The sequence below is a fragment of the Ahaetulla prasina genome, chromosome 3 (assembly GCF_028640845.1).
Source record: "Ahaetulla prasina isolate Xishuangbanna chromosome 3, ASM2864084v1, whole genome shotgun sequence".
Taxonomy (NCBI): Eukaryota; Metazoa; Chordata; class Lepidosauria; order Squamata; family Colubridae; genus Ahaetulla; species Ahaetulla prasina.
Genome location: NC_080541.1, coordinates 53,243,139 through 53,315,227, shown reverse-complemented (window position 1 = coordinate 53,315,227; position 72,089 = coordinate 53,243,139). Strand labels below are relative to the sequence as shown.

General features: G+C 38.7%; 1 protein-coding gene and 1 long non-coding RNA gene across 2 annotated transcripts; both read right to left on the bottom strand.

Moving 5' to 3' along the window:
• Positions 1-1,516: 1,516 nt before the first annotated feature.
• Positions 1,517-16,091, bottom strand: LOC131194958 (desmocollin-1-like). The gene is made up of 17 exons (XM_058176586.1): positions 16,047-16,091; positions 15,830-15,914; positions 14,680-14,882; positions 12,502-12,627; positions 11,556-11,711; positions 9,822-9,966; positions 8,929-9,092; positions 8,061-8,195; positions 7,056-7,241; positions 6,510-6,766; positions 6,244-6,383; positions 4,767-4,976; positions 4,398-4,670; positions 3,577-3,839; positions 2,475-2,720; positions 1,601-1,786; positions 1,517-1,561 (listed from the first exon to the last, which is right to left on the bottom strand). Exons 1-17 carry the CDS (start codon positions 16,089-16,091, stop codon positions 1,517-1,519), a joined length of 2,865 nt encoding a protein of 954 aa, XP_058032569.1.
• A 27,751-nt stretch (positions 16,092-43,842) lies between these two features.
• Positions 43,843-46,538, bottom strand: LOC131195529 (uncharacterized). Its single transcript, XR_009154474.1, has 3 exons — positions 46,342-46,538; positions 45,630-45,699; positions 43,843-44,491 (listed from the first exon to the last, which is right to left on the bottom strand). It is a non-coding gene; the product is annotated as an uncharacterized LOC131195529 (long non-coding RNA).
• Between the last annotated feature and the right edge of the window lie 25,551 nt (positions 46,539-72,089).

Sequence of the window (72,089 nt, the reverse complement as noted above, 5' to 3'; positions counted from 1 at the left end):
CATCTAATAATAGTTTGTTTGTGTCCTTGATCATTTTTATTTCATTGCAGGAAAATCTATAAAAACTGGATGGAAATGCATATATTTATGCAAACACTTTATAAAAGCAGAACATCCCCCCAAAATCTATGAAGAGACAGGTTAAGCAATATGTTATACTATATTAACTAAATTTGAATTTCTACAGAATTTATTAAATGGGCCAAGTACAAAAATCTATAGAATTTATTAAATGGTTCAAATATGAAATCCTTTTCACCATAAAGGTACTGGACAAAGATGCTCAGTTTCTCCTTTGATTAAATGTACTTTTATAGCCAGTGTTTGCTATCAGACAAAATAATAAAGCACATGGTTTATCTCACAATTCATTAAAAATGTAAGTTATTATACAGGTAATTCTCAACTTATGACCACAGTTGGGACCATCTTAAAATGAGGACCCACGTAACTAGTCCTGAATTTGTGACATTTTTTGTGGCAGTTATGTAGTGAATCACTACAGTTGTTAAGCAAATCAACAACTTCTGAATTGGCTTTTTTTGCTGAAAACCAACTAAAAATGCCAGGAAAAATATTGTAAATCACAGTGTCCCCTCTGTCTGTGGGAGTCTCCTAAAAGCAAGCCAGTCCATTGTAATTTCAAATGGTTATTAAGCAACTGGTCATGAGTCAAGGACTACTTGTATGTTGATGACATTGCGTTGCTTAATTTCAAATAAATAATATCAGACTTCAGTTTTGGCCTTGATGTATTTCAGATAGATGAGATGCTGAATTTTATGATAACTGGTTTACATCAAAACTGAGGCCAATAGCCAAAAATTTATTTTTCAATATAATAAAAAATATACATTTTCTATATGTATTGAATATAGTATTCTTATACCATTGTGATATTTCTCAAAGCACATTAAATATATCTTAAAGAGGTTTCTCAAAATAATGGAATATATTATATTTAGCATGGAATTAATACAGAGAGGGAGAGAGAATGAGAATAGAATACATGCATATTTTTGAAAACTCAGTACGTTGATCCATAAATTTCTATGGCATTCTCCAATTCTGAAGGCATCTATGAAAATGCTGAAAGTATGACTTAAATATCAGGATTTGAATTTTATAAACCTTATAAATTTATAAATTTTATAAATACATTCTTTTTCTACACTTCGTGTACCACTGTTTACCTCAAAAGGGAATAGTGGATTGGGGTATAGAAATACTTGTATTTTAAATTATAATGCACATTGTCAACAAAATAGTTATTTAAGGATGTAAAAATAAGTATCTAAATTTGTAATTTTATTATTCACATAAATCAATTTCTGTCAGAGATTTCAAATCCTTAATAATTTAAATCATTTTTCCACTGTACTCTTTAAAATAATTCTTTAAAAAATTCCAAAGTATCCCATAAAGAATGAATAAAAAATAAAGAAAGCAACAACTGTGGAGAAGAAATTCTTTTCAATTTCATTACAGTTAACGAGAGCTTCTCAAGACCATTCATTCATTTCAATGGAATCTGCACAGGGGAACTGCCTAATGAAGAAAGCTGATTTTCAGGAATAATTTAAATGCAATCCTTCTGTACAAAAACTTCAACTAATGTCCGGAATGGAGGCTCTGGCTGGTTTAAAAAACTCAGTTCTTCTTCTTCTGACTCCCCTGTACATGAACTTAGAGTACCAGTTGGTGAGTCTTCACCTTCGTAATTATATGCATGTAAATACTCTTTAGGCAGATTATGTTCTTCATCTTCTCCACAAAGAAATACCATCTGGACAAGGAACAATAAAAGTATAATAACCATTTTTTAAAATATGTGTATGATACAAAAGTAAGTTGTCTTCTAATTGTTTGTTACTTCTTTGTCATCGATATCATACATACTAAATTTCACGTACATAATAAAATGGATTTTTTTTTAAAAAAAAATCTTTTTTAGAAGAATGTATTGTTTTATTTGAGAGAATACAACTATTATTGTAATTCTCTCCTAAAGTGCTTGTCTTAAATTTCAGCATTAAGTTTTTCAAGTCAAATATTGGAAGCATATTAACAAATGTTTTCCCCCATATGGTATATTTTAGATGCATTATCTTCAGGTCTCAGTTTCCCTATAGCTGTGTGAATCGATGTAGATATTTGTGTGTGTTACCAGAATGGGAAAATATGAATTAAGATTGCTGCAAAACCTGGGAAATTGTGCTGATTTTCGTCATGCTTCCTTTCTCTTGCTTGATTAGCTGCCCACTTTTTAGATAATTGATATACTGTTTTTATATCAATGGGATAATAATGTTTTTTGTAAAATACATGGCCAGCCACTTTGGATTATTTTTAAGAACCGATACCTTAGTCGTACCTTAAAATTAATGGCATAAGACCAACATGTTCTTTCCAACTCTGTAATACTCAAAGCTAGAAAATTATATGCTGTAAGAAATCTGTGTTAGAACACTTACTTCAGATAAGCGAGGGTTAGTGAACTTTTGCCATTCTAAACAGAAATCTCTGAATGAATTCCTTAAAGAAGGCGCACAGTTTTGTAAAGATAGTGCCACATGATTCACTTTTCCTCCCTTGATTAATTCTGATGTTGAATGCCATCCTCTTTTTCCTGCTTCCAAATCTTTCCTTTCAGTTTTTACTATATCTGTATTCATATTTATGAATTCATTCATTGTTGACACAGGAAATATATTTAAATTCTGGAATGTGAAGAATAACAATAGAATTTTTCGGAAAAAACATTTTAGAAAAAAAATACAGTCTGTACCCCGATCTAATTGTATATTCCAGTGTGCTTACTGGCTAAATAATAATCCACTTGTCCCCTAAACAGTCACCCATTTCTTAACAATGTTTATCCATTGCCTACATTCAGGATTCATATAACTTTATAGCCCAGTACATCCCAGCCAGTGGGGTCAACCATATAATGTTCTAGTTAAGTTATTACTCTGATCATATGAAGCTTCAAGATGGTTTTGGTGCTCTCTGAGCTTGGTCAGAGAGCACCCAGGTCAGAGAGCACCAAAAACCCTATATCTTGAAATTTCGTATGATCAGAGTAATAAGTTAACTGTAACAGTATATGGTTGAACCCACCAGCTAAGATGTTCTGGCTATAAATTTACAAACTAGATAACATCATCACTGTATTGATGTGTTATCTAGTTTGATAATGACATTTCTGCAAGAAATCACCAAGTTCAGAGAGCACCAAAAACCTCACAGTTCATCCCTGACTCATAAATATTCTCTTTTGTCAGAATATTCAGAATATCTACCTTTCCTGAATTCAGCCAGAGCATTTTTTTAATGGAAGATTTACACTTCTAAACATTTAAATAGAAAATAACGATGGTAGATAATACATTCCCATGTACAAAAAGTAGTATTTAGCTTTAAGCATATGAACACATCACAAACCCCTAACATACTGATACAAATGCAATGTATTTTGCTTTCTAAAACAATGAAACAGTTTCTTTTGCTCTTTCACATAATTTATCTGAATAAATCTGTTACATTTGCTACTATACAAGGCAAAGTGTCACTTACTGTATTTCCTGATGCCTCAGTGTTTGGCCTTGTATTTCCTCCACCTGGTGCATCAGTGTTTGGCCTTGTGTTTCCTCCACCTGGTGCCTCAGTGTTTGGCCTTGTGTTTCCTCCACCTGGTGCCTCAGTGTTTGGCCTTGTGTTTCCTTCACCTGGTGCCTCAGTGTTTGATCTTGTTAAATTCTCAAAAGTTAAATCAGATCCTTCCTGAGATGCGCGACGTTTTCTGTGGAGCCAAAGACCATAAGGTGCACCAAAGCCTACTGCATGAAAAAAATACAGAAAACAAGACAGCTTATTTATGCATTTTAAATGAATACATGAATTACAATTTATTAAATAATGAAATTAAGTTGGGGTTTAATTTTATAAAAGCAGAGGAAGCATGGATAAGACAAAAAAAGCTTTAAAGAAAGAATTTTGCTTAGATGCAATGGCTATATAGGTAGCCTACATTAGGACCTAGGATTTCCTTTTTAGCTACATTTTTATATCCACTCCTCATTTAGCAATTGAATTCTGTTCCAACAATCAAGTTGTTAGCTAAATGGTTGATCAGTGAACATGTGACTGAAAGCAACATAGCAAAGACCATCACTTGCTACCATCTCATTTAAATAAAGTCCGCATACAGCTTACATGTCGTTCTCTCTCTGGCTTGCATTATTAAGCATTCAAAATTTGGTCAGAAATATGTGCATTAATTGGAAAACGATTTTTTTTATAACCTAAAGATAGTTGAGGTATTTGTTAAGCAAGGACTGAATGTAGTTTGACCCTTCACAGTTCATGTTGCTTCTTTAAGACATACACATACTTACATAGCATAGCTAATGAACCCATGACCATTGCAGGAATGCTCCAAGCTCCTAAAATAGGTGCTGCAGCTGGAGTGCGCTCTACTTGAATGTCTGAAGGAGAATAACCCAGTGACCTGTTTGCGGTGGATTCGGAGCAGCTACTTGGAATTGTGCAGTCACAATAATGAACTGTTATTTCACTTTTTCTGATGGTTTCCCCATTACATATTCGGAGAAGAATAGAATAGTAGCCATAGTCTATATCTTCAACTAGAGAAAGCAATGCTGATGCATCTATGAAAGAAATAATTCAAATCCACAAATTACACTTCATATGATACTTACGTTACTCACAATGTATTTTGTAGATATTAAAAACCAAAAACATACCATCATTTGGAGTTAACTTCCATTTTAAGTCCATTGGCTTCTCTATTTCAAAATGAAAAGGTATAATGGACATTGGCAAATCAATGTCAGTGGCGTTTATACAGATTGGTTTTTTATCTTTACACATGACATAGTGTTTACTGGTATTCAGTGGGTAATTGTTCTCAATCATAAGTGCTATCACAATTGTTCCATTTCCTGTTTTACCACCTAGGTAAATTAGAATGCTTAGTTTTAATACAGTAATGAAAGCAACTTGATCCAATCATATAGCATTACAAAAGTATTGTTTTTCTATGAAAGCTAAATAAAACATCTTATTGGTTTCACAAACTCTGCTAATCTATAATCCAAGGAAGAAAGCCATTGTAACAGAATAACAACAGAGTGGATGCGGACCCTGGATTTCTTCTGATCCAACCCTCTACTCAGGCAAGAAACCCCATTGCATTCTAGAAAAATGGCTGTCCAATCTCTTCCTCAAAATTTTCAGTGATGGAGCATCCATAACTTCTGGAGGCAAGCCATCCCACTAATTAATTGTTCTTGCTGTCCTTAGTTCTAGGTTGGATCTCTTTGATACATTTCCATTACTTCTTATCTTGCCCTCGGGTGCTTTGGAGAAGATGTTGTTCCCTTCTTCTTTGTGACAGCCCCTGAAATATTGGAAGACTGCTAACATTGTAATCCCTAGTCCTTCTCTTTGTTAGAGTAGGCATATCCAGTTCCTGTGTCCTAAATTATCCTTGTTACTCTTCTCTGCACTAGAGTCTCAACTTCTATTCTGTATCACAGTGACCAAAACTGGATGCAGTATTCCAAGTGTGGTCTTACCAAACCAGTAAATAGCAGTAGTAATACTTCATGTGAACTTGATACTATTCCTCTGTTGATTCAGTTTAGGGCTGCATTGGCATTTTTGGCAGCTGCAGAACACATCCACAGAGTTGTAATGTAGTTTGTTAAACTGCAGAATTGCATTGCTAACAGAATGAATTACTGCCAAGGATATTTGTTGCCCAAATTCTCAGAAGAAAAGTAATAAATGCAAAGGTAAATTAAATAACAATCAGCTCATGGTTTTTTACTTGGTTAGACGAGATCCTGCAGAGACTACAGGGTAGAGTGGACAAGGATCAGTTCTGCTGATTCTATTCCACTATAGACAATATAATTCAGGCTCTACACCTAAAAAAGATGGATTTTGAAGAAAAATATCAAATAATCACCCCAAGTAACTATTGTGAAACAATCCATTGATCTAAAAAGAGGTGTACAATTAATGGATTTCAAATATTAGACCTGTCTACTTAGGGCTACAGATCAGGGTTGCAAAAATTTAAGCGATCATTAGATTACAATAAAAGAAAATATTTTAATAGAGCCATCAGTATCTGATCATATTTTTGTAGGCCACATCATGTAGCTTTATGCATGTAGCAAAAAAAACCAACATTTCACAATATTTGATACTCACTTTGATCAATTGCAGATACTGTTACATTGCATTGACTATATTCTATGTTTTTTGAATCTCTTTCTAAAATGTCAGTTGTTCTGAGGTTTCCTATTTCATCAATGGTGATCCAACTACATGAGTCCTTTATTATTCTGTAACTGTTAAGAATAAATATTTTAACAAGGTTGTGTACTTCAAATTTATTATAACAATGTAAGTTAATTATAATTGCTTTATGTTACACACAATCTATAAACAAACCAAACAATATAATAATTTTGTACCTCAAATGTTTGTTTCCAGTTTCTGGATCCATTGCTTGGTAATTACCAACCACTGTGCCAACCAACAAGCGTTCATTTATGTATAGAATATATTCATAAGGTTCAAATACAGGTCCTTCATCCTGATCCTTAATTTGGACCACAATGCTTGCCATGCTTGTTTGAAGAGCTCTTGAATTTGGAGGTGGAAAATAAGGTGCTTCATTATTTATGACAATTTCTAATCTTCTCTCATGGCTTTTCTCATAATCCAGTTCCTGGAGAAAGTAAATGCTATTCAAATAAATATACTTCTACTAAGACTACTATGATTTAAGGTTATTGATAAAAATACAGTGTCTATTACTATTTTAAAATTTCATTTGACTTTTCTCTCCTTCCTTTACCCCAACGTATTTTAATGGGAAATAGTATTACATTTTAAAAATGTAAAATACATCTTTAGAAAGTGGTTAAAAATATATTCCAACAAGTAATTTACACCTTAAAATTAAGTAACATTCAATTTATATTATTGCAGTAACACTTTTTACTCTCCATAGTTACCTTTAAAATGCTTAAACACCCAACATTCTGCTGTTGATCAACTCTAATAGCAAAACTATTATCTTCATTTCCTTTAGTAATAGCAAATATACTCATCCATGATGATGTTCTGGGTTCATCTTTATCTTCAACAGGAATACATAATATTTCTGCATGTTCTATGTTTTCATATACCTCTACTATATACTGAAAAAAAGAATTTTGAAATATTAGTTTATGGATAGTTCTAATGCCAGATAAGATTCATCTAATAATCATGTGATCCTGCCCAGTTTTATCTGGCTTGTTAGCCATTTGCTCAAATCCTTTGCCACTTTTTTCTAAAAAAGCAAAGACAGCATTTGCTCTTCAGTCATTTGGCAGTTTATTCATCTTTAAGTATTAATACAGATAATATAGCTAATTGTTAGGCATCAACAAGTTCCTTCAGTAATATAAGACAGGATTCATCCTCACCCTGAAAATTCTTTCCAAGATAATAAATATTTTCTGACTATCTCAAACTCAAATCCTTCTACTTTAATCCCCTCCCTTTTCACCCATTACCTTCTTATTAGAGAAGACTGTGCCAAAATACAATTATTATATTTCTTTGTCACCTTCTAGGGTGTTGTCATGTTACTGAGCAGCTTTTTACAATGTTGGTGTTTTTTTTTAACATCTAGTTGTTAAGCATACTTGATGCTTTTTTGTTCCCCAGCTGCTGCTCATTCTGACTTTTAACCTTCTTGATACTATATTATTCTGTGAATGGATTCTGGTCCAATAGTAAGATAAATTTTAACCCTTCCAATCCCATGCCATCCCCAAAATTTGCTTTAGAAGGGTGGAACAAATTTGGGACATGCATGAGGAAATAAGCAGAAGCAGTGTAACAGAAACTCCAGAGTGTAAGTGGAATTGCCCAATTTTTAAAAAATTTAACATTCACTGTAACTGGATTAACACCCTAAAAATATCATAAAGAAGTAACATCCTCAATAGCTTTTACTATGATAGACTTACCATATTTTGTGCTATTTGAGGGAGATTATCATTTACATCTTCAATCCTAATACGTACTGCTGCTGTAGTGTACAAACCAAACTCCACACCTCCCATGTCTCTTGCTTCTATTTGTAGTGTGTATGCTGACATAGTCTGACGAACATTAGAGAAAAATATAGGCATAATTTTCCTGGGCTGATTAAAAATACTGTATTTTTAAACAACAAAAGCAAAGGCTGTGGGATAATTCACTTAGTTAAGAATTTATTCAATATTGCCATTTCATCCAAAGGTTACTCTGCAAAAATATAACTTGGCACTGTTTAATGCTCAGCTACTCGTGATATATTTGCTTCTTTCCCTTCACTATCCCACATCATATCTTCATATTTTATGAAATAGGCCAGACAGACTGAGACATTGTTCCAAAGTTACCCACTAAATTATCTGAACCTGGCTTCACCATATCTATATAATTCCTAACTACCAAAAGGACTTTTGACTTCAGCTTTTTGTTTGTAAAGTTTTTTTATTTTTTTACACACAAGCAACAACATACAATGCATCTTTTCTGAACAGAATATCGGTCAGGTACATGTTCATACCAAATTTAGTTCTTTTCCAACACATCTTACATGCTTTCATCGATATATTTTTTCTCATTTTTATTTTCCTTCTTACATTTCTCTTTATAAATCTAATCTTACCCTTCACCCCCAATTTTAATCTTTTATCAAATTTTCCTTCTTCTCCCCCCGCTTTTTCTACTCCCATTTTCTACTCCCAGCTACTCTATCTAAAATCAATCTATTTTATACTTCATTAGTTTTAGGTTATTTTATTTATGATTTCACAGTTTTTGGTATAGCACTAAACTGAAAATTACCTCTCTGTCCAGATGTAACGCTACCGTAATACAGCCTGAATCTGGATCTATAACAAATTCCTGAAGTTTCTGATGACTCTGGGATATAATTCTATATTTCACTTTGCTATGGAGTGTATTGGGCTCATCTTTGTCTGTTGCAGTCACTTGTCCAACTAATGTTCCTGTATACAGAAGGCATCAGTTTTAGGTTTTCATAATACTCAAGTCTTCCTTCTTTAGAAGAAAAGCTTTGCCCACATTATTCAAATATCAAAGTGAATTACATCAATTTCCCCATCTAATATCACTGTAGCCAGTCCGGCGGTTAAGGCAGTAGGCTAGAAGCCAGGAGACACAGTGTTTTAGTCCCATTTTAGGCATAAAATGCTGGTGGGCCAGTCATACACTCTCGGCCCTAGGAAGCAGGCAAGGCACTTCCATACAATTCAATTTCAAATCTTTATTGTCAGTGCACAACATATGTACAATGAGATTGGTTAAAATGATTTGACGCATTATTAAACATACCCTTCTACTGTTACCATTATATTTTATTATTAATAAATTTTGCATTCCTCAATAACGAAGTCTATATTTGCATTTAAATAACTGATGTGATAATTTCACACAAAACATATCAAAACAGATACAGGTAGTCCTCATTTACTGATGGCCTTGTGCAGTGACTTTATGATGGTGAAAATAAATAAATTAGCAACTGATCCTCCCATTTGCAACCTGTGTAGGTCTCTAAAACAAATGAAAGCTGAAGAAAAATCAAAAGCATAGTCACAATTTCACTTAGTGACTGTTTTGTTTAATAACCAATGCTGGCCTCAATTGTAGTTGCTAAATGAAGACTACCTGTATTCCAAATCTGTCATCTGAGATTTATTTAAATGTTCAATTACCAATTATACTGTTTTCAGGTACATGAAAAGTATAAATATTATACTCAAATTGTGGAGTATTATCATTATCATCCTCTATTTTGATGATATGAATAAGTGGGATTTCTGGGGTATATCCATCCGGTGTCATCGCATAGCAAATGAGCTGCAGAAAGTGCAATAAAAGAAACACTTATTCCTCTGTAGCAAATGAAAAATTTCTGATAAATCAGGACACAATTATTTAATCCATGTGCTGTACAGAATTTACTTTGATGAATAGCTATTAACCATATTTGTATGTGCACAAGGTGAATGCTCCTGCATTAGTAAATTCCTTTTTTATAGCAAAGTATAGTGCTAAATTCTAGAGATGTTCAAAAAAATATGTAAAGAGCATACAAGTATCAGACATAAAGATGAGCTACAGATTAAATAAATGAAGGGCATAAGCAAAGCAAGCTATTTTAACCTAAAATGACATAAGAAGCCAAAGACAGAAAAAGATTTTTAAGAACGTTGGTAGAAGAAAGTATCAACAGAAAATATTAGTTATTTTCCCTAGAGTGAAGAGGCAAGGAAAGTTCCGTGTCCAGTCCCTAATGAGATATATCTGGCAGAAACCAGAAGAAGGGCCTTCTCCATTGTGGCTCTCTCCCTGGAACATCATCCCTCCAGAAATTAGACTGATCTCCCTCTCTGACACTCTTTCGGAGGGCCCTGAAGACATGGTTCTGTCAGCAGGCCTGGGGATGGGATAGAGCCCATTAAATGGTTGGTATGAGTGTGTGTTGTAACTGGGATGGGGAGTGGGGGTTATTTTTACTATTTTTATTATTTATTATTTTTATTTTATATTGTGTTTTAATTTCCCGTAAGCCACCTTGAGTCACCTGTGAGCAAGTAGGTGGCAATATAAATTTTCAAAATAAATAAATAAATGTTCCCTGACTTGAATTAACCAAACATAAAAAAGATATTAGAAGAAGAAGAATAGAAAGAAGAACCTATTAAATAACCAAGGAAAGGAGAAAGATGCACAGGTCATAGAAAGTTTGTATAAGCACAGAGACTTGATGGAAGAATACTGATAAGACACTGGCTAAATCAATATAAACCCAGGGAAAATGATAAAGGGTGAGATAAGAAAAATGAAAGTTCAAGTGGGAAGTGAGAAAGAACTATAAGGTTTGCATTCTTCTACAACCCATTATTATATCCATAAGATTATTGGTGGACCTGACAGCCTCTCATGGACATGTTCTTTATTTCTAGGTATTTGTAAACTATTTTCTCCGGCAGGATTGGATTATAGGGAAAAAGTTGGGAGCTTTTTTGAAGGAACCTGGGAAGAAGGTTGTGTGCTCAGGAAACTTTGTGACTGATTAACAAGTTAATGCTGTTTATCCCATACCTCAGATGCAAAAAATTCCTACAATCAAATCATTCTCATTGTATAAGTACGCTTTTTAAGTATAACCACAAGAATCTTCCAAAAATTGCCCCAAGTAATAATTTTTAATGTGACAGGATGTAAATATTATTAAATAAATTGGGAGTAATTATATTAACACAATTTGATTGATTTCACAATAGCTGTCTATTATGGATCTGATTCTTAAATATAAATTCAAAGAATATTGACAGATCAAAGTCATAGGTCTGTCCTTCTGAAATCTATGCAGTGCATACAGAGTCATATCATTATTTGTGTAGTGTGTATATATGTCTATCTCTATGTAAAGAATCACATACCTGAAATTCTGGGTATTCTTCTCTATCTATTGGGCAAGTAACAAAGAGATTTCCAGTTTCTTGCTCAACGTAAAAGTAATTCACTGGTGGTTTGTCAACACCAGGACCAGTGATAAAATATCTAATATTGTACTTGAGTGCCATATCAGAAGACAGCTGAAAATAAAGACATGAAATTAAATCGACAAATATAATTCTTTACTTCTTGTCTACATAATTAACTTCAATTGAACTGAATTCATTGAAAATTCATTAAGAATATTTTGTGCACTGGAATAGCCAAGAATTATAGCTAACGTCTTCATTATAGATCATTAAGATCACATACACTTCAGTGCACAATAGGCACCATATAAGGTGTGTAATGGTTGTAACCTGATAACCAAATGGGTTAGCATATGGCATAGCATATTAATTGTTTTAGATCGAACTCATATTTCATGAAAGGTCTATCATGCAAATAGGCTATCTCAACTAAACTGTCTCAGAATGCATCTAAGACTATCTTAATTTCAAAAAAAATCCAGCAGGTTCTGATAGGTTCTGGAGAACCAGTAGTGGAAATTTTGAGCAGTTCGGAGAACCGGTAGCAGAAATTTTCAGTAGTTCGGAGAACCAGCAAATACCACCTCTGGCTGGCCCCAGAGTGGGGTGGGAATGAGAATTTTGCAGTATCCTTCCCCTGCCACACCCACCAAGCCACACCATGCCCACCAAGCCACGCCCACAGAACCAGTAGTAAAAAAAATTGGATTTCACCACTGCTCCCGGTGCTTTAGAAAACTATTTAAAGGTTGGTAACAAGCTACTATGAGAAAATTTGGAGGAGAAAATATTACATTCTGAGAAGAAATCTACTTCTATGACTATATTTCATATATTGGCAGGTGTAATTTAGATGCGGAGATCATTGAAATATCAAGTGAAGACTACATTAAAAACATGCCTGTTGAATTTGCATAGGAAAAGGCCCTAGTGAATTTTCCATTATAATAGTTGGAACTGGAGCCCATCTTCGTTTTGTTCGACCCACAACAGTTGCTCGGACATGCCTTCTCTTAGTTTTTGAGTCCTAGAAAAGAAAAAAGAAAGAAACCTAAACACATATCTATCACAATCATGCTTTTGTTTTGAGTTATATCTTTTAGTCTCTGTTACATTGTAACAGGTAATATTAATTCCTAACATAATTGTAGCGTGGGAAAAATATAATTCTTTTGTTTTTTAAAATAATTTTAATATTTTACATTTTGGATTATGCAATTAAATTGTTTTTCCATTTCACTATTACATCAATTATTAAAACACTAATGCCGCTGATCAAGTTTATTTGATAATCCATTTTTTATTTCACAGGACTGTTTATCCATAAATTAAGAAAAATGCTAACAGTTTTTCACATTCTGAATTTATACCAACGTCATATAAACAATATATAATAAAATAGTAATGCTAAAAGATACAATGCAAACATGAAAATAAAACATATACATATTCCTAATATTCTTAAGGAGTCAGCAACATTACGGAAAACACAGAAAATAAGTAAGAAACAGTAAGCAATCAAAAATAAGATAAAAAAGGAAAGGAAAGATCAAATTTAATTTACTTAATAGCTTAATTACCGGTATGTACCTAATACTCCTTCCCCCTCCTATTTGCCCCACAACAATCCTGTGTGATGAGTTGAGCTGAAAGACTGTGACTGGCCCAAAGTCACTCTGCTGACTTCCATGCCTAAAACAGGACTGGATGTGCCTTCAGCATAATATTGTCCCTTGTATAGAAGGCCATTTATACTGGCATGGCTAAATTACCTTGTTTTAATGGTATTAATGTGAAATTAAATAATAATATATGGATAAATATTTAAACTGAATCATTTGCTCATATATCTTGGAGATCAGAGCTAATCTCCCCATTAACCATAAACTATTTGAACTGTTCCCATCATGCTTCTGTGCATTTCTTACTGTATATTTTGAATTTTCTAGAAAAGATAAAATTTTGGCCTGCAGCAGTTATTTCTAAATGTCATTGAATCTGCATGGCATGGGTTCAAATTACTTGAGGAACTGCCTCACCACATCTGGACTGGGCGGCCCCACCCCTGCTGGCAGAGGAGGCTTACTATGGGCCCATCAATCAAGGAATTCTGACTGGCAGGGTCCAGGGAAGGTCCTTCTCTGCCATGGCTCCTGTCCTTTGGAACATCTTGCCCCCTGAGGTGAGATTAGCTCCCACCCTTCCAACCTTCTACAAGAGCCTGAAGACCTGGCTGTGCCAGATGGCTTGAGGGCCCCCAACAGGGGAGCATAACACTGGAGGTGATTGATGAATTAAGAGGCAATCCCATGATCTGCCCCACATACATCCTGTTTCCTTCCTCCCCATCATTTAACTATAATTTTCTTTTGATTTGGACTTCTATTTTTATTATTTTAGAATTATTTATCTGTTAGGATTTTAGTGTTTTAAAACTAAATGACCCAAAGTCATTTTGGAATGAGATGGATGGCAAATAAATTTAATAAATAAATAAAAATAAAAGTAATCCAGTTATGATTACTTTCTGTTATGTAAAAGGGACTTATATTGGATGCTTTGTTTTTTATTTGTTTTGATCTATGGCTTTCTCTCATAATTTAATAATTTAGTTTATACCAACACTTCTTTATCCTTGCGAATCATCTCGGTTTCCTTATGATAATAAACTGTTTCCTACATTGCCTTTTGTGCTTTAAACTTCTCACCTTTCCATTTTTGAGAATGTCATTAACTCCACCCAACCACATCTTTTGCCTTCAACCCATTCACTTTCCCTGTTATGTTTGTTATGCAATTCAGTCCTCATTCATTCTCTCTACCTCACTAAGCCTACTGGACATACTTTTTTCTTCCTGAGCATCCATGGGTATTCAACACCTATTCCTTCTTGAGCACATGTCTTGTTCTTTTATCAACATATTTAAATGTCCCATTTTCACTTTATTAAACTTACTGTTATATTACTCTCAAATAAAGTAAAATGAATGCAGGGAGGATGATAACATGTGTGTGACAGTGAGTGATAGACTCAAGAATGAAAGGAATTGTATGTATATAATATAATAATTATATATACCTTTTTGGGGTACGTTAGCAAACTAACATATATCCGCTTTTGCTCATGTGTATAAATATTTTTTAAAAATACAGTAACGATATTTTCATGTGTAGTCAAAGAAATAGCATTTTTGGTATACAGTGAACCATCTTCCAGAATTATAAAATTGGGATTGTTTATGCCAATAATTCCAGTATCATTAAGACAATGTTCCATTTTTACTGTAAGAAAAAAAAAGAAGAAATTCAAAAACCAGTTGAAAAGAGAAAGGGCATAGAGAATAATCCAACGTCACCCAATATTTGGGGAGAACTTAAACTCTGATCCTCCTATTCTAACCACTACATTGCTTGACCCAACTGTAGAATTCATTTGGGGGGGGGTGTAACTCTTAAGGCCTAAATAATTTAAAATAAATGCGGCTCCCATGTAACATCACTGCTGCGTAGTCTGCACTGGCTTCCTGTGGTCTTTCGGGTGCGCTTCAAGATTCTGGTTACCACCTTTAAAGCGCTCCATGGCTTAGGACCCGGGTACTTACAAGACCGCCTGCTGTTACCCTATGCCTCCCACCGACCCGTACGCTCTCACAGAGAAGGTCTCCTCAGGGTGCCATCCGCCAAACAGTGTCGGCTAGCGGCCCCCAGGAGTAGGGCCTTCTCTGTTGGAGCATCAACGCTCTGGAATGAACTTCCCCCTGGCCTACGTCAAGTGCCTGATCTTCGGACCTTCCGTCGTGAGCTAAAAACATATTTATTTATTCAAGCAGGACTGGCATAATTGGTTTTAATAGTTTTAATTTTAAACTGGGGTTTTTATTTGGGTTTTTTAAAATCTTTTATAATTTTAAATTTAAACTTTTAATTGTCAGCCTTTTGTAATTTGCTAGGTTTTAATTGTTGGTTTTAATTGTATATGTATTGTGTTTTATCTATGGCTGTATACCACCCTGAGTCCTTCGGGAGAAGGGCGGTATAAAAATTTAATATATAATAAATAATAATAATGCTTATATTAAATCATAGGGGTCAGAACTTTTCTAGCTACCACTTACAGTGATGACATTGTTAGCCTCTAGCAAATTGCTGTTGCTGTAAAAGTCTTTTACAAAACCCAGATTTAAATTCCAGTGTCTACAAACAAAGCATGGGAGGGAGGTTGATCTCACCTCTGCCAATAAACGTTCCCATCTTCATTTTACGAGGTACATTAAAAGACACTTCATTGCAAGCTTCACAAAATAAGTCCAAAGCCTAAAGGAGAAAAGGAAAATACATAAAGCATTGCATTAAAACAGCTTTTCTAACACAAAAATTTTATTCGTTGACTAACAATATATTTGAAAAGACAATAGCTTTCTCCAAATAATTTGGTTTAAAACTCACCTTACATTCACTGAGAACGTGGCAACACACATTTTTCTGTTTCATATTCCATTTCAAGAAGGTGATGTTATGTTGAGCATTGCCCTCCTTTCAAATCATCTAATTTAAACATATTTCATGTGCAAAATTTTTTACAAAAGTTATAGAAATCTGGGTCTCAGTCCTGTAATCTTTTTTTACCAAATGTGTTTGTTCATCCAAATTAGAAAGATTTGCCAATGGGCAGGATGCAAAAGCAGAATATTTATCTGTTGATTTTGTTATTTCTCAGACATTTTCAAAAGACACCGTTTCTTTTTCTTCCCTCTTAATAGAAGAATTAGCAATAGCAATAGCAGTTAGACTTTTATTTATTTATTTATTTATTTATTTTGTCAAATACAACAATATATATAAGTATAAGCATGAAATAACCACACAAATTGAATACAACCAAAGGGAATATTAGGACAGGAACGGTAGGCACACTGATGCTCTTATGCACGCTTCTTACAGACCTCTTAGGAATGGGGTGAGGTCAACAGTAGACAGTCTTTGGTTAAAGTTTTGGGGATTTTGGGATGAGACCATGGAGCCAAGTAGTGCATTCCAGGCATTAACAACTCTGTTACTGAAGTCATATTTTCTACAATCAAGATTGGAGCGGTTCACTTTAAATTTAAATCTATTGTGTGCTCGTGTATTGTTGTGGTTGAAGCTGAAGTAGTCTTTGACAGGAAGGACATTGTAGCAGATGATTTTATGAATTATGCTCAGGTCATGCCGAAGGCGACATAGTTCTAAATTTTCTAAATCCAGAATTTCAAATCTGGTGGCATAAGGTATTTTGTTGTGATCAGAGGAATGGAGGACTCTTCTTGTAAAATATTTCTGGAAACACTCAATTGTATTAATGTCCGATATGAAATGTGTGTTCCAGACAGATGAGCTGTAATCGAGAATTGGTCTAGCAAATGTTTTGTATGCTCTGGTTAGTAGTGTAATCTTTCCGGAGAAGAAGCTACACAAAATTAGGTTTACAACCCTTAATGCCTTTTTGGCGATGTAGTTGCAGTGGGCTTTGGCACTTAAATCATTTGATATGAGAACTCCAAGTCTTTGACGGAGTGAGGGTCATCTACAAGGTCATGTCCATCAAGCTTGAATTTAGTATTCTGATTCTTTTTTCCAATGTGTAAAACCAAAGCATTTGTTGGTTGAGATTTGGAGTTGCCAAATTTTTGACCATTCTGACACAAAGTCAAGGTCTTTTTGAATGGTAGCAGCATTGTTGGTAGTGTTAAATAGTTTAACATCATTGACGAAGAAGAGAACACTATTACTTATAATATGGTCACAGAGGTCATTAATGTATAATATGAAGAGTGTTGGACCTAGAACGCTGCCTTGGGGGACACCACTATTAACAAGAGCAGGATTTGATAGAACACTGCCTATTTTGACCACTTGTTGCCTGTTTGACAGAAACACAGTTATCCAATTATGTAGGGGTCGGGAGATGCCGTAGGATTTTAGTTTTAGAAGAAGTTTGTCAAAGGCTTTACAGAAGTCTATGTAAATTGCATCTATTGCTTTGCCCTGATCAAGATTTGTAGTCTTGATCAGGGCCTCTGGTGGCTCAACAGACTAAGCAGTCTGTTATTAACACAGCTGCTTGCAATTACTGCAAGTTCAAGTCCCACCAGGCCCAAGGTTGACTCAGCCTTCCATCCTTTATAAGGTAGGTAAAATGAGGACCCAGATTGTTGGGGGCAATAAAAGCTGACTTTGTATATAATATACAAATGGATGAAGACTATTGCTTAACACAATGTAAACCACCCTGAGTCTTCGGGGAAGGGCAGGATATAAATTCAAATTTAAAAAAATATATGTTTACAGTGAAGGAGTTGTAGATTACAGGATAATTTTTTTCTGAAACCAAATTGTTTATTAGAGAGTAAGTTGTTTGTTTCTAGGCGGAGGTTGATGGATTAGTTGATGATTGATTCCATTACTTTGCATGTGATGCAGCATAAAGAAATTGATCTGTAATTTTCAACTAGGCTGGGGTCTTCTTTTTTGAAGACAGGGATGACCATGGCTAGTGACCATAGATTGGGAAGGGAGCTGGTCCTGAAGGATTTTTCAAAGATTATGCTTAGGGGTTCTGCTACAACAGTGGAAAGCTTTTTTAAGAAATATGCATATAGACCGTCAGGTCCAATAGATAGAGATGGTTTCAGTCTGCATAGCACCTTTTCAGCATTATGTTCTGTGAAATCTATTTGTGTTAGGTCGTTATACTTATTGTTGGTACGACTGGGGAATGTTGGATATAAGCCATTACTGTTAACAAAGACTGAGCCAAAGAATGTGTTAAAGAAGTTTGCTTTAATTGTTTCATCATTGCATTCTTTACCGTTAGATCCTTTTAGGGATGGGATGGATATATATATGGATATATGTACCGCTTCACAGTGCTTTACAGCCCTCTCTACATGGTTTACAAAGTCAGCATATTGCCCCCAACAATCTGGGTTCTCATTTTACCCACCTCGGAATGATTGAAGGCTGAATCAACCTTGATCCTGGTGAGATTCGATCTGCCAACCTGCTGGCAGCTGGTGATCAGCAGAACTAGCCTGCAGTACTGCACTCTAACCACTGCGCCACCTCGGCTCATATTCAATTAATTAAAATGTATGTGTAATACATTCATGTAAAATACTAAAAATGTGTCTGTGCCTATGTATGTGGAATAGGTGTATATGTGTGGGTATGTGTTGTATGTCTTTAGTCTATTCAGTCTATGCTTGAATACTAGGCTTAAAATGTTTGCTATTCAGTGTATTTTTTTTATTTCTATACTGGTGTTGTGACCCAGACTCGAGCAGGTAGCAACAAACGCAGTCCTTAATGAAAATAAACTTTATTCAAGCAGCTGGGAACTGAGCCATTCTCAGCGTCGTGAAACTCAAAAGAAAGCAAAGGCTTCTCACACAAAACAGTCTGTCATTATTTCCAACCTGGTCCAAATTTAGATAATTGCCAAAGTCCTTTGCAGATAAGTGTTTCGAGCAGAGAATGGAGAGCTGCCAAGGTCTTCTCAGAGAAATATCCAGAGCAGAGAATGGGATGAGCGCAGCTCCAATGTTGTTTTCCGGCAAACTGAGACACCAATGCTGGTCTCCTTTTAAACCTTATGGGAGGGGCCAATTATCTTTTGGCCCTACCCCTGAGGTGACCTCTCTGCTTGAGCTGCTCATGCCTCTTGGCAGCTCTTCTCATTTGGGCATTAGGGACAGGCTCTCCCAGTTCCTCCTCCTCTTCGCTACTCTCGGCCTCTGGAGGCTCTGGAGTCCGCACCTCACTCTCACTACCCTCAGGCCCTGGAGGCTCTGGAGTCCACACCCCATTTCTCAATGACCCTGGCCTCGCCTCCACCTCATCACTGTCCGATTCCGCCACCAGCACTGTAGGCTGCTGACGGACCACAACAACTGGTGCTTCACATACAGCAATTAAAAAAAATGAGTGCCAGATTTTGCTGCATTCTACAGGACTTGGTACAGTTTCTAAATAGTATTCAAAGGCATGCACACACCATTTTAATTTAAAATTTGGGAATTCCAGTCTAATCAGATCCATGTACCACCTTCTAGGTTTTCAATTTCTCTGGTGCACCTGTCCATCTTGCACCTTCCTTAAGATGCTGCTATAGGCATCTGCACAAAATGAATTGTGCAAAATTATTACTTGTATTACCTAGTGACATCATGATGTAAATTCCATCCTTAATTTGCATCCTTAATGGTTGATGTAAATATTTAAGTCACTGTTTTTTTATCAGGACATGCCTTCATTATTTGCTGCCCATAAATGCCTCTGGCTACTGCTCTACCAATGAGGCTAGTAAAGGAGATTCTTCTAAAGCTATAGAAAGGCTTTAAGTTGGAAAAAGAGGGCAGAGAGATAATTTTCTCTTCTTTGTCATACCATCACCTGGACCTCAAGGAAATAAGTAATATGTTGGAGAGAAAGGAAGGAAAGCTATAAAGCCTTCTTTAATTTTGGTTTTAATTGTGCTTGCTGTGTACACTTGTGTATGTGTGTCTCATCTTTGAAACAAGAACATACAGATTTGTTTTCTAAGCCAAGGAATAAGAAATTCAGTGAGTTCACCACTGAAGTAGTGATTGTGAAACTAGTAGTCTACAGAGGTTTCTCTCAGTGCCTCAAAACTCCACCTTTCTATTTTCACAGCTAGTCAGCTGGCCAGACCAACCACTCATCAACTCAATCCTTGCATCAATGCCAAACAGCAGCTCAGAGCCCACTTCCAGCTAAATTTTTGCCTTGCCATGTTGACTTCCAAATCTTCTTGTTACTAATTCATTGTGGAAGTGGTTCAGTGATTCATTAAAGCACAAAAGTTTTAATCCAGTATGACTTTTACAAAATCAGAGAGTTGATAACAATAGCATTTACATTTATATACTGCTCCGTAGTGCTTTACAACACTCTTTGATACATAATTTTGCCTCCAAAAATCTACATGGTCATTTTACCAACCTCAGAAGGATGGAAGCCTGAATCAACCTTGAGCTCCATCAGGATTGAACTTCTGGCTGTGGGCAGAGTTTGCCTAAAATACTGTACTTTAAGGACTGTGCCATCAGAGTTCTTTTAAAATAATAGTGAATTGGTCTCAACAGTAATTACTCATTTTGAAGCAATGTTCTGTGAGAAGTTAACTTGTGTTCTTGCCTAAGGAACCCCAAAAGAACAGAAACAGAAACAGGACATTGGGTTTCACTGGATTGGAAACTGACTTGCCCCTAGTTCTTTTGTACTCAGAATTTTCTATTGAAGAACTTTTTTCAACAGCTTAATGCTAAGAGCTTCTGTTATATAGTATTAGGTACATAATTCAAATGGTTAATTTTAGATGAATTTTTTTATTATTATTTTCATTCTCAAACAAACAAAGTAAATGAGTTCACATGTACTAAATACAAAAAAGAAGATGGAAGTGTCTGTTTAATTGAGTAGGTTCCACATTTCATCACTGCAGAAAGTGGTGTATCACTAGCAACTTTGAGAGACATTGCACTAAGGAAACAAATTTAGGATTTTATTAATTGTAATAAAAAGAGGAAACAAAAGCTTCTATAATGAAGAGTAAGGTGTTGCACAAACATGAGCTGCAATTCCACTCAACAATCAAGCAAGGAATGTGAACCAACTACTCTTTCTCAGTCTACCTTCTTGCAAGTACAAAATAGGATTAGACACCACACATACCTAAAAATAGTAATATACTACTTTCGTAAAGTCTAGGAGAAGAACAGATTACCAATGTTTCTCAGAGGCAGAAACTTTCTCACAGGAAAGAGGAATGATAGTCTGCCCCCCCCAAAAAAAAATGGAGGTGCTTGCTAGACTTGAGGAAAGGGAAGAAGAGATGATAGCTGATCCTAGAGGATGAAGTACTCCAGAGAAAAAGAGAGGCATGTCTTTTTGGCACAGATATCTCAATAGCATAGAATAGAATTTTTTATTGGCCAAGTGTGATTGGACACACAGAAATTTGTCTTGATGCATATGCTCTCAGTGTATATAAAAGAAAATATATGTTCATCAAGAATCATAAGGTACAATATTTATTGATAGTCATAGGGTACAAATAAGCAATTAGTAAACAATCAATATCAATATAAATCATAAGGATACAAGCAACAAAGTTATAGTCATACAGTCATAAGTGGAAGGAGATGGGTGATGGGAACGATGAGAAGATTAATAGTAATGCAGATTTAGTAAATAATCAGTGTTGGGGGAATTATTTGTTTAGCAGAGTGATGGAGTTTGGGGAAAACTGTTCTTGTGTCTAGTTGTTCTGGTGTGCAGTGCTCTATAGTGTCGTTTTGAGGGTAGGAGTTGAAACAGTTTGTGTCCAGGATGTGAGGGGTCTGTAAATATTTTTTTTTAATTTTGTCACAACAGTATATACAATCATCAACATAAACAATAATTCATCATGAGAGAAAAAGTATATATAAGTAAAAGTATAAGTAAAAGTATGCATATAATACTATAATGAAGAGAACAATAGGACAGGAACGGTAGGCACTTTTGTGCTCTTATGCACACCCCTTATAGTCCTCTTAGGAATGGGGTGAGGTCAATAGTAGACAGTTTTTGGTTGAAGATTTTGGGGTTTTGAGTAGAGACTATAGAGTCAGGTAGTGAGTTCCAAGCGTAAACAACTCTGTTACAAAAGTCATATTTTCTGCAAGTTTGAAGCGGTTGACATTAAGTTTAAATCTATTGCTTGCTCTTGTATTGTTGCGATTGAAGCTAAAGTAGTCTTTTACAGGAAGGATATTACAATAGATGATTCTGTGTGTTAAACACAGATCATGTCGGAGTCAGCGGAGTTCTAAGTTTTCTAAACCCAGGATTTCAAGCCTGGTGGTATAAGGTATTTTGTTGTTTTCAGAGGAGTGAAGAACTCTTCTAGTAAAATATTTCTGGACGTGTTCGATAGAATTAATGTCAGAGATGTGGTATGGGTTCCAGACGGATGAGCTGTATTCAAAAATAGGTCTGGCAAATGTTTTGTATGCTTTGGTTAGTAGTGTAGAGTTTTTGGAAAAGAAGCTACGTAAAATTAAGTTTATTTATTTATTTATTTAATCGCATTTTTATACCGCCCTATCTCCTGGGGGACTTACAGCTTAATAAAAACATACATATAAATACAAAATAAAACACCAATTAAAAAACTTATTAAATAAGGCCGAATATTAAAAAATTGGGATAAAATAATAAAACCCCATTAAAACCAAATTTAAAATTTAAAATTCTAGTCCAGTCCTGCGCAAATAAATAGATGTGTCTTAAGCTCGCGGCGAAAGGTTCGAAGGTCAGGAAGTTGGCGAAGTCCTGGGGGAAGTTCGTTCCAGAGGGTGGGAGCCCCCACAGAAAAGGTCCTTCCCCTGGGTGTCGCCAGTCGGCACTGCCTGGCTGACGGCATCCTGAGGAGTCCCTCTCTGTGAGAGCGCACGGGTCGGTGGGAGGCAGTCGGTGGCAGCAGACGGTCCCATAGGTAACCCGGCCCTATGCCATGGAGCGCTTTAAAGATAGTAACCAAAACCTTGAAGCGCACCCGAAAGGCCACAGGTAGCCAGTGCAGTCTGCGCAGGAGAGGTGTCACATGGGAGCCACGAGGGGCTCCCTCTATCACCCGCGCAGCCACATTCTGGACCAACTGGAGCCTCCGGGTGCTCTTCAAGGGGAGCCCCATGTAGAGAGCATTGCAATAATCCAGACGAGATGTCACGAGAGCATGAGTGACCGTGCATAGGGCATCCTGGTCTAGAAAGGGGAGCAACTGGCGAACCAGGCGAACCTGGTAAAAAGCTCTCCTGGAGACGGCCGTCAAATGGTCTTCAAAAGACAGCCGTCCATCCAGGAGAACGCCCAAGTTGCGCATCCTCTTCATTGGGGCCAATGACTCGCCCCCAACAGTCAGCCACGGCTGCAGCTGACTGTACCGGGGTGCCGGCATCCACAGCCACTCTGTCTTGGAGGGATTGAGCTTGAGCCTGTTTCTCCCCATCCAGACCCGTACGGCCTCCAGACACCGGGACAGCACTTCGATAGCTTCGTTGGGGTGGCCCGGTGTGGAAAAGTACAGCTGAGTATCATCAGCGTACAGTTGGTACCTCACACCGAAACCACTGATGATCTCACCCAGCGGCTTCATATAGATGTTGAACAGGAGGGGCGAGAGAATCGACCCCTGCGGTACCCCACAAGTGAGGCGCCTCGGGGTCAACCTCTGCCCTCCCGTCAACACCGTCTGTGACCGATCAGAGAGATAGGAGGAGAACCACCGATAAACGGTGCCTCCCACTCCCAATCCCTCTAACTGGTGCATCAAGATACCATGGTCGATGGTATCAAAAGCCACTGAGAGGTCTAATAGGACCAAGGCAGAGGAATAACCCCTATCTCTGGCCCTCCAGAGATCATCAACCAACGCGACCAAAGCCGTCTCAGTGCTGTATCCGGGCCGGAAGCCGGACTGGAACGGGTCTAGATAGACAGTTTCATCCGGGTACCGGGGTAATTGACATGCCACCACACTCTCTACAACCTTCACCACAAAGCGATGATAATTACCTAATACAGCTGGGTCCAGGGAAGGCTTCTTGAGGAGAGGTCTCACCACCGCCTCTTTCAAGGCGGCCGGAAAGATCCCCTCCAACAAAGAAGCATTCGTAATCCCCTGGTTTACAACTCTTAGAGCTTTTTTTGCTACTTCTTTTTGATTCGTGCAGTATACAGGTCCTGAATGGAAGGCAGGTTGGTAGCAATTGTTTTTTCTGCAGTTCTAATTATCCTCTGAAGTCTCTTTCTGTCTTGTTGGGTTGCAGAACCAAACTAGACAGTTATAGAGGTGCAAATGACAGACTCAGTAATTCCTCTGTAGAACGCCTCAAGGAAGGCTTAATAAAAAAGACCATATTTTTTAGCTCAAGAAAGAATATCAGCACCATAATTAATATCTTTGCTCATAATAATAGTAATAATAATATTTTAATTTATAGACCGCCCTTCTTCCGAAGGACTCAGGGTGGTGAACAGCCAGTTAAAATACAGGAAAACAGACAATATTAAAAACAACCCTTAAAAAACTCATTCAATTGGCCAAAACTAAAATTGGCCAAAACTAAAACACAGTTACACCCTATAAATTACTAAAAATTTAAAACCCCAATTAATCAAATTAAAATTTTAAAAAATCAAGCCATCATCTCTAAGTAGAAACAGGATTGCAGGTAAAGCTATAAATAAATACAAGCTTAGGATAACTATATTACCAATAGTTAACATAGAGTCTCAGCAGAACAAGCATTTTGCAGGAGAGAAAAAGTAAGTAAAGAAAATTGGTTAACTAAAGAATTGTTAGAGCAAGAACATGGAGAATGTAAGATGAAATCAGAACAATTGACTGCAGATAGATTTCGTTTTCAATGGTTTTAATTTTGAGTAGACAGTTGAGGGAAGATCTGAGTAGATAATAGGACATTTGAAATTCAGTAGTAGAAGACAGAATTTGAAGTCAAATTATATACAAGTGCTAAACATATAACTGCTAAAATGTTTACATTTATACTGAAATTTGAAATGGAAGAAGTAGTGAAAGAATAAATGATAAAATGGGCTAAAAACTTACATAATATACAAATAGAAACAGTGGAAAAATATGTGGTTAAAAGGTTCGAAATATATATTATATCATAAAAGAGAATTTTTATAAAATGACATATGATTCCAAAAAAAAATGTCTAGAATATATAGGGTACTTCAAATTTATGTTGGAAATGTGGATGACATGAAGGATCATTTTATCATGCTTGGTGGACTTATTAAAAAAACCACAAATTTCTGGGTTCAAATACATATAATGATAAAAAAAATTTGAAGATCAGTATTCAGCTGAAACCAGAACTTTTCTTGCTGGTGTTAATGAACAATCAATTAGAAAATAATCAAGAATCAAGGATGTGGAAGAAAACTAACTATGCTTATCCGGCTTTACAATATACTGCATAAATTGCTTTAATGCCTCTAACTAAGAAACTGGTTTGTTTCTGTTAATAAACAAAGGAAGAAAAGGTGTTTGTGTGCTTTGTTTTGGATCATTTCCTACAGAACCAAGGCCCTAACAAGATGAACAATATTTTGTCTTCTTAGGCTTGCTATCAGCCTGCAGCTTCACTTACTAAATTTGGTATAGCATACTAAATTTTGTCCTTCTATTTTGGCCAAGAACCATTAGAACTTGGTCTATAAAAATGGATTCTCTGCTCTGCTGTTCCTAAAGTCAATATAGATTATTTTGAATGTTATTGACCATGTCATCAAGTTTTAAGAAATATTGATAGCTCAGTAAGATGGTTTGTAATGCATACTATTTAAAAAAAATTACTGTGAAAATAGTATTCAAATATACTTATATTTGAACAATAAGACAAAAATTCTGTTTTACTTTTACTCTAAGTTCATATTAGAAACACTAATTAGCCATATTTGATGACAGAAACCATATTAATCTTGAATTAAAGTGTAAAGTAAACCTCAAACAATTGATAATATTTTATTGTTAAAGCACATAAGAAGGTCACAATTGTTTTTGCTTTTAGCTTAACTGAGGTACAAGTATTTGCCTACCTTGAAGGCTTCAGCTGAAACTACAAATCTGCTCTTTTAACTGACCTAATTAACTGGAAAGTTTTCCTGAAAATATGAAGTATAATGAATTCATCATATGACTTTTTACAATATTTTATTGTTACTGAGTTGTAATTTTATCATATGACATCTTAAAGTATTTTTCAGTAGTGAGTTTGAGGGAAAGAAGTTGTTATTCCAAAATCCAGCCAGACTTTTTTCCCTTCGTGACTTATTTACAATCTAATTTTTTCCTAATTGTCAAAGGATTAAATGTCACTTCCATTCATCATACTTCTTGTTTCTCTAGCATTTTTCATCTTGCATAAATACTGACAGCTATTTCAATACCGTAAAAGAATCCTAAAATCAACATGCTATAAAACTACAAAAGAAAAGTCTCTATGGTACTAACAAACTGTTTTTATTTAATACCCACTCTCCCAAAAAGCAGATATTAGTTAAATTTGCTTAATTTTATGCTATTATGTTTCACTGATTCACTTGTACTGTTACATGGAATAGAAAAAAAATACACAATATTCACAGTGAAGTTCAAAAATAGATAGAATAACTTTTCCCAAAGTTTGTTGAATTGTTTAAAATTAGGGATTTTTTAAAAAATGTGATACCTGGTTCTATAAAACCATGCCTTTGCTAGAACTGACCCAAAGAGTTAGGACTATATACTGTTTTAAAAAAAGTGATCTACATAATCATTATCCGAAGGCAGGAATATGCAAATTCTGTTTCTCAAGAATAACATAAACTTTGTATAGTAGATCAGGGCTACACTACTGAACTCCAGGATCAGGCACGTCTGAGGAAATTGTTTTAAGCAATGAACTGAGAGAGATGTAAGCATCCTCAAGGCTTAAGGCTCTTGTTTTGTCCTTGAAAATCTTCCAAGTTTCCGTAAACACAAAATATTCCAATATTCTGGCCCCACAAACACTGCAGACTTTGGATGTCACAAAATGATTATGGGAGGCTCCATGTAGCATTGAACCCCACAATTTACATCTTTGTCTTAATATAACAAATGAAGCATTATTTATTTATTTACAGTATTTATTTATCTAGCTATAACACACCACACACACACACACACACACACACACACACACACACAGAGAGAGAGAGAGAGAGAGAGTCACTTCTGATACAAAGACTATGTCGTCTCTTTCTCTCTCAATCTATTTATATAAACTTCATTCTCCATGGAATACAAAAGTTAATATTCATTTTAGTATATCCTATTTCAGTTGCATTAAAACTGGAGAGTAATTAGTAATACTATTGTTACTTCATCTGTTCCAAATTCTTTTCTACTCACCAATAGGTTTAAAAAAAGTTGCAGCCAGATACGTCTATGAAAGATGTTGCCTTTATCCATCACTTCAGCTGGAAGTACCATTTTCAGCACTCAGCAATGTAGCTTTCAAGTCTATTGAACTAGAGATCTGTCAAGCCCAGTGATGTTTCACTGGGAAGTGAGAGTGAAATGAAAAAGTAAACCAGCAGGAAGCATCAGGTTTATTACGCAGAAAGTGAATGGGGCTGCTTTTTTTCCTAATTCAAGCTTTGAGCATCTAAGGTAAAGTACTTGTCATTAGCTCAGTTCTCCTGCTAAATTTGAAGAGGGCTTGTACTAAAAGAAACTTGTGGAACGTGCTCAGTTTCATTTCAGAGTTCTCATCCTGTTCTAAAATCCTGGAGGGTGGAAAAAGTAGGGTGAGTTGGGACCAGAATTTGCCCTTCCCTCCTCAGCTGCTAGAAGGAAATTGTTCTTCATTTCATAGAATTCCATCAATCTAGTTATGAAAAAGAGTACTGGAATGACCCTCCAGCTGAAACAGTTTTGCTTACCAATGAAGTCCTCAGTCCCCTCCATGAATTAATGCCATTTGCTTCTTCTCTACTTATTAGTTGAATAGAACATAACTCTACCCTGTAGAATAGTTTCAACATTCTCTCCGTTTTGCCTAAGGTTTTTGAGTGTTCCTTATCAAATACCTGTCAGTTATTTTAAACATCTGCCTTATAATATTTCTTTGTAAGCATAAACATAAAAATCTTGTTTCAGATTTTTTTCCAGAATTCTCCTATGGAGAATTTCCTATTTCAGTTATCTAGGATGCTGCAAACAATATGAGGACAGATTAAGGGAGGAGCGCTTTGTGTTCTAATGCAGATTTCTTAACTGAGTATTCTCAATTTGTACTTGACTTCTATAGCCAGTCCATTTTAGTCTGCAGCTAATCAATCATTCAATCAAATTTCCAAAACTTTATATATATTGCTCCTGTTCCCATTACTTTTTCACTTGCTCTTCATTGTGTTCCTTTGTTTAAGTAAGGAAATATCTCTGAAACAATGATCCAATGGAACATGGGATGACTAATTAATTATTATTGCCATCATTTACCTTCATCTCATTCTCAGCTTTTACCTAACAACTAACTCTGCAGTTTCAAGATATCTAAATCTCTGTGATGTGGCCATCTTTCCATTTTTTATATATGCCCTGTTGTTTTTTCCCCTTTGACCCAAATGCTTTCACAGCATTGTTAAGTTTATGTATATTACCATCAATATGTAAAATTAGGCATTTTATAGAATGCCAAGTAAATCTGTAGAATGTCAAAAATGGGACATCAAAGTATGAAACACTTAATATTTCAGGCATTTTCTATGCATTCTATACAATGCCAAAAGGCGAACCAGTGAAGTTTAAAACATTATTTCTAAAATGCCATTGTAGCTTTCCCTGTTGCAACAAGTAGGTCGATACAATCCTTTTTGGTCTTGTTTTTTTTTTTCCAGTAAGAAAGTCCTGTACTTTATTTTGCATTTCTTTTTTCATTTTCATATATGTCTTTTCAGTAAAGGGTTAGAATTAACCCAAACCCTTTTCATGACTCTATTTTCATACTTTGTATCAACTCTGATGGGAACCTGGTTGAAGTCATCTTGCCTCATAGTTGCTATGAGCTCTGCCATGAGCTCTGTTTTGACATAGTCAAAACAAAAAGTTTTCTTGTGGAAACCAAGATTATCTCAACAGGTGGCAGTTGAGGGAGAAGAGGAGTCTCCTGCTGCTACTACCATTGGACAATGTGACCGGTGACATCTGGGGAGGGAAATATTTTCTCTTTTAACTAGGGAAAAAACACAGGAACTTTTAGAGTTGGCTTTCATCAACTGTGCCAATATGATGTATCCAATAAACATGTTCTTTGAGGAATCTACCTGCCTCAGAGTTCTGCTTTTAATGGATATGTTACTCAGAACACTAACACTGTTCCAATATCTCAGGGGTTGCTACAAAGAAGAGGGAGTCGGGCTGTTCTCCAAAGCACCTGAGGGTAGAACAAGAAGCAATGGGTGGAAACTGATCAAGGAAAGAAGCAACTTAGAACTAAGGAGAAATTTCCTGACAGTTAGAACAATTAATAAGTGGAACGACTTGCCTGCAGAAGTTGTGAATGCTCCAACACTGGAAATTTTTAAGAAAATGTTGGATAACCATCTGACTGAGATGGTGTAGGGTTTCCTGCCTGGGCAGGGGGTTGGACTAGAAGGCCTCCAAGGTCCCTTCCAACTCTGTTGTTATATTATTATTATTATTATTATTATTATTATTATTATTATTATTATTATTATTATTATTATTATTATTATTATTTTGCCTAAATAGTTCTTGTGATTCTGCTTAATGTCTAGGTATTATGTAAAATGCCTAGGGAATGTATATATTATATTAAAATAACAGACATTTCATATTTTGCATACAAATATTTCACATTCTGTAGATTTCCTAGGCATTCTATACTATGCCAGCTTTTCATACACTGCTGTAACATAACAAATGTATGCCTTTCAAAGCAGGAATCAATGTTTTTATTGCTGCTCTCTTTCCATTGCTTCTGTTTCTTTTGAATGAATTCAAAACAATCTTCCATTTGTTCTATTTCAGTCAGATCTGTACAAGAGCTCAAAGGCTATGAACTTTATGAGTCAGTGTTTCTTCTGATTTTTCTTGGAATGGTTTAAGAAAACTTGTTTCAGAAACATCGCTGCTTTCTGCAATATCCCTGCTTTTATCTATGTTCCTTGCTTCTGGGGTTTTATCAGATGTTTTTTGTGAAGTCCTTGTGAAATTCACACAATCCCTAATGCAGAGGACATAGATGATGGTCTAAGAAGTCCAAATTGTCCTGCCAATATCATTTGTGTAGACATTGATTCTATATATTAAAGGAGAGAGACCCCTTCCCATAGTGGTGAAATCTGAACTGGTTTACTACTGGTTTGCTGGATGCGCATGTGTGTGCTGCGCGCACATGTACAGTGCACACCACGCACCAAATGCAAGGTGCGCGTGCAGTGCACACCAAAAGGAGGCATCCAGCTGAAGAGGTTGTAAAACAATGCTTTTAAAAGTTTAAAAAAGGGCTCTGACGATTGCATGGCTCAGTTGGGCATGGGGGTGGGTGGGCAGGGATTTTTGCTACCAGTTCTCCAAACCACCTGCCGCCATCGCTACCGGATCGGCCAATCCGGTCCGAACTGGGAGCATTTCACCCCTGCCTTCCCATGGCTCTTCCGTGAGCTGGAAAGACACTGAAACAGTAAAAGATATTATCTGAAGAGAAATCAACATTGCACAACTCAGGTGCCTGGGTACACCACATCCAAGCCTTTTACTGTGATGTAATCTTACTCTATTTAGACGATGCAGTTCTTCTCTTCTTGTCTTCTTTAGGCATGAAGCAGGCACTGAGAAACCTAGCATTCTATTGAAATGAGAAACAATTAATAATCTATTATGATGAACCTAAAGTTGTAGTTTTTTCTAACAGAACACAAAAGCACAAGTGGATGATTGATTCCAATGAACTGGAAAAGATTTTTTTTTAAATGGTCATAGTATTTCAGGTCTTCAGGAAATTAACAGTCCAGATAAATTATGCCACTTCTACGGCCCAAAAGAGCACATAAGCAATAATTAAATTTCATAGGCAACAGGGGGCAAATTACAGCAGCAGTTAAATCGTTAATGACTAAAACAATTGCCCAATTATTATATGGGATACAAGTTGGGCCATACACATCAATTTCTCATACAACTTTGGTAACCCAAATTGCACCTCCAATGTATCTTGAAATTTGAAGCTACTGTGCTGAGTATAAGAGCTCAGGCCTGGATTAGGATTCTAATTTGAGGATTTAGAACCATGTTTGACCCTGAAGGCCTGACGCCTTTGCTACTGTCAAACAATTATCAGTCTCATTAACACTGCATCTGTACAGCAGAAATTGCAGTCTTGGCCTCTCTCCTGAATAATTAGGTCAATTAACCCTAAAGAAGGCAAAATTAACCTTGGAGAAGGTAAAAGAGAGAATCAGGGAAATTGATTGCCAAGATGATATCTCCAGTGCCCCTGAATTCTACTGCCAAATGCTAGAAAGTTGCAAGCCCTCTATTGTGGGGTATCTATACAATGTGACCCTAAACAAATATAAGTGGGCCTCTTACAGAGCCCACTTTGATGTGCTTCCATCAGCTCTGCTGGCAGGAAGATATAATGGGATTCTTTATTGACAAAGATTTTGCCCTTGTCGGTTATCCTCTCATATGCTACTCTTTCTATGATGTCCCCAAACACACTAGCAAACCTTAGCATTCTGAAAGGCTCAGAACACTGGCATTTGCTAACACTGGCATTTGCTTAGCATTAAAGAATGCTAATGTTTCTACCCTTCTGGAGGAGAAGAAACTAGCAAACACTAGCATTCTGAAACTTCCAGTGTGATAGCATTTACTTACTTTGTACCAAATTTGAGATCCATTCCTCCAATGCTCCAAGGGATTTCCCAGAAATTGAAAGAATAACTTCACTTTTTGCAAAAATGCTAGAAAATGCCATCATTCTCACCATCATTCTCCCCAGTAGAGCAGAGAGAAACCACAGGCCTTCCTCTATACTTGGGAGACCCAGGCCCTTTTCACCGCACTCCATTTAACAATTTGCATGGTTGAGTAACAACCATAACTGGAAGAGTTAGCACTGTAGCCATTGACTGAAGCAATCACCTGGCATTTCACTTAACAATTGTTTTGCTCAGTTACCAAAATTCCTGGCCCAATTGTGGTGGTAAATGGAGGACCAACTATAGAACAATAGTAATAACAATTAGACTTATATACTGCTAATAGTGCTTAACAGCTGTCTCTAAGCAGTTTACAGAGTCAGCATATTGCCCCCAATCTGAGTCCTCATTTTACCCACCTCAGAAGGATAGAAGGCTGAGTCAACTTTGAGCCTACCGTTCCTGTCCTAATGCTCATACTTATATATACTGTTGTGTTTGACAAATAAATAAATAAATAAATAATTTTTTTAAAAAAACTGCAGCTAGCAGTCAGCTGAAGTAGCCTGCAGTACTGCACTCTAACCACTGTGTCACCTCAGCTCAAGCATTTCTATAGAATGGTTGTCCATTCTAATGATATGTCCCACTCACCACATCTGAACTCTGATCATCAGGGACCTAATGCTGGTGGATTTCACATAACCCAAGACCAACAAATATAGAGTTCAGATTCACATCCATATAGGACTCACATGAATAGAATAGATGAATAGAATTTTTATTGGCCAAGTGTGATTGGACACACAAGGAATTTGTCTTGGTGCATATGCTCTCAGTGTACATAAAAGAAAAGATACCTTCATCAAGGTACAACATTTACAACACAATTGATGGTCAATATATCAATATAAATCATAAGGATTGCCAGCAACAAGTTATAGTCATACAGTCATAAGTGGAAAGAGATTGGTGATGGGAACTATGAGACGATTAATAGTAGTGCAGATTCAGTAAATAGTTTGACAGTGTTGATGGAATTATTTGTTTAGCAGAGTGATGGTCTTCGGGGAAAAACTGTTCTTGTGTCTAGTTCTTCTGGTGTGCAGTACTCTATAGTGTCGTTTTGAGGGTAGGAGTTGAAACAGTTTATGTCCAGGATGCGAGGGGTCTGTAAATATTTTCACGGCCCTCTTCTTGATTCGTGCAGTATACAAGTCCTCAATGGAAGGCAGGTTGGTAGCAATTATTTTTCCTGCAGTTCTAATTATCCTCTGAAGTCTGTGTTTTTCTTGTTGGGTTGCAGAACCGAACCAGACAGTTATAGAGGTGCAAATGACAGACTCAATAATTCCTCTGTAGAACTGGATCAGCAGCTCCTTGGGCAGTTTGAGCTTACTGAGTTGGCGCAGAAAGAACATTCTTTGTTGTCCTTTTTTAATGATGTTGATGTTAGCTGTCCATTTTAGATCTTGCGATATGATAGAACCTAGAAATTTGAAGATTTCTACTGTTGATACTGTGTTGTCTAGTATTGTGAGAGGTGGAAGTATGGAAGGGTTTCTCCTAAAGTCTACCACCATTTCTACGGTTTTGAGTGTGTTCAGTTCCAGATTGTTTTGGTTGCACCACAAGGCTAGTCGTTCGACCTCTCGTCTATATGCGGATTCGTCATTGTCTCGAATGAGACCAATCACTGTTGTGTCATCTGCGAACTTCAGTAGCTTAACAGATGGATCATTGGAGATGCAGTCATTGGTATACAGAGAAAAGAAAAGTGGGGAGAGCACACAGCCTTGGGGGGTCCCTGTGCTAATTTTACAGGTATTTGATGTGATCTTGCTTAGCTTCACCTGCTGCTTCCTATTTGTTAGGAAGCTTGTGATCCACTTACAAGTCTGTTCCGGTACCTGTAGCTGGTTTAGCTTAGTTAGAAGAATGTCTGGAATGATGGTATTGAATGCTGAAGTAAAGTCTACAAAAAGGACCCTTGCATAGGTCTTTGGAGACTCAAGATGTTGTAGGATGTAGTGCAGAGCCATATTAATAGCATCATCTGTTGATCTATTTGCTCGGTATGCAAATTGCAAGGGGTCTAACAGCGGATCCGTGATGGTTTTCAAGTAGGAAAGCACTAGCCTTTCAAAGGTTTTGTTGTGACCCAGGTTCCTGGACCCAGACTCCTGGACTCGGATGATTCAGAAAATGAGGGAGAAGACCTGGCAAGCCCTGTTTCTCTTGAGCCCTCTCCCTCCCTGGCACCCACTCAAAGGGAGGAGGAGGGGCCGGCACGGCCTGATTCTCCCGGGCCTTCTTCTGATTTGGCAACGCCCCAAGAACAGTTTTGGAGTGACGCAAGATTACGAAGACTTGATCGACGTGCGCAGCAGCGGAAGAGTTGGGACAAAGCCAAGTCATAATTGTCATGCAGTGACATCTGCAGAGACTATAAATAGGAGGCGGGACTTCCTGGTTTTTTGTCTTGGACAAAGCAATGAATTTGGCGCGAGCTAACTGTTTCATGGAGGGAAGAATATATTCGTGAGTAATTCTGGCCTTATCTATAATTTCCTCGTTATCTCCAGAAACTTGGCAGGCCCGTGGGTAGACGTGGCCAGGACATGTATCTATGTAAATAAAAGGAAAAAAAAGGAAGGCCTCTGACGGACTCTTTGTTGGGAGTATTGGGGGAAGGGAAACAGAACAGGTTTTCATGACTACAGATGTTAAAGCAACTGGTCTGTAGTCATTCAGTTCCTTGATGGTGGGCTTCTTCGGCACTGGGATGATGGTAGAGCGTTTGAAGCAAGAAGGAACATAACACATCTCTAGTGATTTATTGAAAATATGGGTGAAGATGGGGGCCAATTGGTCAGCACAGACTTTTAAGCAAGAAGGAGTTATCTTGTCTGGGCCTGGAGCTTTTCCTGGCTTTTGTCTGTGAAATAGGTCCTGCACTTCCTTTTCTGTGATCACTAGGGGTTGTGAACCCAATGAAATGGGGTCAGTTGTAGGAGGCTTGGCTGTTGATGGTGTGTCTGAGATGGGGGTTGTGGAGATAGGTGGCTGTAGTTTCCTTTCAAACCTGCAGTAAAATTCATTCAGGTCATCTGCCAGTTGTTGATTATCTTCAGCCTGGGAAGGAGTTTTGCCATAGCCGGTGATATTTTTAAGAGTTTTCCACATATTTGCTGGTTCATTTGCTGAAAACTGATTCTTTAGCTTTTCAGAGTAGCTTCTTTTTGCTGCTCTGATCTCCCTTGTTAGTACATTTCTGGCCTGATTGTACAGCATTTTATCACCTTTTCTGCAGGCTTCCTCTTTGGAATGGCGTAGCTGCTTAAGTTTAGGTGTGAACCAAGGTTTGTTGTTACTGTATATTCGCAAGTTCCTTGTAGGTACACATAGGTCTTCACAGAAGCTGACATATAATGTTACAGTATCTGTGAGTTCATCCAGGTCTGCAGAGCATATATACATCCATATAGGACAGCTCTGTTAGCTTTCAATTTTGTGGCGATGCAAATGTTGGGTTGATCGAGCACTCTAACATGCAACCACACCAGAGTCTGGCTAGCTTTGCTGACCCCTGAGTTAATTTCTTTTTCCAAACAGCCATGTCTTGAGATTATGCTTTCCAGGTATTTGAACCTATTTACATTGCAAAATGCAATTATGCAGCAGGGTGTTAACAAAAATGAATTTTGGTTGTATAACTTGGTATTTGACATAGTTTGGTAAAGGTACTTCACTGTAAGTTTAGGCTTAAACGTTGAAGAGCATAGCAGCATCTGAGACTCTGTTCAACATCAATTGATGCCAGAAGTGCAAAATCATCAGCAAAGAGTGTTCCTTGAAGACTGTGTGGAGGCACTTCATCCAGTTGTTCAAGCAACAAAAGTCAAAGAGAATGACATCCAATCAATACCTGATGTGCGTACTCCCTTCTTCAGTCCTCAGACATATCTCCACTGTAAAGGACATTGTTCCATCATGGAGCAACTGATTCAATTTCACAAATTTCCTCAGGTATCGATAACATCCTAGAATTCACGCATATATACAGAATATTTGGATAATATATAATTTACAGAGAAGGAAATTATTATGCACAGTGAGTTGATGTTAATATACCTTCTGAGTCTCCCGGCTCTGATAATTATTTTGATATACACGCACTTTCCTTTATTGCAAATATTTTGTCTTCACATATATTTTACTTTATTGATCTGACATTGATGATTTTTATAATTGCCAGTTAAATAGCAAACTGATTTATGAATATGACTAAATCATAATGTAATTGTTTTTTTCTCATTTTATGTAATTATTCCTTTGTATAAATTGGCATGCCATCCCCCATATGTGATTCTGAGAAGCTTACAAGACCCACTTTTTATAGTTAATTCAGATTCATCCTTTATAGTTTAAAGTTTTATACAAACCAAGCCACCTAGTCTTGTTAAATAAAATGTACACTAATTTTATACAGAGTATTTGATCATTTTGAAGAAACTCTTAGAATTGCAGTATTGGATGGAGGCAGTTCATTGGATCCAACCTTCTGCTTAAGCTAGGAATGCAAATCCAAATTAAAACATCCCACAGATGTTCTCTCTAGCCCCCTCTTCCATATGTACATGAAAGGAAACCCATAACTACTATGGGTAATTGGTTCCATTATTGAACTGCTCTTATTATTGAAATGTTGTTCTAACATTTGAGTGAAATCTGTCTTCCTGTAACTTGAATCCATTATTCCAGGTCTTATATTCTGGAATGAGGGATAGCATGTGGAAAGTTAAGTCCTCAAAACCACAGCAATATTATTTAAATATAGTGGTTATTTTAGCCCAAAGGTGTGTATTGGCAATACGATTTTGTTTGGATCTTGATTTAGTATTTTTTAAACTATACAGGATTATACAGGATTGATTTGGAGGTTACTCTGTTTGACTCAGTGGTGAAAATCCAAACCAGTATGTACACCTGCACTTTTATATAATCGTCATCATTAATAGCTATCAAATGTCTAAAGCTCCTGTTTTCATTCCACTAATTTGATTAAATCTGTAGGCTTATTATAAAGTACAATTCCAAACCAACAGATGGAGACTAGATTTTGAATTTTAATACGGATTTGTTTCTTCTATTTCAGTTGAATTTCACAAACTGAATCAATCTCATTCAATTCTGAATTCAGAAGTTAGTCTTTACATTGCTAGTGTTTTCTCCCACTTCTTTCTTCCTAATGTCTCTGCAAAGCTACTCTTGAGAAGTAAGATGGTGATGATGATGGCACATGGTGATGATGATATGATGTGATGCAGCTTGGCAGGAACCAAGAACACAGATATAAAGTACCTCTTCGGTTTCCATTTATGCAAGGAGAGCCAGTTTGGTCTAGCAGCTAAAACTTCAGGCTAGAAAGTGGGAGACCATGAGTTCAAGTCCTGCCTTGGCTATGAAAGCCAGCTGGGTGATTTTTGACCAGTCATAGGATTGTTGTTGTGGAAAAATAGAAGGAAGGTATGCTGGATATGTTTATCGCCTTGAGTTATTTGTATAAATACAGGAAGGCTAAAAATAAAGAGCTCTAGATTAAAATTAGGAGTTATTAAACAGTAGGATAATATGCTATATAAGTATAGTCATTGTATTCTCTTTCTCTTATAAATAGCAGTTAAATCACAGGCTTCTTAAGAAAGGATCACTATTATAAAACAACACAGAATTCTTTGGAAGTTTAATTCAGTGAGATCAAAGTACTTCTCCCAGAAAGATGTGCAGGTTTTGAACCTATGCTTGGGCTTGTTCTAGTTCATGAATATGGTGTCATGTCATCCCTAAGAAGAAGAGGAAGAGGAATGTCAGATTAGCAAGAAACCCAATCAAAAAAGGAATATATTGCACCTTTAGCAAAGTCTAGAAGAGCAGGTTAGGCCTGCTCAACATTATTGCTTTTTCTCCTAATCATGAGTTGTCTCTTATGTTGGGCATGTTTGGTATCTGAATGCTCAGCCCTTGAGTGTGCCTCATTTCATCCTGTAGAAACATCTCTAAAATGAGCATCATCATTAGTAAGATCCAAAGAGGTGCTGTTCATTTTCAACTTCTTGCGACAAAGCTTAGAGGAAGCAAGTTTCATGAGTCAGTGTCTAAGAAAAGGACATTCACAATATTTTGGCTAGGTAAGAAGGGAAAAATAAAGATTTCTTTGAGACTTGCATAGCTTTTAACACACCCTGTGCTCTCTTGAGTCAAGTGGCGGCAGCTTCAGCTTAATATGATTAGGGCTTTAATTGGATAGAAAACCACTCATCAAGTGATTTGTGAAATAATATAAGGTGTTTATGCATTTGGAACACATTGTCATGCAGACTGCAGAAACCCTAGATATCTATGGAGATTCTCAGTCATCCAAGTCATTGTTGTCCCAAAGATGTTTTTTCAAGAGGCAACCGGACTTTCTGGTTTTTCTTTGAAGATGTTTCTCTTCTCATCCAAGGAGCTTCTTCAGCTCTGACTGGATGGAGGAGCAAAATGCAACCATTGCAAGAAATTCACAACAACAAAAGGCAAAGACAAGTTAATTTTGAATCATTTTAATTTTTATCTTCATATTTGTCATTTTAATGTATGTACAAGATAGATGATCCCTCCTTTACATGAGATCACATGGGTGAGCTCCTTAACTTGGATCATTGAGGCATTCAGGCTTTCCAAAACCATACAGAGACACAATCTATATATTTCATATCCCAAGATTCATCTCCTGCAAATCTCAATTCCATGAGTATTTCTCTTCCCTGCCTTTCAATCAGTAGCATAAAACAAGGTGAGGTGGGACATAAATAGATTATGAAGATAAAACACACCCGTTGGATTTGGAATGCTTACTGTTGGGAGGAATGGAATAAACTGAAGAAGGATAAAAACTAGAACAGAGAATTGGAAGCCTCCTTTCTGCAACATGTTGTTACAAGTACCACTTGTTTAATATTCAGTTCAGTTCAGCAACCCAACAAGAAAAACACAGACTTCAGAGGATAATTAGAACTGCAGAAAAAATAATTGCTACCAACCTGCCTTCCATTGAGGACCTGTATACTGCACGAATCAAGAAGAGAGCCGTGAAAATATTTGCAGATCCCTCGCATCCTGGACATAAACTGTTTCAACTCCTACCCTCAAAACGACGCTATAGAGCACTGCACACCAGAACAACTAGACACAAGAACAGTTTTTTCCCGAAGGCCATCACTCTGCTAAACAAATAATTCCCTCAACACTGTCAGACTATTTACTGAATCTGCACTACTATTAATCGTTTCATAGTTCCCATCACCAATCTCTTTCCACTTATGACTGTATGACTATAACTTGTTGCTGGCAATCCTTATGATTTATATTGATATATTGATCATCAATTGTGTTGTAAATGTTGTACCTTGATGAAGGTATCTTTTCTTTTATGTACACTGAGAGCATATGCACCAAGACAAATTCCTTGTGTGTCCAATCACACTTGGCCAATAAAATTCTATTCTATTCTATTCTATTCTATATGAATGAATGCACCATGAAGTATATCCTTATAGGTGAAAAAGGATCCCTTTCTTTTACAAGTGTGGCCCAGAACTCTATTTTCTCCTGTCCTAATCCTCTGTAAATAATATTTAAAGGGATTCTGCAGACACCAATGGCAAGATATATTATCATAGGTTGTATAGTACATAAAAATATCAATCAATGTTCTGAGCTAATCCTAACTTTTCCAAGTTTTTGCTAAAAGTTCTGAATCTAATCTTCTGAAGATAATCTGGGAGAGCATAGGGATTGGAGAAAGAGACAGAGATTCTGAATTTGAGAGGAAGACAGAGATGGTCAAAGACCAGAGGTGGGTTTCAGACCAGTTCTGGAGAAAAGTCGCGGAAATTTTGAGTAGTTCAGAGAACCAGTAGTAAAAATTCTGACTGGCCTTGCCCCCATCTATTCTCTGCCTCCCAAGTCCCAGTTGATTGGGAGGAAATGGGGATTTTTCAGTAACCTTCCCCTGGAGTAGGGAGGTAATGGAGATTTTACAGTATCCTTCTCCTGGAGTGGGGAGAGAATGGAGATTTTACAGTATCCTTCCACTGCCACGCCCACCAAGCCACACCCACCAAGCCATGCAATGGCCACTAAGCCATGCCCACAGAACCGGTAGTAAAAAAAATTGAAACCCACCACTGTCAAAGACACACCTATGGAATTCCAGCTTTGCAGTAAAGATAAAATGCTTCCCTTTCTTTTCTGAAAACAAGAAACTAGTCTCAGAAACTCCTTAAGTTTTGTTGTGTCTAAAGTAATAAAAATACAAAAGTACAATTTTAGGTGTGTTTGAACAGCCTGTGTTAAAATATTTCTCTGATTAGTAGTGTGAATGTTGGTCTGAATACTTGAAGGAAATGTTTGCCAAACAAAAACTAAATGGGAAAACTTGTTTATTAATTGCTACAGTTTTATTCTTAATATATATATATATATATTAAAGTATGTTTCTGCATATAATCTATTCTTTGTCACTGTTGCATTTGGCTGTAGAACTGAAGAGTCTAAGAATCAAACACCATGGAAATTTGTTGTTTTTGCAATGAAATAATATTGATTTTTTTTCACATTTCTCCCTAGGTTGGCAACGTCCTTGGTTAAACAAATACCAAACTCAAAGCTATAACCAATAAACAGAAGATGGGAAAAAGTCAATTTACAATTAAACACATATAAAATTTTAATATTGTATATATTGTTATTGATTGATCTTCAACAAGACTGTTTCAGATGATAGCACATTATAATTTTGGTTATTTCCATTTATCTGAAGGCAGAGTTCTGAAAATGAAAGAAGACAAAACAATACCTATTGTGCATCTTTCTTGATTTATTTTTCTAAGGCAAAATAGGACTGATCTACAGAGAAGAGATATAGTGAATACGGGTTACATCTTTTCATCCATCAACAGGATTATACAAATGTACTTTATTAGCCAGATTTCTATTAGTATTTCTACTTCATTTGAGTGCTAGGTACTTGGGGAATATTTTGCTCTTCCTTCAAATTTAGCACTTACTAGTATTCTACAGGAAAAAAACACTGGAAAATGTGAAATTGCAACACCCTGAGCCAAAATCTTTATTCCAGGGGGATGTATTATTCAAGTATCAGATATGAGTCCTTTGTTTTACATAAAAGTGTGTGCTTTCCGGAGAAGGGACAGTATCAGCAGCCAAGACACTTGTGGCTGAAGGGTCTTTTCCTAATCTTCTGCCTCTGTCTTTTCCTATGTAACCTCACATCATGGCAAAAGCCCTGCTACCACACAGCTGTGTCTAACAGTAGCAGCTATATTTTTGGCTAGCAGCCTACTGGGAGACCATCTGCACTTCTTGTTTTTTCTGGCCTGGAACACAGCAAGACTCAAAATACATGTACAGACCAGTAATCAATGAAAAGATGTTCAAGAAATTATTCCAGTGGAACAGATGGTAAACCATTTTAATGTGGCTGAAAATACTATCTGATTTACCATAAATGTAGATGTAAAAATGCCCTTTTTTCCATAAAAAAAAAAAAGAGATGAAAGTCCAGTCCACAGCAAAACTACTGGAATGACAATGGAAGCAAGATTCCGCCACCCTTTTAAGATTTGTCTTTTACCATTTAAATATATGCCTTTGGCACAATCGCTGACCATTATCACAATAGCCTAACAATCTGTTCATGGACAAAATTGATTCACAAAATAATTGTCATGGATGAAATTACTCTCTACCCCATACAAGTGCCTAAGTATGTTCTCTATCATCGCATTTTTCCTTTTTGTGGCAGATGGCACATCCCAACAAAGCACTAACATTTTATTTCCTAAGGATGCTTGCAAAATCTATGCATGCTTAGATCATTCTTGACGATGAAGAAAATGTTAGAAGCTAGGACTTTGCTTTGCATCATTCCCTACTCCTGTTTATTTATTTTTAATTAATGTAACATTTTTAATAAAGTCATGGGTGCCAAGGGAGATATCTCTAGGCACATTGATACCTACAGGCATCCTGTTGCCTATGCCTGTCTTACAAAGCATCCAAAGCATATTTAAGGCTCTGGCACCAGTCCATTTCACTTTGAACATACCTTGCTAAATGCCAAAAAACCCAATGCTTTTGTTCAGCATTCACTATCAACATTTTCGCTTTCCTGGTTTGGGTTTTAATGTAATTTTAATATTTAATCTAGATGTATTTTCTACTGCTTCTGATGAAAGGCTTATAAAATATAGGTTATATTTTTAATTGCTTATCAAATAGAAATATTTAAATAGATGATTCACAATCTGCAACTTGTAAGGCAAGTATTCAGCATGGGAATAAGTGAGTAAAAGGGGTCCTTAATTTACATCTGGTTGCTTAGGGGCTGTTCAAAGTTACAATGGATGTTCATGGCAACTAGCCTGCATTTATGACCCTTTACAATCTCCCATGGTCATGTGACCATGGTTTATGGGGGGGTTTTTGCTGAAAACTGGCTTTTATTTCTAGGTTCCAGCTAAAAACACTCAGTGTGGAAAATAGATTTGCTGAATTACCACTGCGTTCACTTTATGACTACCCTGTTTGCTTAATGACCATTGCAAAAATAAGGTCATAAAATCAGGCATGGTTATTTGGTACACTACTTAATGACTGGCATGACCTATGACCATACTTCTTGGCTCAATTACAGTTGAAAGGCAAGGACTACCTGTAACAGAAAGTTGAAGCCACCTTGAATCTGAAGAGGAGTTTCCTGTCTCAGATCTATTGTTTCTGGGCTATTCCTAACTCTCCTTAAAGATACTCAGCTTCATGTCTCCCTGCAGACTCCCACATTTTGTTATTATTTAGCAACACGGATACTTCTGAGAATCTTTCAAACAGTGAGATTTGTAAGAAGCAGCCCTGAAGTGCTGAGTCATTTGAGCCTGCCTTGCTGAGAGAAAGCTTCTATTCAGTTATTTTCAATGAAACTTTTCCAAGATTTATTATTTACTTTCTGAAAGCTTAGATCAAACAGCTATTCAAATAAAATAAGCATCAAAGCTTAATTTTTCACCCAATCCTAAACATGTAGAGAAATTGTATTACTGGGAGATTTTTTTTCCCCTTTCTCCATATGCCCCACCCACAAATATTTCTTTGTGACAGCCAGTATTTATGCAGAGAGCTCAGTCAGCATTTTCACACAGTCGCCCTGCCAATTAAAAAAGGGCTTGGTACTGAGTCTGCAAGTTAATATAAATACTCCTCCTTCGGGAAAAGAAATGCTTCTAGGGAGGGTGGGGCAGGTACTTATTTTGTACCAGATGTCACACCTGTTTGGCTAAGACGCTGTGATTCATCCATTAGTTGGCCCTGGGACTGGAGTTTGGTTTCCGTCTGTTTTAGCCCAGGCTCATGATTAAACAATAAAGATACCAGACTTGGGTTGTTTGAAAGGATGTCTATTAGTTTCTTCAATACCATCCATCCATCCATCCATTCTATATTTATTTGTTTTTAAAACCTCATGTTTTCTGGATCTTTCTAAACCTATTCCTTCATAAGAAATAGATAGAATAGAATAGAATTCTTTATTGGCCAAGTGTGATTGGACACACAAGGAATTTGTCTTTGGTGCATATGCTATCAGTGTAGATAAAGAAAAATAAAATATATTCATCAAGAATCATAACATACAACACTTAGTGATAGTCATATGTTACTAAATAAGCAATCAACAAAAATCATACTGTACTAGCAAACTAAATAGAATAGAATAGAATAAATTTTATTGGCCAAGTGTGATTGGACACACAAGGAATTTGTCTTGGTGCATATGCTCTCAGTGTACTTAAAAGAAAAGGTACGTTCATCAAGAATCATAAGGTACAACACAATGATAGTCACAGGGTATATATAAGCAATCAGGAAACAATATCAATATAAATTGTAAGGATACAAGCAACAAAGTTACAGTCATATAGTCATAAGTGGAAGGAGATGGGTGATGGGAATGATGAGAAGATTGTAGTGCAGATTTAGTCAATAGTTTGACAGTGTTGAGGGAATTAGCAAAGTGATGGCCTTCGGGGAAAAAACTGTTCTTGTGTCTTGTTGTTCTGGTGTGCAGTGCTCTATAGCGTCGTTTTGAGGGTAGGAGTTGAAACAGTTTATGTCCAGGATGTGAGGGGTCTCTAAATATTTTCACAGCCCTCTTTTTGACTCGTGCAGTATACAGGTCCTCAATGGAAGGCAGGTTGGTAGCAATTGTTTTTTCTGCAGTTCTATGGAATGGAATGAAAAGGAATGAATGAGTAGGGCAAAGGATTGCGAGAATGCAGCCAAGGGATTTGGTACCTTAATTTTGAGCAATCATGTATGAGTTACCTCTATTGCGATATGAAAAGCAATAGAAAAGAGAAGCTATCTGAGAAAGAGCTTATCTAGTTCTCGTATGTGAATGTTCTGATTACAGTGCACTAACAATAAGATTTAGTTTCAACAATTTAACAGTTGGGCTAATTCAACAAGTGAGTCAACGATTGGATTAATTAGAAGCTGCTCTGTTCAACTTAGGGTGGAGTCAGACACAACTCACAAGATTCAGAAATCCAAAATGTTGTGCCTCTTATTAACCAGTATTGAAAACAATAGATTACTGTCATTATCAGAATTTTCTTTTAACACATGGAAAGATATTTGTATCTGAATTAAAAAGATACATCCATGTGTTTGTGTTAATATGTTGTCTTCTTGATATGTTCATTTGGCTGGAAGAATTTATCAGGCTCAGTTACTCTCACACTACTAATTAGCCATATAATCTCCTTTATATGTTTTTAAAAGGTAATTCACATGTAAACTATAGTTGGCATTAACTGCCAGCTTTACTTTTCCCTATAATAGCACAAATAAAATATTTTTGACAGAGTAGCAGTGCTGTTATTTCAAATAATTATACCAGTTACATACACTTGCTTGTTACTAATAATCTGATAGGATTTAGAAAAGTACCTGTTCCACCCAAATGACACAAAGAAACAGCAAAGAAAAGCCACTATATGTCAACACTTCCCACTAACTTTTCAAAAGACTCTGAATCTCTATATAGGAAGAAATATGTTATATCTATGATGTAGCACCATTCTTTACAAAAATCCTTTAGAAGAAATTCTAACCAAATCTAACACATTTGGTTTTATTCGGCTTGATTTTTCAGTTGCAAAATAGTGTTATTCAACCACTTTGGGAGATAAACCAACTTTCTCTACTTTTTGAAGACTTCTTTTGGCTGGTTTGCATTGCTTGCTGCATTACAGTAACAATCTGAAATGTGTCTGTGTCTTAGAAGAAATTCCAAATATTGGTCATTAAGATTTAATAATAAATATTAGTAATGTTAAAATAAATGAATGTTCTTACTTTTTTTATTGTAGTGCAGAACTTCTCCTCAATTTGTTATGCCAATAGTTCTGACCTATACCAGTCTGACCTGGGATACATATAAAAAACAATAATATTATTTAATATATATTTTAGTACAGAATAAATCTCAGAGACAAATATGACAAAAGTCACAGGCCTGCTGTATTTTTCCATAAATCAGATGGAAGACAATGTTTTACTGGAGAAACATGATTTCTGCAGGTACTGTAGGCTTATCTTGTACACCCGGAGCAGTTTTCTAATCATGTGAATATAGGTCACATGGTTCATCTAGCCACAGCATGGCAGCAAACAGTTCTGGACTGCCTTTCCACAGACAGCTCCACCAAGCCATCAATCTGACATAGGGATGCAGTAGATCAGATGGAAATAGCTACCTGCCACCAGCCAAATGCTTCAAATGTTGCCAGGGGCTAGAATAAATCCAATTCCTTCCATATGTCACCATTCTATGGTACTTTTGAAATACACTAAGGTGACCATATAATTATCTAAACTTCTCTCTTGACTGAATGGTAAATACAGACAGGGAACACAATAAAATATTGGTGCCCTCGTCAGCTATCCATTGGAACAGATGGAAAAATTTTCAATCACTGCCATATCCTATAAATTACAGTAGTCTCTGAAGTAACAAAAATCTTTCATACATGCTCAAAAAGGGGGGAAGGAAGTAACACATGCTTACATGCAGTTTATTTGACTGATCATTTCCTCAAATTTATAAACTGATTATGCAGGGTGAAATCTTGCTAGCCATTAAAACATTATTATTCTTGCCACATATACATTCCAATTAAAAGCCATGATGTTCGCATGAGTATTTTTTTAAATGTTAAGTACGTTTTCTAACAATTGGAACAATGTTTGCAGAACTTCTGGTAGGAAGAACCTGGAAGATGTGGTAAAACAAAAGATAAGTGTAAATTGCTTATGTAAATAGAGACGTTCAAAACAACCTTTTCAGAAGGATTGTGACACTAACTGGAATGATTTAAGATAGAATCTCCTATAAAGAGAGATTTATTACTGTGCATCACATGATAATCAGAGTGTATACATCCCTTAAAAATAGCACTAAGTATGGGCTTGCTCTATGTTTTGGGAAAGGGCTGGGTTAGTACCACTCTGGAATTTTTACAAGGGTAAAACAAAATGTAGTCATCATTCTTCACCAAATTCATTCTATTTCTGGATCTCTCAAATCCTGTTAAGTAAATTGAGTTTCATGGTCAAATCATAAGTATATTTATAAATAGAATTCAGAAGAAAATAGATTACATCAGAGCTTCTGTACCTTTGGCAGCAATTATAACACTGAATCTTTTTGAATATGATATGACAAGCTTTGAGCTGTGGTGGTGCAGTGGTTAGACTGCAGTACTGCAGGCTACTTCTGCTGCCTGCTGGCTGCCTGCAATTTGGTAGTTCAAATCTCACCAGGCTCAAGGTTGACTCAGCCTTCCATACTTCCAAGGTTGGTAAAACAAGGACGCAGATTGTTGGAGGCAATATACTGACTCTGTAAACCACTTAGAGAGAGCTGTAAAGCACTGTGAAGTGGTATATAAGTCTAAGTGCTATTCCTATTGTACACTTGGATTGAGGGATTTTCTGGCATTTGGCATTCTTCCTTGAAAATCCTGTCAAGCTCAGTCAGGTTGGATGGCAAATGTCACCAATGAAAACCTGTTCCACAGTGCTCAGGAACTCAGACTGGCTGAAGGTTCACTTTCCAATATAACAATGATCCTAAACACACAGCCAAGACAACACAGGAGTGACTTAGGAGCAACTCTGTGAATGTCCTAGAGTAGTCCAGCTAGAGTCCTGACTTGAACCCTATTGAACATCTCTGGAGGAACCTGAAAATGGCTGTCCATCAATGGTCACCATCCAACCTGACTCAGCTTGAGGGGATTTGCAAGGAAGTGTGGCATAAAACCCCCCAATCCAGGTGTGCAAGGTTTGTCGCATCATAACCAAAAAAAACTTGAGGCTGTAACTGCTGCCAATGATGCTTCAGCAAAGTACTGAGTAGAAGGGTCTGAATACTTATGCTGATATGATATTTACAGACGTTTCTAAAATTTACAGACATTTCTAAAATTCTGTTTTCACTTTGGCATGATGGGGTATTGAGTGTAGATTAATGAGAAAAAAATGAATTTCAACAACTGTAGAATCAGGCTGCAGCATAACAGTATATATACATGACATATATACATTTATATATATACAAATTGGATACAATCAAAGGGAAAAATTAGGACAGGAACGGTAGGCATGCTGGTGCTCTTATGCACGCCCCTTACAGACCTCTTAGGAATGGCGTGAGGTCAATAGTAGATAGTCTTTGGTTAAAGCTTTGGGGATTTTGGGAAGAGATCACAGAGTAGGTAGTGCATTCCAGGCAAAAGTTGACAAAAGTGAAGGGGGTCAAAATACTTTCTGAATGCACTGTAGTTTTTTTGATGCCCTTTTTCATTCTTTATTCTTCATTTTTAATGAACACATTATGACTGCCACAAGACCCCTCCCTAAAGTATTTACTTTCTATCTAAAAGATGAATGAATGATTAAAGGCAGCTGATATTGGAGGCTTATCATATTCCGTCCCCTTTTTCTTTTATGTCAGCCTTGCATAAGTTCTCTAAAATAAATCAAGTTAAGCAAGTTAAGAAGTCTGATTTCTACAGAGCCAGTTTCCTCTAATAAAAATAAAAATAAAAATAATAAAATAATAAAAATATTTATTATTTAAAAATAAAAATAATAAAAATCTGTTTGCAACCTGCATAACCGCTGAAGACCACTATAGAGTCTTCCTACTTGAAATGAATAGAGTCATTAAACTATATGTACCACAAATGACTACCATGATCAGGAAAAACAAACTACCCATATCAATAAAAAAAGCTTCAATCAAAAAAAATCTCTCTGGAAAAGAAACAAAAAAGACTACGTTGCAAATTTCAAAAACCGCTACAGAAATATATGCAACCAAATAAAAACTGAATGCACAAATTACCACACCAAGCAAGAAGAGAACCTTCTGTGCACAAATTCCAATCGTGCCTTTTATAATTTTGTTAACAATAAACTTAAAGACTCAAGATCCATCCCACCACTAAAAGATTCTAACAACAAAGAATGCAATGACGAAACAGTTAAAGCAAACCTATTCAACATTTTCTTTGGCTCAGTTTTTGTTAACTCCGATAACACATAACCGACATTCCACAAACGTACCAGCAATGATTATGATGACTTAACTCATATAGATTTCACAGAAGATAACGTTGGAAAAGCTCTTTATAACTTAAAACTATCGCTATCTATTGGACCCGATGGACTATGTGCATACTTCTTAAAAAAACTTTCCATTAATATAGCAGTACCCCTAAGTATTATCTTTGATAAAGCTTTCACTACCAGTTCCCTTCCCAAACTTTGGTCACTAGCCAAAGTCATCCCTATCTTCAAAAAAGGAGACCCCAGCTTAGTTGAAAATTACAGACTGATCTCTCTGTGCTGCGTCACCTGCAAAGTCATGGAATCAATCATCAACCAATCCATTACCTCACACTTAGAAACTAACAACCTACTCTCCAATAAACAATTTGGTTTCAGGAAAAAAATATCATTAACTTACAACTTCTCCACTGTAAAAACATATGGACTACAAATCTTGATCAAGGCAAAACAATAGATGCAATCTACATAGACTTCTGCAAAGCTTTTGACTCAGTAGTACACGATAAACTTCTCCTAAAACTAATATCCTATGGCATCTCAGGACCCCTTCACAAATGGATATCTGCTTTTCTGTCAAACAGACAACAAATGGTCAAAATTGGCAATGCTCTATCAAATCCTGTTCCTGTCAAGAGTGGCGTTCCTCAAGGCAGCGTCCTTGGACCAACACTCTTTATACTATACATTAATGATCTTTGTGACCATATCTCAAGTAAATTGTGTTCTCTTTGCTGACGATGTCAAACTATTTAACACCACAGACAATACATCTATCATTCAAAACGACCTTGATCATCTAACCGCTTGGTCTAAAACTTGGCAGCTCCAAATCTCAACCAGCAAATGCTCAGTCTTACATATAGGAAAAAAGAACCCAAACACTAAGTACATACTAGATGGACATTACCTTATAGACGACCCCCAGCCCGTTAAAGACCTTGGAGTTTTCATGTCAAATGATCTAAGTGCCAAAGCCCACTGCAACTACATAGCAAAAAAAGCTCTAAGAGTTGTAAACCTAATTCATGTAGCTTCTTTTCCAAAAACACCACACTACTAACCAGAGCATATAAAACATTTGCTAGACCAATTCTAGAATACAGCTCGCCTGTTTGGAACCCTCACCACATCTCTGACATCAATACAATTGAACGTGTCCAGAAATATTTTACAAGAAGAGTTCTCCATTCCTCTGAAAACAATAAAATACCTTATCCCACCAGACTTGAAATCCTAGGCTTAGAAAACTTGGAACTCCGTCGCCTCGACAAGACCTAAGTTTAACTCACAGAATCATCTATTGTAATGTCCTTCCTGTTAAAGACTACTTCAGCTTTAATTGCAATAATACAAGAGCAACCAATAGATTTAAACTTAATGTCAACCGCTTTAATCTAGATTGCAGAAAATATGACTTCTGTAACAGAATCATCAGTGCTTGGAATACTTTACCTGACTCTGTGGTCTCTTCCCATAATCCTAAAAGCTTTAACCAAAAACTTTCTACTATTGACCTCACCCCATTCCTAAGAGGACCATAAGGCGTGCATAAGCGCACAAACGTGCCTACCGTTCCTGTCCTATTGTTTTCTTTTCTTCTATATATATATATATATATATATATTTATATATATATATATATATATATATATATATATATATATATATATATATATATATATATATATATATATGCTTATACCTCCTTATATTTACTCATATATGTGTTTATATACTATATAATCTTTTTGTATGATACCTACATATATTGTTGTGACAAAATAAATAAACAAACAAACAAATAATATGGTTCACTGTCGACTTGAATTTAACTTGCTATAGATTCATGGACAACAAACGACCATCCCTGTCAATCTATGATTCAATAAAACAATGTTATATTTTCTAAAAATGCAAAACCAGGTTGCTTGGTTACTTGGTTGGTTGCTTGGTTGGTTGCTTGGTTGGTTGGTTGCTTGCTTGCTTGCTTGCTTATAAATAATTCAATGTGGTTAATATACCTAATACTCCTTCATTGTCCTATTTTCTCAATAACAGCCCTATGAGATGGATTAGACTGAGAGAGAGTGCATTCAACAGGGTTCAGGATTCTTTCTCCTTGACTTATGCATATTGCCCTCAATCTGATCACCTATGATATCTAGAAAGCATTTTGGTATAGTGGTAAAAATGTTGGTCTAGAAACCAAGAGACTACCTCCCTTGGGCATGAAAGCCAGCTGGGTCACGCTCTCTCAGCCCAATCCACCACAGACTGCTGTTATGAGTAAATAGGAGCCAGGAGTATTAAATATGTTTGCTTCCTTGAATTATATATTAAAAAGGGATAAATTTCATAATCATCATCATCATCATTGCTACGATCCCATTTTAGTGATTGCTGTTTGCTATCAAACAGCAAAAAATGCTAATAAAATCTCACACATTTGCTTTATGATCTAAAGCCTTATAGAAAATCAGAAATCAAAATCCAGTTGTTGACAAACATTGAAAGACTGTTTAGCACATATCTAGCAATGGAATTTTGCTAGAATTTTGCCATAGCACAGTCGAGTGATGAAATCACAAACAGTAGTGGAATTGAAATGCTTGATGATGCACCATCAGGATGAAGCTTAAAGTATCTAGGAATTTTACAGTTGGATAATATCAAGTCTGGAGAAATTAAAAATGTAATTAGTAAGAATACATTCAAAGAGTGAAAAAATTACTGAAGACAAAATTGAAAAAAAAGAAACACTATCAATCAATACCTTGATCATACTTAGGGTACATTACACTGCTGGAATTAGCATTACTGAGACGACTGAATGCCACCAGGCTGCTGAGACGACTGAATGCCACCACATGTTTATTGGGCCCGTGTCCCTCCTGGTTGGTGCTGGCCACACAAGAGGTTACACGAGGCTGGCTCCAGGGGATTGTTAATGCTTCCTTGATGGAAGGTGTTGTTCCCACCGCCTTGAAAGAGGCGGTGGTGAGACCCCTCCTCAAGAAGCCCTCCCTGGACCCAGCTGTTTTGGGAAACTATCGTCCAGTCTCCAACCTCCGCTTTTTAGCGAAGGTTGTTGAGAGTATGGTGGCACATCAGTTACCCCAGTACCTGGATGAAACTGTTTATCTAGACCCGTTCCAGTCCGGCTTTCGGCCCGGGTACAGCACAGAGACGGCTTTGGTCGCGTTGGTGGATGATCTCTGGAGGGCTCGGGACAGGGGTTATTCCTCTGCCCTGGTCCTCTTAAATCTCTCAGTGGCTTTTGATACCATCGACCATGGCATCCTGCTGCGACGGTTGGAGAGTTTAGGAGTGGGGGGCACCGTTCTTCGGTGGTTCACGTCCTATCTCTCCAACCGATTGCAGACGGTGTTGGCAGGGGGGCAGAGATCGACTGCAAGGCGCCTCATGTGTGGGGTGCCACAGGGGTCGGTTCTCTCCTGTTCAACATCTATATGAAGCTGCTGGGCGAGGTCATCAGTGGTTTTGGGGTGAGATACCAGCTGTACGCTGATGACACTCAGCTGTACATTTCCACCCCTGACCACCCCAACGAAGCTGTCAAAGTGTTGTCCCGGTGTCTGGAGACTGTGCGGGTCTGGATGGGGAGAAACAGGCTCAAGCTCAACCCCTCCAAGACGGAGTGGCTGTGGATGCCGGCATCCCGGTACAGTCAGCTGCAACCGCTGCTGACTGTTGGAGGTGAGTCAGTGGCCCCAATGGAGAGGGTGCGCAATTTAGGCGTTCTCCTGGATGGGCGGTTGTCTTTTGACGACCATCTCCAGGAGAGCTTTTTACCAGGTACGCCTGGTTCGCCAGTTGCGCCCCTTCCTAGACCGGGATTCCCTATGCACAGTCACTCATGCCCTCGTCACTTCTCACCTGGACTACTGCAATGCTCTCTACATGGGGCTTCCCTTGAAGAGCACCCAGAGGTTCCAGTTGGTCCAGAATGCAGCTGCGCGGGTGATAAAGGTAGCCACTCGTGGCTCTCATATAACACCTCTCCTGCGCAAGCTGCACTGGCTGTCTGTAGTCTTCCGGGTGCACTTCAAGGTGTTGGTTACCACCTTTAAAGTGCTCCATGGCTTAGGACCGGGATACTTATGGGACCGTCTTCTGCTACCACATGCCTCCCACCGACCGGTGCGCTCCCATAGAGGGGGTCTCTTCAGGGTGCCGTCAGCCAAACAATGCTGGCTGGCGACCCCCAGGGTGAGAGCCTTCTCTGTGGGGGCACCTGCCCTCTGGAATGAGCTTCCCCCAGGACTTCGCCAACTTCCTGACCTCTGGACCTTCCGCCGCAAGCTGAAGACATATTTATTCTTCCGTGCAGGACTGGCATAAAATGGGTTTTATTAGGATTTTAATGGGGTTTTAATGTTGTTATGTATTTTATATTTGAATTATCAGCCAATTTGAATAAGTTTTTTAACTTTGATTTTATTGTATTGTATTGTATTTATGAATGCTATTTTTATCTGGCTGTAAACCGCCCTGAGTCCTTCGGGAGAAGGGCGGTATACAAATTAAATTATTAATATTATTATTATTATTATTATTATTATTATTATTATTACTACTACTACTACTACTACTACTACTACTACTACTACTACTACTACTAAATGGACACAAGCTGAACTGTGGACTGAAAAACAAGAAAACTAATGACTATTCAATCTACATTATATCCTTACAGTGATATTGATAGATTATATCTGTCCCACAGAAATGGACTTATTTATTTCAAGTCAAACAAAGAAGAAAATCATTCATTGGCTGATTATGTAACAGACAGCCAAGAACAAGCATTGATACAAGTTAAAAATTGGAACTTACTAAATGTACAGGAAACAAAAAGTGACTATCAACATAATGTAATAAAAACACAAAGAGAAATGCTGGCAAGGAAAAGCATTAATGGTTAATTTCTACAAATTGAAGAGGACATGATAAAGAAAAAAAAACTGCCAATGGCTTATAACGGGAACATTTTAAAAAATAAAAGAGTTGATTCTGGTTCTGTGAGAGCAAATTGTTTGAATGAATACAATCAAGGCTAATCACATGATTCAAAATGCAAAAAAAGCAGAAGAAACACTAGATCATATACTCAGCTCATGCAAGAAGATTGAATAAACTGATTATAAACAATGACATCACTATTGTCAAAATGATTCACTGGAATTTCTGTAAAAACAAAATTACCATGTGCCAGTAATGAAAACTTGGTGGGAATATAGAGTTGAAAAGAGCAAGTAAAAATAATTGTGGGATTTCTAAATACATACTGATACAATCTTGACTCATAATATGCCAAATATAAATGTGGCTGAAAAAGAGTGTGGATAATTGATGTGACCATATCAAGGTATAATAGAATAGAAGGTAACGAATTGAAGAAGATCACACAGTTGTTGCTAGTTGCGAAGTCATGTCCAACCCATCACAACCCCATGGACAACGTTTCTCCAGGCCTTCCTGTCCACTACCATCCTCTGGAGTCCATTTAAACTCACGCCTACTGCTTCAGTGACTCCATCCAGCCACCTCGTTCTCTGTTGTCCCTTTCTTCTTTTGCCCTCAATCTTTCCAAGCATTAGACTCTTCTCCAGTGAGTCCTTTCTCATTAGGTGGCCAAAGTATTTCAGTTTCATCTTCAAGATCTGGCCTTCTAAAGAGCAGTCAGGGTTGATCTCCTCAAGGACTGACTTGTTTGTTCGCCTTGCAGTCCAAGGGACTCGCAGGAGTCTTCTCCAGCATCAGAGTTCAAAGGCCTCGATTCTTTGGCGCTCAGCCTTTTTTATGGTCCAGCTTTCACAGCCATACATTGCAACTGGGAAAACCATAGCCTTGACTATATGCACTTTTGTTGGCAGGGTGATGTCTCTGCTTTTTAGTACGCTGTCTACATCACACAGTATCAAGTATCAAATCCAGTCTAAACATCTGAATGACTGTGCAACCAATAGATCTAATTATCATGTGTGTTGACAAATGTGTTGACAAATACCTGTTGAACTCAAGGTTTTTTACTCTCTATGCAGAGCATTCATATACTGTTGCATCAGAACCATGCCAATCTTTGTAAGTTGTTTACAAAGATACTGCTTGTCACATCAGCGATAGGTCACAGATTAATGATAATCAGTGAACATTCCTATTTTTCAGAGTTGAATGCATCTTTCTGTTCATCTCCGATTTTTTCAGCTGAAATGAAAGGCTTCTATATGGTTCTTTAATATAGGTATTAATTCAGGCTTCTTTAATAGATCAATTCCTAATATCCCATGACTCCATGAATGAGTCCTATATATTTCAATTATACTATCAAGGACTTATGACTTGCCTTTTCCTTCTGAGCATACAATGTCTGGAGAAAAGACTCTGTGCTAGTAAAAACTGGGCATTTTGCAAAAAGTAGCACACAATGAGCTCTTCAGTTAAGGTGAACAGAATTTTGCCTTCTATTTAAAGAAGCATTAAAATAATGGGAAGTAGGTTGATGAATATCTTGCCCACACCTTCTCAGTAACAGTAACAATATATTGAATACCAATCTTTATTTAATTTCACCTAACATGAAATAAATGTATAAAAATCCTGCCCCGAAATCTTATATTTATTTATTTATTTATTTATTATTTAAATTTGTATACCGCCCTTCTCCCGAAGGACTCAGGGCGGTTCACAGCCAAGTAAAAAATGCACAGTAAATACAATTAAAATAATAGTAAAAAACTTATTTAAATTGGCCACAATTAAAATTTGGAGATAAAACCCATTAAAAACCCATAACTTAAAAAACTAACCCAGTCCAGCGCAGATAAATAAGTAAGTTTTGAGCTCGCGGCGAAAGGTTCGGAGGTCCGGAAGTTGACGAAGTCCTGGGGGGAGTTCGTTCCAGAGGGCGGGAGCCCCCACAGAGAAGGCCCTTCCCCTGGGTGTCGCCAGACGACACTGTCGCACCGACGGCACCCTGAGGAGTCCCTCTCTGTGAGAGCGCACGGGTCGGTGAGAGGTATTCGGTAGCAGCAGGCGGTCCCGTAAGTAACCCGGCCCTATGCCATGGAGCGCTTTAAAGACGTCCACCAACACCTTGAAGCACACCCGGAAGGCCACAGGTAGCCAGTGCAGGCTGCGAGGATAGGTGTCACTGGGAGCCACGAGGGGCCCCCTCTATCACCCGCGCAGCTGCATTCTGGACTACCTGCAGCCTCCGGATGCCCTTCAAGGGGAGCCCCATGTAGAGAGCATTGCAGTAGTCCAGATGAGACGTCACAAGGGCGTGAGTGACTGTGCACAAGGCATCCCGGTTCAGAAAGGGCGCAACTGGCGCACCAGGCGAACCTGGTGGAAAGCTCTCCTGGAGACGGCCGTCAAATGATCTTCAAAAGACAGCCGTGCATCCAGGAGAACGCCCAAATTGCGCACCTCTCCGCCGGGGCCAATGACTCGCTCCGACAGTCAGCCGCGGACTCAGCTGACTGTACCGGGATGCCGGCATCCACAGCCACTCCGTCTTGGAGGGATTGAGCTTGAGCCTGTTTCTCCCCATCCAGACCCGTACGGCTTCCAAACACCGGGACAGCACTTCGATAGCTTCATTGGGGTGGCCCGTGTGAAAAGTACAGCTGGGTGTCATCAGCGCACAGCTGGTACCTCACACCAAGCCACTGATGATCTCACCCAGCGGCTCCATATAGATGTTGAACAGAAGGGGCGAGAGAATCGACCCCCGCGGCACCCCACAAGTGAGGCGCCGCTGGCCCACCTCTGCCCCCGTCAACACTGCGACCGTCGGAGAGATAGGAGGAGAACCACCGATAAACGGTGCCTCCCACTCCCAATCCTCCAACCGGCGCAGCAGGATACCATGGTCGATGGTATCAAAAGCCGCTGAGAGGTCTAATAGGACCAGGGCAGAGGAATAACCCCATCCCTGGCCCTCCAGAGATCATCCACCAACGCGACCAAAGCCGCCTCAGTGCTGTAACCGGTCGGAAGCCGGACTGAACGGGTCCAGATAGACAGTTTCCTCCAGGTGCAGGGGAAACTGATATGCCACCATATTTCTACAACCTTCGCCAAGCGAAGGTTGGAGACCGGACGATAATTACCTAAAACAGCCGGGTCCAGGAAGGCTTCTTGAGGAGGGGTCACCACCGCCTCTTTCAAGGCGGCCGGAAAGACTCCTCCAACAAGGAAGCACTCAGAATCCCCTGAGCCAGCCTCGTCACCTCCTGAGTGGCCAGCACCAGCCAGGAGGGGCACGGGTCCAGTAAACACGTGGTGGCATTCAATCTACCCAGCAACCTGTCCATGTCCTCGGAGTCACAGGGTCAAACTCATCCCAAACAACATCACCAAGACCGCCTCAGATACCCCGCCTGAATCGCCACAATTTTGGTCCAGACCGTCCCTAAGCTGAACGATTTTATCGTATAGATAACCGTTAAACTCCTCAGCACGTCCTGCATCGGGTCATCCCGCCCCTGGTGAAGGAGGGAGCGGGTCACCAAACAGGGCAGCTGGGCGGTTATCTGCCGACGCAATGAGGGAGGAGGCGAGGAACGCTTCCTCAGTGCCACTAGGTAGGTCCTAGTATAGGATCTAACTAGTGTCCGATCAGCCTCTGAACGGCTGGACCTCCAGGAACTCTCTAGGCGCCTTCTCCGCTTCATCTCTCAGCTCCTCGGAGAACCAAGGAGCCGGTTGGGATCTGCGCCGGGTCAGAGGTCGCAAAGGCACGACACGGTCTAAAGCCCCAGCCGCAGCCCGCTCCCAGGCTGCAGCTAGTTCCTCTGCCGTGCCGTGAGCCAGACCCTCAGGAAGTGGCCCAAGCTCCGTCCGAAACCTCTCTGGGTCCATCAGGCGCCTGGGACGGTACCATCGTAATGGTTCCGTCTCCCTGCGGTGTTGGGTAGCGGTCAGAAAGTCCAGACGAAGGAGAGAGTGATCTGACCATGACAAAGGTTCAATGACTATTTCCTTTAAGTCCAGATCTCTCAACCACTGGCCAGAGACAAAAATCAGGTCCAGTGTGCCTCCCCCGATGTGAGTGGGGCCATCCACTACTTGAGTCAGGTCCAAGGCCGTCATGGAGGCCAAGAACTCCCGAGCTACCGTCGATGACGAGCCAGCAGATGGCAAGTTAAAGTCCCCCATGACTAAAAGTCTGGGGGTCTCCACTGCCACCCCGGCAAGCACCTCCAGGAGCTCGGGCAGGGCAGCTGTCACGCAGCAAGGAGCCAGGTACGCGACCAGCAAGCCCATCTGACATCTATGACCCCACCTCACAAAGAGGGATTCACACCCGGCAATCTGAGGTACAGTGGTCTCCTCGCTCTAGACTCTCTTTAATAGCAACCGCCACCCTCCACCCCTACCCTGGGCCTCGGCTGATGGAATGCACGGAAACCCGTGGGCACATCTCGACCAGGGCACACCCTTCAGTGCCCAACCAGGTCTCCGTAACGCCTATAATATCCGCGCACCCCTGAATCAGATCATGTATTAGGGGGCCACCACGGACCGTGCGTTGCATAACATCAGACGAAGGCCCAGGCTCTGAGGGTCTTGACCATCCGGGAACGGGAGAAGTCAGGGGATCGGGCACGCGATCGCCTGCAGACATCGAACGCATGACCCCTATCGATACGATCCCCTTCCGCCATATCTGCCCCTCCCACTTACCGTGCAAATAGACTCACCTCACACAAAGGAACACACTTCCCCATAACCTCCGAACCCATTTGATAGTCGCCACGAGCATGCGCTTGAACTGGTTTCCTCCCGACGGGCTACCCCTCACCCGCCCTAACCCTCCCACCCCACCCGACATTACCTCCCTCCAACCCAGACCCGTCAGTTCCCACCTCCCTTAAAATTCCCATTAAAATTCCCTTAAAACCCTATTAAAATAATTAATTAAAATCCCTGAGTCTCCTATTTTGGCATGCCATCTCGGGTTCCAAAACCTGTCCTCAAGATGGGCCTCGATAATGTGGGGGCCAGACCCGAGAGAGGGAATCTCGAGGGCAAGAAGGTCAGCCGCTGTAAATGTCCGCATGATGAAAAAAGTCCGCAACAGACCCATCCTGGACCTGTCAAGATGGAAATTGACACACCAGTAGTTCCGAGTAGAAGACAGACGGGATATAGGTCTTGGGCGGTAGATGAACAAACCGCCATGATTCAGTCAGAGCTCCAACCCTCATCTCCAGTCCCGAGGGGTGGTCTATGGCGGGGGAGAGGATATAGTCCTACAATAGACAAGCTAGGATTGTCCAGGACCATCCTCAATTCCCCCAGCTGGGGACCAAAGGTCTTCAGAAGATCCCCTTGCAGCCAGCCCATAGGCATCCTCAAAGATGGTAAAAAGGTGCCTACATGGCCCGTGATCGTCCTTCAAGTTGACAAAGAGGACGAAACACGCGCCTAATGGGCCAAGCTGCTCCACCGACGAGGCATCTCTCTCCAAGAGTCCGGGGGGGGGGGCAAAGGACTCAAAAAGCCCCCATAGACGGTCCATAGACGTCCTCTAGATGGTAGTGAGGGCGTCCCCTGGACCCGTGGACAACCTTCAAGATGACAAAGAAGGCGACCATCGGGCCTCTCCGTGGCCGCTAAGCCAGGCCTCCAGCTGGAATAGGCCACTCACCCGCCGGGTTTGCTGGGTCATACCACAGTTCGCCGGACCCAGTCAACCACCAACAGGCTAGGCCCTGGCCAAACCGGTCCAGCCAGGCCGCTGCCACCGCCGCCACCGACACCGACATTACCGCTGCCGGGGGGGAAAGAGCCTCCAGGCCAGGCCGCCGCCGCCGCCGCCACCGAAGAACTCGGCCGCCGCCACTGTTGGAAAAGGCCAGGCTGCTCACACCACCGGCACCGCAGACGAGGGGGGACAAAGGGGAGAGAGGCTCTAGGCCCCTCCCAAAGCAGGGCCAAGCCAGGCCGCGACCACCGCCGCCGGAGAACCGCCGGAAGAAACCGGCCGCCACCGCCGCCGCCGCTGCCGCTGGAAAGGCCGGGCCGCTGCCGCCCAGCCAGGCCGCTGCCGCCCGGCCTGGAAAAGGCCGGACCGCTGCCGCTGCTGGAAAAGGCCCGGCCGCTGGAAAAGACCGGGCCGCCGCCACCGCCGCCGGCATCATCGGCGGCCGCACCGCCGGAGGGAGAGCGCTCCGGGACCTCCTAAGGGAACCCGGAGACGCCCGCCTCAGCCTGCCTCTGACTCACCGTAATCTCATCTACCCGGGCGGGGGGTCCAAGCAGTCAAAAAGACCCCCCCCACCCGGTCTGGCCCGAAACAGGCCCGTCGCCGCATCAGCTGTTCAGCGGTGCGGCCGCCATCTTGGACATGCGTTATAGTTCCCTTCTACACATCCCAATGACTACATGTCTATCTATATAAATAATAAGAGACCAGTTCAGATGTCTGTGAAAGACATCTGAAATTAAATATGTCCCTGACCTGCAGTCTTTGGATGAGAAAAAGAAGATCACTAATTAGTTCACGAATCTGAAACTTTCAGGGAATTCCAGTGCCTGTTCCAGTGGTGAAATTCAATTTTTTTTACTACCGGTTCTTGGTGGGTGTGGCTTGGTGGCGTGGCAGGGGAAGGATACTTCAAAATCTCCATTCCCACACCACTCCAGGGGAAGGATACTGCAAAATCTCCATTCCCACCCCACTCCAGGGGGAAGGATATTGCAAAATCTCCATTCCCACCCCACTCCAGGGGGAAGGATATTGCAAAATCTCCATTCCCACACCACTCTGGGGCCAATCAGAGGTGGTATTTGCCGATTCTGTAAACTACTCAAAATTTCTGCTACCAGTTCTCCAGAATCTGTCAGAACCTGCTGGATTTCACCCCGGGTCTGTTCCTGAATATTCAGGGGGTGTGGAAATCCAGAAGAAACATTGGCAGGCCCTACGAAAGCTGCAGGGATGTGTCATTAAAATCACCAGGAAATGAGCTTATTTATTAATCGAAGCAGATCTTATTTCAGCTTTTTGCTCTGCAAATCAAACACAGTTACCAAAACAAATAGCTCTCCCTATCAAGACACGCACAGAGGACAGGGGGAATCTTCCCCTAACACTCTTTAATATAATTACTTATATTTAATATAACTTATTTCTAAAAAACAGAGGAGCAAACTACCCCTACAGAAACCCAACATGTAGAACACCACATGAATCTGAAATCTAAACAAAGAGATTTGAAAAGAACAAAGACTTAGGAGGAAAAAGAAGCAGTGACATTCACTGAGGTTATTCTGGGGCACTTATTTGGGGAAGTAGCTCTTAGCCAAGATGAAAGGTCATACTTAAGTAGAATAGGCAGACTAGTCTAATAATACCTCATTAGGCTTATTTAGGTACAAGAGGAGTAAAACTGATAAGATTTGTATTTTCATTTGCATTGTTCCTAAAGGAAGTCCAGAGGCCATACCTGTGCACACCCAAACATTTGTTCACTGAAGAGATAAGTTTTGTAAAAGAACCTGATGATGATTTAGTGTTCCTAACCTAGTATTATAACCAGACTGAAAAAATAAACAGGGACTACTGCAGCACTACACATGGAAAAACCAAGAGACAAAGAACTATATCACCAGTTTCAGTCATCTCCAGGAGACTTTGAACTTGAATTTCGCAAATAGTACGCATGCCTGCTTTTAAAACATTTTGTTTTGTTTTATCCATAAGATATTAGAGCAGAGGTCTTCAAACTTTGCAGCTTTAAGACTTGTGGACTTCAATTCCCAGAATTCTCCAGCCAGCTATGCTAAGTTTGAAGACCTCTGTTTTAGAGCTAGTTGTAGGGATGCAGCTTAGTATTTTAGTTTAGCTGTTTGTTTAGTACTTATTTTTCATGTGTTCCCCCATCTCAAAGCAATAGAAATCATGGTCTGCTTTTCGGTCATTGTTGGAACTGGAGGACAATGCAAAAGCCACACAAAGGAGCTCAGCTTGCTCATCCTTAACTGCAACAACCTAATCAAATTGTCAAAACTCTACAAAGGAAAATCCCCACCACCACCACCAGTTTTCTTTTGCTGGCAAATTGAAGAGGCCCCTTTACAAAATTCACTCATCCTCTCAAGATGTCATATGAACACCAATGGATTAATACCTACTTCTCAGCATATCACAAATTAAGATCAGTGGGGTTTGCAACTAGTAAACCAGCAGTGAAACTGCTCTAGGGAAAAACAAATGGAGTCAGAGTGAAATAGCAAAGTCTCTGCTACATCTGAAGCTTACTGGCTTGCATTGGTCAGGGCAGAAGCTAAGAGGGAATTATTTACTGTGGGGCCCAATCAGAAAATACTGGGGACTTTAAAAAATGTAAAGGTAAAGGTTCCCCTCACACATATATGCTAGTCGTTTCCGACTCTAGGGAGCGGTGTTCATCTCCATTTCAAAACCGAAGAGCCAGCACTGTACGAAGATGTCTCCATGGTCATGTGGCCGGCATGACTAAACACCAAAGGCACACGGAACGCTGTTACCTTTCTACCAAAGGTGGTCCCTATTTTTCTACTTGCATTTTTTATGTGCTTTCGAACTGCTAGGTTGGCAGAAGCTGGGACAAGTAATGGAAGCTCACCCCATTATGCAGCACTAGGGATTTGAACTGCTGAACTGCCAACCTTTCTATCAACCAGCTCAGCATCTTAGCCACTGAGCCACTGCATCCCTAGACTGGGGGCTTTACATCCATATCATTATGCTTCTCAATTACCCATTATAGAAAACTTCCATGGCTTTCACCAATAGGATTGCCAGTAATGGCAGTTTTGTGTCTGTGGAATTTCCTAATTAGAGAGAGCATCTAGGAGGGGTGGAGAACTCTTTGCTGCTAGCAGAGCAATTCGTTACTAGTGGGGAGGCTAACATAGAAAGCAGCTTTTCCCCCACCCCTATCTTCACTTCATCTATCAAGTTACTTCTGGATTTGCAATCTCTGAACTCAATGGGCAGCATTTATCTTAAAGAATACAATGCTTGAAATGGCTTCAAGCACAACGACTCCGATATGTGTTTATCTCTGAATATCTTTGACATACAGAAGGGAAAATCAGATGAAGAAAAATAAAGCAAAGAGCTATCTACACTGGATTTTTGTACCAAGAACACTCCCTCCTTTAGCCTGCCCAAAGTAGATTTTAAGATTATTAATCAGAAGGTAGTTATTAAATACAAGTATTAGTTTTGACATGTTCAGTGCCTCAGGGATTCAACTGCTTGTATTTTGGAAATAAGAATGCCAATGTCATTTAGCCAAGGAAGTAATTATTTCTGTAGCTACTGATTTGTATAATGACTAGTTTAAAAGGGCTGTACCTGCTACAGAAGCTCATGAATTCATTGAAGTGCTTGGCTTTCATTTTGTGCTCTTTGCTATAGTGACTTTTTGGTAAGTTGAATTCTTCCAGCATAGATTGTTACAAAGAATACTATTTAAAAATGTTCACCATGTGAGATATTTTTATTTATAAAGTAGACACCATCAATCACATTTAACTTGTTGGGAGAATATGAACATGCAGACAGTAAGAACAATCACCCATGAAGCAAATATTACAAAATACTTTCTCAGTCCTCTTTTTCTTACTTCATAAAAATATAAGAATAATTTTATAATAACATGATATTGCATGTTTCATAGTAATATACTGTTTGTATTTTAGGAATGAAGTACCTATTCATCTTAAAGGATGCCAGATTGGGACTACTTTCCTGGATATGTTCCCAAACATTCCAGGCATAACCATATTATCATCCACATCAATGGCATTCCTAAGCCTCAAAGGAAGTAGTATGTTGGGAATCTATATCAACACCTTATGTTGTAGTTCAGTAGCAAAAGTACTGCAACAGGAATGTGGAAATAGCTTTGCACAACTCTTAAGGAGGACATCAAAGAGTTCTTATGACCTCTAAGTAGTCCATGTGTAAGAATATGAGACACAATTTTTACTTGACATCCCTTCAATTCATTATTTTGTACAGGATACAACAATCCAAAATTCTCTAAGTGGGATGTCATCAAATGCCACAATCATATTTCTTTGCATTACCTTAACAAAATTAGATATTTTGGAATAAATAATTAAAAATATTTCCAGAAAGAAAAAGATATTTCAGATTAGAGAGTTACCCTTTAGTCTACAAGATTCCTGCCAGATTTTGAGAGGGACATTCTGATAAAACACTAAAATCAAATGCACTTTAAGTCTTGTGAAAATTAACTTACTGCATATTTAAGTGAAAGAGATCCAGTTGGTTTAGTGGTTAAGATTAGTAATTTGGAAACCATGAGTTTTAGGGTAATAGAATGTGGGAAAGACTTTGGAAGATTGGCAAAGAGATTCTGCCAAGGGAATAGTCAGATAAGAGACAGCATAGCTCAGAGGGATAGTGGGTGGAACAGCAGCTCACTCAGGAGAGACCTTCCCTAGTTTCTCAGGTGATAAAGTAGATGGGGGAGGAGAATTGTACTTTCAGACTTGCAAGATTGATGTCAACCTTACAGAGTAAACCATATAGTATCTCGTGAGCTGAGTAAAGCTCATTCTACTTTATATTAATGCTAAATTAACAGAATCTTGCAAGTCTAAAGTACATTTCTCTATCTTCTTTACCACCTGACAAACTAGGGAGGATCTCTCCTGATTCTCTTGACCTTTCCACTATCCCTCTGACTGCTATGCTGTCTCTTATCTGACTGTTCCCTTGACAACATCTCTTTACCCAGTTCCCCCCCACCCACAAGGTTTTTCCCACATTACATCTTATCCTGCCTCAGGCACAAAGCCAATTGGATGGCCTTGGGCCACTCAATCAGTCCAGGAAGTAAACAATGACAAACCATTATCAAAATGCCAAGAAAACTGCATGTGCTTGTCTAGGCAGTCACTGACTCAAAGGGACACAGACTCAAACATATTTAGTGTGGAAGAGTGAAACCTAAACTATATAAAAGTAAGTATCATGAAGCTGCCTTGTAAGGCAATGCAAAATACTAATCCTCTAACGTCTCTCCAAAGCCGTTTTTTAAAGAGCAAAAAATCAGCAATAGTTTCCTTTATAGGGAACTAATACCTGCACAGTTATGAATTTTTTTAAAAAAATCAGAAAGGATTACATTCATGCAATAGCTTCAAAACAGGTTAGAGGTAGAGACTGGAGAAAGAAAAGCTACACAATGCATACATTGTGTGCATTATGGTTTAGCTGAGCTTTTCCCTAATAAAAGGCATCTTGTTTTATCCCTGTCATGAGAACTGCCCATCCTTCAAAAGGTGTGAAGATGTTTTGTAGAGAGAAATCTGCTCTCAAAAATCATTTGGCTGGATTAGCATACTTTCAAAAGCTGTTGGCAAGGTTGAACCAGTCATACAACTTTTCTAGGGTGGAGAATTTGGTGAACAATTAGCCTTCGGCTGTGAAACTATAGAGCCACACCTGATTTGAATCTGACTTCTCTTCTTGTATCTGGAACAACATGAAGATTAGGACAGCCCAGTTCTGATGATTCTCATGATAAAATCTTCGCTATTGTTCATGTGCAATTTACTGCCCTACATTTCAGTTGCAAATTTTAAAAAGAAGTACTATATGATTAGTAACAATACTACCTTATGTTGAAAATGACACTTATCTTTGGCATGCTTTTTTTCTTTCTTTCAAATACCTCTTTATTGTTTCCAGACCCATCTGAACAATTTAAACTTCTGTGACACATACCTCTGTGATAATCAAGAATACTGATGTAGAAAGTGTATTTATTTGAGAAGCACCCTTGTTCTAAAATGTTAGAAATAATAGGGAAATCTTGTAATGAGACAGTATGCAACTCATAGTGCTACTGTATGCCATTGTATGTCTTCAAGGCATCAACCTGCTTGAAGAGGGAAACTGAAGAAACTCTTATCTTCACCTGTTCTAATTATGCTGCTAAATGTTCCCTGGGGAAAAAATGATCAATATTGTGGTCTGTATGTGGCATTCTTATTTTGTGATAATCTCTGAACTCACTGAGTTCATCCAAGCTGTCCCACTCACATTGGTGAATGGGAAAGCTTGGATTATTTTTTCCCTGCTTCACATTGCCTTGTGGTGAATCTCTGGCCCAGGGACTACCTACAACACTATTTGATTGTTTGGATATCCCAAAGGTGCTTTGTAAAAGGCAACTGGACTTTCTTGTTTTTTTCCTTAAAATATTTTGCTTCTCATCCAAGAACCTTCTTCAATTCTGAATTGAAGAAGCTTCTTGGATGAGACGTAAAAAGTTTTCAAGGGAAAAAAAACAAGAAAGTCCAGTTGCCTTTTGAAAAACACCTTTAGGATATCCCTGGCCTGGATGACTGAGAATCTCCATAGGCAGACTGTTACGATAGAGCTTGGACAGGTATCTCGAAGGGAAAGTTTCTTCTATTCATCGCCTAGGACAAACTGTTTACTGGATGCCATCATGCGGCTTTTAGCCCCTCTCAAAACACATTCCATTTTCATTTTTTCATCACTGTATGGAAGTTAATTGCCAATTAGTAAACCAATGTTCACTTAGGGCAGAGCATTTATAGGAGTAGAACTTTCCTTGAATATTTTTTTCTGAATGGGTACTTATATTGCAAGTTACATCTTCATAGCTGAAAGATAGGAAGTACTGAACCAAATCTATAAGGGACAGGAGCTCTAGCCTGTTGCGGCCTAATTGCAGGCAGCCATACCTGCCACACCCCCATGTTGCAAATGCTCATATTTTTTGTAAGGTCAAAATTCCTGCCACTCCCAAACCTAAATCAACACACAGGCTAACTCACTGACAATTGGGCTGTCCAGTGACCTGATCTGTACACTGCACCAAAGAAAAATCAGAAGTCAATTCTACATAAGCCTGATGTTGCAATCTAATTTTAAACTCTGATTCTGATTTTATTATATCTGAAAGAAAGTGATTTGTTTCTCACCATATCCTTATTTGATTTAGAGACCAATCTAACATCTTAATTCAGTTCAGATAAGTCGTACAATAATGTGTAAGACATTGGCAGCAGCAATATATATATATATATATTGCAACCCAATATATATATGAATATATATATTCAATATATATATTGAAAATGCCAAGACCTTCATACCTATACCTGTGAAAACCTACGAATATATATATTTGTTTGTTTTCTGAGGTTTTCACGGGTATTTGTATGTAGGTCTTTGGTTGTTCGGGTTTTCTCCCATGTAAAATTGGAAGTGTCTTGGCGACGTTTCGACGAAGTCTCATTCGTCATCTTCAGGCTTCAGCTTCGTGCTTCTGGGAGCAATGTGTGATCGTAGCTGTTTCTTCCTTTTAACTGCTAGTGGGGGTTTGAACTGATTGGGTGGGAGCTTGGCTGTGCTCTGATTGGATGGGGTTTTTTTGTGCTCTGATTGGCTGGGGGTATGTCCTGTTTGGGTGGGGGCTTGGTTGTGCTCAGATTAGTCTGTGTTGCAGGGGGATTTAAGCTGGTGAGCTGCATTGCTGTTGTTTGGCTTCGTGGTCGTGGTCGTGCTACATCTTCATAGTGGGTGTCAGTCTGCTGCATGTATGGATTGGAGGGGTTTGAAATGGCTAATGTTGCAGCTGCAGTCTGGCTTCTGGTCCTTGGTCGTGTTTCATGATCAGTGTGGGTTTGGGTCTGCTTTCTGGGTGGATGTGCGGTGGTGACATCCTGTGTGGACCTCGTGAGTGTGGCTCTGGTGTTATTCATGTCGTGTTAGGGACTCGTTTGTCAATAAGGGCGGGTTTCCAAATGGCTGGTAGGCGGGAGGTATCATCTCGTTTGTTCATGCTGTGTGGGCGTTTTTCTATCTCAATGGATTCTCTGATTATTCTGTTGTTAAAGTGTTCAGTTTTGGCGATAGTTCTGGTCTTTTTAAAGTCAATATCATGTCCTGTGGCTTTAAGGTGTTGGACCAGAGAAGAAGTTGGTTCCTCTTTTTTGACTGAGTTCTTGTGTTCTTCAATGCGTGCACTTATTCTTCCGTTGGTTTGTCCGATGTATGTGATGGGGCAGGCGGTGCATGGGATTTCATATACTCCTTGATTTTCTAACTCAATTTTGTCTTTGGGGTTTCTTAGGATGGTGGATATTTTTTGGTTTGTGCAGAATGTTGTCTTGATGTTGTGTTTGTGGAGGATCTTGCTGATTCTGTCTGTGGTGCCTTTTATATATGGGAGGAGGGCTGTGCCGTTTTCTTGTTCTCTGTCTTGGATTTTAGTGGGGGGGTTCTTTTTGGATTAGCTTGGTAACCTTATTTCTTTGGAATCCATTGGATGTTAGTACGTTAGTGAGAGTGTGTAGTTCGGTTTTTAGGTATTGTTCGTCAGCTAAGCATTTTGTTCTGGAGATGAGTGTCTTGGCTACGGAGTTGATCTGCGCTGGGTGGTGGTGTGAGAGTGCATGCAGATAGCGGTTTGTGTGTGTTTTCTTCTGGTAGATGGTATGTCCTAGGAAGCCACTGGGTTTCCTGTAGACTAAGACATCCAGGAAGGGAAGTTGGTTGTTAACTTCTGTTTCCATGGTGAACTGTATTTTGGGGTGTAGGCTATTGAGGTGTGTGAGGAAGTTGTCCAGTTTTTCTTTCCTGTGTGGCCAGATTATGAAGGTGTCCTCTACGTATCTGAGCCAGAGTTTGGGTTTGTGATCAGATTTTTCTAGAGCTTGGGTTTCAAAGTGTTCCATGTAGAGGTTGGCAATGACAGGTGAGAGGGGTGATCCCATGGGTGCTCCTTCTATTTGTTTGTATTTTTGTCCGTTATAAATGAAGTATGTGTTGGATAGGCAGTGGTTGGTCAGATCTAGGATGTGCTTGGGGGGGTTATATTTGTTTTGGATAGCTGTCAAGGCTTCTTTGATTGGCACTTGGGTGAAGAGGGATATGACATCAAAGCTCACGAGTAGGTCGCTGGGCTGTAAGTTTTGTTTCTTTATGATCTCTATGAACTGGAATGAGTTTTTTACGTGTGAGGTGATGGATTCTGCATAGGGCTGTAGTTGTTTGGCAAGAAATTTGGCTAGGTTTTGTAGAGGTGAGTCTATGGAGCTGACTATGGGTCTAAGTGGGGTTCCTTCTTTGTGTATCTTGGGGAGACCATAGAGCTTAGGGCATCTGGATGATTTCTCTCTGGAAATGATTCTTTGTTTGATTTCTTCGCTGATGGGGGAGGCTTTTATTTTGGATCTAGTGGTTTTTTCTAGGTAGGTGGTGGGGTCTGTGTTTAGGGGCTTGTATGCAGGGTCTTGGAGTAGATTGGTTAATTTGGTTTGGTAGTCAGATGTGTTCATAACCACCGTGACATTGCCCTTGTCTGCTGGTAGGATTATTATGCTGGTATCTTTTTTCAGGTTAGGCAGTGCTGTCTGTTCCTCTTTGGGTAAGTTGCTTTTGGGTGGCTTGCTGGTGCAGAGGATGTTGGAGATTTCGAGTCTGATTTTGTTAGCGCCATTGGGGTTGATTTTGGTCAGGCTGGTTTCAACTCCGCATATAATGGTTTCAGTGGGGATGTATTTGGGAGATACAAACAAATAGAAGGGGATCCATGGGATCACCCCTCTCACCTGTCATTGCCAACCTCTACATGGAACACTTTGAAACCCAAGCTCTAGAAAAATCTGATCACAAACCCAAACTCTGGCTCAGATACGTAGACAACACCTTCATAATCTGGCCACACGGGAAAGAAAAACTGGACAACTTCCTCACACACCTCAATAGCCTACACCCCAAAATACAGTTCACTTTAGTTGAAGTAGTCATTGACAGGTAGGACATTGTAGCAGATGATTTTATGAGTTGCCTTTTTATTTTATTCTTTATTTTGTTCATCAGATTTACTTACTGCCAATATGCTGTGGTTCAGGTAAAGCATTTGTAACATTTACAAGTATACCTAAGTATTTTATTTGCTTGATCTCTTTTTGGTAATGAATCTTGGAATGTGCTGTAATGGTGCCCTCCTGATAGGCTCATGGTTGACTCGGCCTTCCATGCTTCCGAGGTTGGTAAAATGAGGACCCAGATTGTTGGGAGAAATATGCTGAAACTGTAAACTGCTTGGAGTATGCTGTAAAGTACTATGGGGCAGTATATAAATCTAAGTGCTATTGCTATTGTAGAGAAAGTTATAAGTAAAATGCATACCTTAAATGGAAAATAAAATACATAATTTTAACACATCAAAGCAGGTGCTTCTCTTAAAATGATTTTGCATATCTATGGGATTTGGGGTGATTTTCAGTTCTCAGAAGTTTTTAAACCTATCAAATTTGTTCCAATCAGTGCCTCAAAATTCAGAAATACTTCCCAAATGGGAAACAGTAATGGAAAATTCCAGCAGTAGCTTCTGTGCAATCCTTTTGATTTTATCCCATTTCATCCAGTTTAAACTGACTTCATGGTGAATTCTCTTTCTTCTTTTTCTTTCATTCCATTCTATAGTCATAAAATCATCAAAATAACTTAGAGAATAATAAACATTTTTTTAAAAAAAATCTTACTTTTGGGAAGATTACAAATAATATGTCTCTTAGGGGGTTATCATCAATTATTGCTGTAGCTTCAATTGTAAATTCCAGATTTTTTTGGAAAAAAATTACTATTATTTTAAATGCACAGGTTTGATTTGAAGGGGAAAATGTACACTTATATGGGGATGTAAGGAACTGTTTTCTTTACATATGAATACTTTAATGTGCAATGCTTTATTATTTATTTACTTATTTATCACATTTGTACCTCAACATTATTTACTATTTTTTCATATTTTCATTTTGTTTACCTATGGCATAATTGTAAACTATTCAGAATTGTTTGGCAATTGGAATACTACTTCCCCCCCCACCCCTTTTTTACAATCCAGTAGTCCCTTTTATCAAGGTGGAGTTGAGGCAATTGAATGGAGCTGAGCTGAGCGGATGCCCTTCCTGACGCCTACATGGAGTTCACAGCAGATATTTTCTCTTTGCGCTCTTTGTGCTCTGATAGAAACATCTGTCATTACATAGAACTGAACTCTCAATCTTCCGACTATGAGATGAGTGTCTTCACCTCTAGGCCACCACACTGCTTGGCAATTGGAATACTACATAAGCCTAGTAAAATATCAAAGAATAAATACCATTCCTTATTTCCAAGATTGCACAAAATCCTCAGTGAGAGTGATGAACAGATAACAGATCTGTTATTTCATATGCAATTTTTGTAGCAAATGTGTGTGACATTAAACCAAATAATTCTATTTATAGAATTATTTCTGAAAAATATTAAAAGAAACTTGAAAAAAGTCCCAAGACTTCTTCCAATCCACAAAAATAAATAATTTTTAATCCATTTTTTTTCATTATCATTTACGGGGTGTGTCAGGTTCCGTTCTTTCTTTGATCCTACTCAACATCTACATGAAATTGCTAGATGAGGTAATCTATCAACATAGGCTGAGGTATCATCAAAGTGCAGAGCATACCCAATTGCACATTTCAGTCTTGGTGATACCGTCAAGATTGTTTCCCAGAGTCTGAAAGCTGGAAGGTGCATGCTTCATCTCAATGCTGACAAAACAAAGCACGTGTTGGTTTCAGTGCTCCCAAATCCAGAAATTTCCCATCTTTACCTCTGAATGGAATAAAGTCAGACAGAGTTGATGTGCAATTTGGAGGTTCTCTGTCCTGAACTTGTGGCTCCTTCTCAAAGAACAAGTGGCAATCTTGGCCAAGATGACCTTTATGCAAACCCATCTTTGTGCATCAATCACACCAGTGGTGGATTTCAAAAATTTTTACTACCAGTTCTGTGGATGTGGCTTGGTAGATGGCATGGATTGGTGGGCATGGATTGGTGGGTGTGGCTTGGTGGGCGTGGCAGGGGTAGGATACTGTAAAATCTTCATTCCCACCCCACTCCAGGGGAAGGATACTGCAAAAATCCCCCCTCCTTCCAATCAGCTGGGAATTGGGAGGCAGAGAATAGATGGGGGCGGGGCCAGTCAGAATTTTTACAACTGGTTCTCCGAACTACTCAGAATTTCCACTACCGGTTTTCCAGAACTGGTCAGAACCTGCTGAAACCCACATCAAAATCACACCCATACC

Excerpts from the sequence above, each read along its gene's own strand:
- LOC131194958 (XM_058176586.1), bottom strand. The coding sequence starts at position 16,091 with ATGAAACAGAAAAATGTGTGTTGCCACGTTCTCAGTGAATGTAAG. Across the intron at positions 9,967-11,555 it reads AAGAATACCCAGAATTTCAG|CTCATTTGCTATGCGATGAC; the intron begins GTATGTGATTCT and ends CACTTTCTGCAG. Across the intron at positions 6,384-6,509 it reads ACTGGAAACAAACATTTGAG|TTACAGAATAATAAAGGACT; the intron begins GTACAAAATTAT and ends TATTCTTAACAG.